A 71789-nucleotide genomic window follows, 5' to 3' on the forward strand; every position below is an offset into this window, starting at 1 on the left:
ACACTCTATCGCCTCCAGCCTCCTCGCTGCAGCCTGGTCGTATACTGCAGCTGAGTCACTATCACCTGTCAGGAAGTAACACATCACCGTTATGTAACACCAGTTAGGAATTAAAAGCCACGCACAAGTTAGTTTCAAGGTTAAAAAAAAAAGCTCACCGAGCAGACGATGAAACGACGCAAGAGTTTTCTCATTGCGGCACAGCAAAGCGTTGAGGTCAGCGGGCAGGATCTGACTGGTGCGCGTGTCTCTCAGGGTGCCACTGTTGTCGCCGCCATCAGCTATATACCAGCGGGAAGTAAAGTCCCAACCAGACTCTGCACCCGTTTTCAGATCTATCCACAGCTGCTCTTTCTTGCCTGAGGGAAAGAAAAAGAAAACACCAGTAGAGCCACAACAAATCAGCATCTAAACTGTGGTACTTATTCGTTAAATATGCAGCCTCATGTTGAGCCATGTTTGTTTTCTAGCACTTTTGTCAGAAGCTTTGGCAATTAAAAAAAAAAAACTTGTCTAAGGAGGAGAAAGTAACTTAGTCTTAAATATATAGCTCCAGTATTTTCCCTTCAAACAGGTTCTCTCTTAAGTGTGGTAAAGTTGTTTAGTGAATGAATGGGTTTTAACATTAAATATTCATTACTCAGGTACTTTCAAAGCAAATTTGTTTTGCACAGATGATCCTCGAGTCTCTGGGAATATAATAATATCCCTTTTCCCACTTTCTCAACTGGAATAAAATAACCATCAGAGTGCAATACATCCCATGAACACTAATAGGCCATTACCATCAGTGAGTCCCTCAGCTAATTCCAGATCGTCCAGATAAGATTCAGGCCTAGAAAGACAGACATGGTTGTTGTAGGTGAGGACATGGAGTATAGTCCCACAACCTAAATATCCATTTGTTATTTATACCAAGTAAAGTTCCTTTAAACATACCTGGGCAAGCCCGCCTCTACATAATACCGGTTCAGTACGTGCCGCTTCCCATTTAATTCTAGATCCACAGAACGGTTCTCCATCCAGAACTGGTACTCCACCTCCAGAACTGGTAAAGCCGCTCTGAACCGATTGTAAAGACAGCAGGAGGTGCTTTTTAATTCACGGTACTTTTCACATTGCTTAATAACACAAAACTTAAAGTGTCACATTCTAATTAAGTATGGTAGGAACAACAAAACACCGGAGGCACAGAGAGGCACGGAGGTGCTGATGTTTAATATGCTGAAAGAGGCAGAAGGCAGCTAAAGAATGATAATGTGTCTGGCAGGACGTCAGCTGGGGCTAAATATCACCTGAGGAACTCTTTATCCTTGGTTGCTTGATAGTAGCTCTCCACCATTAGAGTGAGGAATGGAGGCTGACTGCGCCTTTCATAGTAAATCCGCCCACCATTTGGAACAAAGCCATATCTGTAGGAGGGTAAGGAGGGAAAAAAAAAATCTTTTATTCCACAAATCTTGAATATCCCCTGAGAGCTCCATTTCCAAAGTGCACAACTTGGGTTACTAAATGACTTATTATTAAAAATTTGCACGGTACACTACCTGCAGCGAGGTGGACATGTTTTTAAGTGCTCCGAATGATGAAAGAAGTTTTAAAGGCTTACCTGTTGACAAGGTAGAGGAAGTTTTGGATCATTCCATGGGCTGTATCTGTCATCTCTGACAGCAGGAGCCCGTTGATGACCCAGTAGGAGTCCCTGTTGGACACAGAGACTCGCATCACTTTCTGGGTATGGCACGTAGGTGGGCTATCAGCATAGACCCCTGCTTGGGACTTCCTGTGATCTCCTTTCTCTCTGACCTTGTGATACTCTACCGCAGCTGCCAGACAGCTTGGTGAAAGGCTTCATTGTTCACTCACCAATAGTAGAGCTCCCTGAAGCGCCCCCCTGGCACAACAACGGGATGTGGGGTGTAAATCTGAGAGTAGAGCTCTGGGTGATCTTTAACATCAGAATGGATCTGGATGGGAAATCATATTTAATTTAAAATGTTTGGACTGAAGCGTAGGTTAGAGGTGGATCCAACAGCAAAACAAAACTAGAGGAAATAGTGCATCAATATTTCCTTAAACTCAAGAAGAAACTGGGGAAAAAAAAACGGATAAAACAAAAGCATAAAATTTGTGAGGAAGGTTGGTTGGATATTAACGTTGTGTTAGGTTGCTACTCATCACCTTTCTGCCAAGAGATTTCCAAAGACCATGGATCTTTTCTGCCCACTCACGTAGTTTATCATCTGCTATCCCACTCAGGAAGTTAGGCCTGCAAATCAGTCATGTCATGTACGTACAGTTAAAAACACAGTATAATCTGAGCAGCAAACAAACACTGGATCTCACTTCTCATGCCAGTCCGGCGGAGCCCATGACTCAAACTCTGTCCCTGGTTGATCAAAGCTTGTATTGAGAAACTCCTGCAGTTTCACAGGCGGGATGGTTGTATTTGGAAACATGCTTGAAAGGTTGCGAAAGGCCGACAAAACATCATCTGCAGGGAGAGAGAAGCAACGCAGGAAAGCACATGATTCAGAGCCTTGAATTGTTTTATTTATTTATTTTTATTTTTATTTGTTTTAAAACCAGACCGACTTACCAGGAGCCAACCTCAGCTTCATGTCAACAAAATGCTTATCATCGTCAAACAGTTTCGCTTCTTGGACCTGGTGCAAGATGGGCCCGGTGCAGTATATTTCACTGAAATAAAAGGGGTGTAAATTATTAACTGTATCATGAAGGTCATGTCTGTATTAGAGCAATACACTCAGCTGCTATCAAAGTCCTGCGAGGAAGCAGTAAATCAATAAAATATAAATATCATGGAGAGGGGAAAGGCGGGCCTACAGCTTAGTATGGTTGCAACCCCCCCCTTCCAAAAAACAACAACAACAAAACAAACAAACAAAAAAAAAAAAAATACCCAACACTTTAAACCTGTCAGACAGCCATCTCTGTAGTAATTTAAAAAGTTGGCAACCTCTCAAATAAGCGACACTCTGGTGTGCCGGAAGGATAATGCACAACCGGCTGGGCATAGCGTAAAGATGCACCGTATGCAACATTGCAGGTAATAGTCAATATATGTAACGCTAGAATAAAGGGACAAACCAATTTAAGCCATTAAGCGGCAACCTTTCAGTAGTTTAGATTTCAATCATTGCAGTAATTTGGCATTATTTTAAATCAAATTTGTAGATTTAGGATTGACCTAAGGTTCCTCTAGTTCTTTTCCTTGACCAGGAAATGACAAATCTCTTGTAGTATCATGGAGACTTTCATGTCCTTACACACAAGACCCTCCCCCCCCAAAAACAAACAGAAGTTGTATATAAAAATATATATTAAAATAATCCATACCTGTCACATGGTGGAGGAACATCTCCCTTTACGCTAGCAAAGAGAGCCAAACACAAGAAGCACAACACTCTCAAGTTGCTCATGTTCAGCTGTGAAGTCAAGTGACGCCAGAGTACAAGCAAGAGTGCTATAAGAGAACTGTCATAAGAGAAATGCCTCCAGGTCAAAGTTTATATAAAGACACAAGATCTGAAGAGGACAGCTGCTACATTAGTGGCGCCAAGCTTTGAAAGACCCATTAGTCAGGCGAGCAGCAGTGTCCAAGTTCAATTTGTAATACATTTGGAGGAAAAACAAAAACAAAACAAAACACTTCAGACAATAAATTTCAGTGAGCTTTATTGAACACAACTTTTAATCCAATCCAGTAATATTTATGACATCTTGCATCACTGAAAAATCTGCCAATTAAGCAACCAAATTCAAAATAAAGAAAATTTCACTTAAATTTGGAGCCTTTTTCATGAAACGTGTACTCCATTTAACATTTCATTTTGAAAAGAAAAAAGCGGGGTAACTCTTTCAAACCTTTTCGTACCCATTACCTAAACTTTGGATCTTTAGATATCCTGTTTCTGAAGTACCCACAGGCCCCACCCCACATATTTTACTGATGCATAAATTCAGACAGAAATCCTAAAAAGGACTCCTATCGTCTCTTGACAGTTGAGAGATGGGACGGCCAAATTGTACACAAAAGTTGTGTTATTAATGTGTCGCAACAATCAAGAGGACGAACTTATGCATCAGGGCAGCAGGCGTACCAATTCAACCTCCTCCCAAATTTAAAAAAGAAAAGAAAAAAAAAAAGACCTTAACAAAAGAGACAATTTTACTAACCAATTAGATGCCCAATCTGGGGAAAGATGCTCTTGTCTCAGTCGTTAAGGTTCTCCATGACAGCCACTAGCAGTAAAACCAGCTCCCACATGAAGGCAGCCATACACTGAACCTCGAAGGGTCGTCAATTTTAGCCTCAAAGCATTTTGCTGCGTCAATTACTGCCAGTGGGCTGATAAGAAACAGACAGCTGCCAAGTGCCTGCACAAACAGATCCCTGTCGACTCCACTAATGCTCAAATTTAATTTTGACTTTAAACGAGAAAAATTCCCCCCCCCACCCCCCCAAAAAGACAAACAGCCTAATTATCAGTTTAGATGTGCAAGTATTTCTGGGACAACAGCAGAAGTGTGAGAACAGGGATCAGAGTCTAACCAATGAGAAATACACGGGTAACTAATCATCTCTGCTACACTTATCTTTTGAAATGAGCTGAAATTAAATGAGCAATACTTCCCATTGGTTAAAACAGTTAAGAGAGCATCTCGCCATATTAAAGGGAACACCTCAGTTACAAAAAAGGTTTCAGCTGAACAAAGTGATCAGAGGACCTCAATGCAAATGTAAGGTTGTCACGTTGCATATAAAATGCAGAGGTAAAGCCCCAAAACCCAAAACATAAAGCAATAAAGGGCAGAGAAATTAGCCATAAACTCAGCAGGCTGGGATGCCCAAGTTATGTCTTAAACAAGCAGTCTGACATAAAGTAATTTCCTAACCCATCTTGTTCATTCCCCCTCCCTGCACTAGCATGCACTTTACTCCCAAGTGGGTATCTAGTGTGTAAAAAGTAGTGCAGTAAGTGTAGCTGCATGAACCATCTTTGTTTTAAGTGCTGATCAACTTGCTCATGTTCGTTTTTAAAGTATCTTTTGTTAGCTGGTTTCACAAAAGCCAGCCAACTTGCAAAGCACAGAATTTGTTCCTGCTACATTTTAGATGGATTTCAGATGGTTCGTTTTGATGCAGTTGGCCAACATTCTGCAGAAGGAGGGGGACTTCCTGCCCCTCCCTCAATATTAGGAAGTAACGTAGCTGTGCTTAAACAGGGCATAAATCAACGTAACAGCTAATACCGTCGCCACAAAACAAATTATCTGCCAATTCAGCTGCACTGCAGCGAGTAGTAAGTAATAGAATATTTTCTTTTCCAACACCAGCACTCAGTATAAGAGATCTTAAGAGTGTTTCAAGAGTTTCACAAGTCAAGGCTGGTGACAAAGAATTCATTACTCAAATGCACAAGCTTCGGAAAGCCATCTGTCAAGACTCGCACTTGTTAACACTGGAAGCAAAAGAACAAGGGCAACAATTTAAACAGTTAAGTGCATCTTTGAAGAAACATTCCAACAAATATGCATGGGCTAAAAAGATTTTCAGCAATAACTGTCTCTAAAAACATTTCATGAACTATGCCATTTAAATGTTTTCAATTCTGGTAAATTCTGCAATTTCTAAAATTATAAATAAATTCACAGGCCAATATTGCAGATCAAACAAACTGGCAGTTCGGGAAACCATCTCCAGTGCTAACAAGAGGGAAGGGGCGGATGGCTTTTTCAGTTTGTCAGGCAGCCTTTTTAACTTGTTTAAAACAATCTTAAAATGAAGGTATATACACAAAGTGTAAGGTGCACCCCAAACGCTGGCTGCACGTCTCACAGAATTAAGTATGGCCACCCATAGGAAGGTGAAACACAGGACGACAAAAGACCGACCGAAGAAGAAAGGAGGAAGAAAAAATAAAAATACGCGTCAGGCATTCGCTCCAAATAAACTCCACCAAAACAGGAATCCTCATGACTCATGGTGTTGCAAGGCTGCTTAATTATTTTTAGTGTTCTGATGCTGAAGACAGAGGAAAGAGTTTGGGTCTCTCAGAAGCACAAGTTTTTTTTTTTTTTCCACCAATGACTGACAGTCTGGCTGCATCTTGGAGAAAGGGAAAAAACAAAAACAAAAAAAATCCAGCATCTCTGTCCATGGAAATCCAAGTTTGTCCTCATTTATCAGCCAGACTCAAGTTCAGCTTAGCCAGCAAGAAGATAATTCAGACCAGTCTGCCTCCAATCATCTCCAGTTGCTGCGAATGGATGACCCAACCAAAGACGGGTATGAATTCACCTTTTTTGTCAGACATTAAATTAGTGTAACAATTTTTCAATTAGGTGAACAGAAATACGTAGCATGGAGTGGAGAGAGATGACCGATAATGAGGGGTTATTACTTTAGAACAAGCTGAACTGTTTAAGGCACTTGATATTAATTGGATAAAACTTCCGAACTTAAAAGTGGAGAATGGAGGGTGTCCTATCGCTCTCTGTTGGTGCTGGCTTTGTGTCAGTGGTGGATATGAATCATCACAATGTGCACTGATAACGTTTCTGACTTGGTCCCATTCTTTCCTCGTGGTGCCCATGTCTTCAGGGTGTGGTGGTGCAGCAAAGAGCCTTAAAAAGGCAGATGAGTTCTTCCAATAACACATCCATCAAAGCACGCATTCCTAATGGTGGCATCCAAAAAAGGAAGACATACAGCAACTGTACATTTAAAAAAAAAAAAAAAGAAAAGAAAAAAAATCCAAAGATGTGGGGGATGAAGTAGAATACAGAGGGGAGTGGAGGATGGACTGGTCTCTAGAAAAAGGAGAGGGGAGAAAAAAAAATGTCACATTAGACCAGACTGTTCAACAAAAGCCCCACTAACAACACTCAGATAAAACTGTATTCTACACATTACAGAAGTTCTTGATTTACAGTGGAGTTACAGTGTAGTGGTCTTTTTTTCTTTCATCTTTGTTCACAAACCGGCTGATTTCTCATAGATCAGATGACCATTTGGGTTATAATGTTTCAGAGTAAACTAGGGTACGATTTCTCTGTGCACATGCAGGAGGACATTCCTGACACCATGATTGAAATGTCTAAATAATTCTTATCATCAAAATCAAGACAGATTTGCTGGAAACAACCTGTATAAATGTATCAACTCAGGTGTCATTAGCAGATATCCAACTTCTACAAGGATATATCAAGGATGGTAAAGACATTTCATCTACGGTTACCTGGAAACACTGTACCCAAACAAAACAAAACAAAAAAAAGCCTCCTTGTCCTTTTTCCTAGCTACTTTTCCTTGATCTCAGGAACTCTGTAAGATCATAGCAAGGTTTGAAGCAGAATTTATAAGGAATTAAGGCAACAGCACATAAACTTGGGACTAAGATGTGCATCTCATTCTTAACCAATATATTCCTATCTGAATGTTCAATGCAACTTATCCCAGCTGACCAAGGGGAAAGAAAATGTAACCTAAACCCTAAAATGTTGGCAATGAAACAACGGCTACAGCTCATGATTGATTTATAGAACTTATGTAATTCTTTGGTGTCTGTTTTGTCAATCCTGTTTGTCCTGCAAAACTTGCCAAAAAGACTAAAATCTACTCCAGGTTGAGTTAATTTTTTTGTGTCTTTTCCGTTTTAGCATTACATCTTGTACGAACAGTCTCGGTCGTTGTGTCCTTGGACAGGCACTTCACCTACCGCCTACTGGTGATGGGCAGAGGGCTGCCTCGCTTCTGTCAGTCTGCCCCAGGGCAGCCGTGGCTACAACTATAGCTTGCCTACACACCAGTGTATGAATGTGAGAGTGACTGAATAGTGGAATGTTAAAGTGCTTTGAGGGCCCCGAAAAGCGCTATATAAATGCAATCCATTATTATTATTATTATCAGCTTGATAGGCTTTTATTACAGCAACATAAATGTTCATAGTTCACATGTGGCTTTAACCGCCTGTTGACGCAGCAGCAAACAGAAAACACAACAGAGAACACTCACATGATCTGCTCTGCTGTTTCAGTGATCATTTCAATGTGTCCTCTGCTGAAGGAGGTGATAAAGGAAGCACTGAATATCTTTTTAGTATTTAGAGAATTCGACTGCGATTATGGCCGACACGCTGATACTCTGCATAACAGCAGTGACCGTTTGAATACACACCATTTTTCACACTGCAAATATACACACTATATTATATAGAAAAACCTTTGTAGATTTCTTTTGCCATCTTTAAAAATAAAAGTAACAGACTTTCCTCACAGGATATATGTTCACTAAGAGCAGCAAGAAAAGCACAGTCCAGGTAATGACAGTAATCATGGATAAATTGTATTTAGTTGTGTCAGCAAGGTGCTGAAGTATCCAGCATACCAAGCAGCAAAGCACTAGCTCTGCAACAGCTCATATCCATCAGCTCCGTTTGTAAAACTTATTCGAACCGGCAGGATGAAAAAGATTAAATCACAGGAGATAATTATCTTCCGACCATCTATAAACCAGCTGGTCGCATATCTGTGTACTCACTGGCTCATGGCTTGACTTCTTCGCCACTCTCACTGTGGTACTCTGCCACGTATAGGCTCTTGTCAATGATGCCAGGGATGGGCTTTATTTCTGTTCCAAGCTGTTCCTCAATCCCTTTCAGGTTGAAGCGATCGTCATACGTGATGAGGTTGATAGCTAGACCCAGGTGTCCGAAGCGGCCTGGAAATTATGGTAGTCGACAGCTTAAATAATTGCTTTAGCATTTTTTTGCCGCATAAAATGCATTTATATTGCAGACAAGAGTGAAACAGTCAAAGCAAAAAGGATGAAAACAGTCTGAGTCATGGCCCTTACCAGATCTACCGATGCGATGAAGGTACGTTTCTCCCAGCTTAGGAAAATCAAAATTGATCACAACATTCACAGCTTGAATGTCGATTCCTCTCGTGAAGAGGTCTAGAGGGGGAAAGTAATAAAGATCAAAGCACGCAGGATAGAACATTAAAGAAAATAGGCTTGCACAAATCAGTCACTACAAAAAAACAAAAACAAACTAGAGATGTACACAATAGAACAGCTCAGTTTTACCATCAAAAACTACTAATAATAATAATAGCAGTAATAAAAATCCTATCTCAGTTTCTTTCAACTCCTACTGGTAAAATGCAGCAGTTACACACACACACACACACACACACACACACACACACGTTTCTTTCACTTACCAGTGCAGACTAGATTCCGGCACAGGCCATTTCTGAAGTCGTGGAATACACGGTTACGATGTTCCTGGAAAACGGGTTTAAAAAAATGCATTTAGAAGCAGATTTATTCACTTCAGGGCATCATTGAATTACATAAGGATAGATTACATAGAGATAATGCATGCCTTTTTACTCATAACACTTGTCCACAACTGATGTAAACCATCTTAGGTGAGGTATAAACACGTATGCTGAGTCAGTAACTAAGCTGTCATCTCAGGTATTCATAACAAGCAAAAACAAATGACAAGTAAAGCAGTGGAAAATCTGTTTGTGCAGCAACCCAAGTGTTATCATGTAGTCAGTCTGGGGATTGGCAGTGCCAACTCTATATCATAAACAGGATGTTGGAGTGAACAGCAGTTCTTGCAAAAATCAATTGTGCATTTTGGTGAACAAGCTTTTCTGGGGCAGTACTTTAAGCTGACCTGTCTCATCTTTGCATGAATGTAGAAACATGAATAACCAAGCTGGGAGATCTTCTTGGCAAGGAGCTCCACTCTCTGAGACGAGTTGCAGAAGATTATGGATTGGTTGATCTGGAGCTAAAAAATAAATGATGCAAAAAAAAAAAAATAAGTAAACAATTGCATGTTCATCAGACTCTTCCTATTTGTACATTTTTCATTATTTACAAGTGCAGAGAGGCAAAACTCACCCTGGAAAACAAGGTGTTGAGGCAATGGACTTTTTGCCTTTCAGTTACATAAGCATAATACTGAGTCACACCCTTCAGTGTAAGCTCCTCCATTAGGTTGATTTCATAGGGTTTCTGCAAGTGTGAATTCTACAAAAATACATAGAAATGATTATATACAGGTTGAAATGCAAGTTGTAACATTGTAAAGCTTATTTGAAATCACAAGTTCATGAATAAGGAAACAAAATGTACCATGAACTTCTGCACGCTGAGAGGGAAGGTTGCAGAATAAAGCAAAATCTGCCTCTGCTTGGGCAAAAAGCCCAGGATCTCCTCCATCATGACCACAAAGTCCTGAGACAGGAGCTTGTCAGCCTTTTGAACAGGAGATGGGAAAAAAGACACATTTAGCTCCATCACCTGACTGACCCAAATTATCTAAATGCACTTATTTAGGAAAAAAAAGGTCTAATAAAAGTAAACCGCTTCACTCACTTCATCTAGAACAATCATCTGCACTTGACCAACTTTGGCCACTCCTTTCTTGATGAGGTCTAAAATCCTTCCAGGTGTGGCAATAACCACATGTACTGAAAAATAAAAAGCAAAAGGTAACAATAATTAAGGTCTACCACATTTTCTGAGAATGGCAGTGTTATCAGAATTTAAGTGTCCACATTTCAGTGGAGGAATGATGGTAAATGATCACGATTATCATATTGCTGATATTCAGCCGCTGAGGAATACTCAACAAAAGCTATATTGACAACTTTAACAAAAAATCAATATGCATTTGACAGTAATCAGATCAATACACGTGTTTTCATTAGTTAACATTTCAGACATTAGCATTGACTGCCTGCGAAATGTGTGTGTGTCTGTGTTTACGGGGGTCTATTCTTTGTATTGCTACAGATAAGATCAGGCAAAAACTTGAAAATTAAGCCAGACTGTGCTTATCTTTCCTCCTTTGCAGATCTCAGTGCAGCTTATAATGCCTTCCTTTGATGCACTCATGTTTGTTTGTTTGTTTTAAGTATAGGTGAAGATTTTCATTTACTCCAATCAAATGAGCTTTGGTAGCAATCATAGTATACAATACCAACATTTAGGATTCAACTAGAGATGTACCAAAGATCCAGGAATATTTCAATTTACATCTTCTACCCAAAAAAAAAAACAACACACTGACTGACAGACAGTAAAGCAGACGATTCAGATCACCCCTGATTTCAGACTGTATGAGGAAATCCATGCAGGAGATTGCACAGACTTACACAGACTTCAGTGTGAAATAATCATGTTGACTCCCACCAAGAGTATTTAGCATTAACTAAAGCTAAACTTAAAAGAAGAATAGCTGAGGGAGGAGGGGAAAAAACCTTAGTTAAATGGAAAAAATAAGCTAAACTGTAAATTTGCAAATCAAAATTGTGTTAATACAGATTGAGTTTTAGTCTTAGTTGGTTTGGTAAAATTTGCCAGTACAACTCAAAGATTTGTTGTTTACTGGGAGGGGGACGCATTACATTAATGCAAGTCAACTGTCTTCACTAACTGTTGTATTGTTAGATTAATTTCCAATTTTCCTAAATCTTACTCCTGGCAAATACCCTCCATATAATAACACTGAAACCAATAAAAATAAATAAGAGATAAGCTATACAGCGTTATAAAATATAAGACTGTAATAAGTGATGTTACGTGTGAAAGGTTACCCGTTTCATCGAGTCTCATGATGTCATCACGGAGATTGGTTCCACCTGTGGTTGCCATGACCTTCACACCACCCATGTGTTTGCTGACCTGGATACATATTTGGCTTACTTGCAGAGCCAGTTCTCTGGTGGGCACTATGACCAAAGCTGGAAAAAGAGAAGACTTATTTATTATCATTTTATTAAACATTTGCAAGTAATTAAGAATAGGATCAAACGCAATGGTACTACTACATTTTCAAGAATCAAAAACAAATTAAAACATGCTCCGATCAGTAACATGTCTCAGACCTTGTCCCACCACTTTCATTTTCATAATGACACAATGAATCAACAACAAAAAAAAAAAAAAAAAAAAAAAAGATGTTAACATGTCTTTATCAGACACTGTTGTATTCATAACATAGTCAAAAACAGTCTTCAGAAAAGAGAATAAAAATGTAGTTACATGTTAAATGGAGCAAAACAAACTAGACCCTCAATAACAGGAAACCTAGCCTCGAGCAAAATAATGCATTTGGAGGATCTGATTTTGTGCTCTTGAAGCAGAAAACTCTAGAAGAGAAGCTGACATTTAGGGATCGCATGTGTAGCACGATTGTGTAACACGTGATTTGCAATTTAAAATGTTTTTTGGTTAAAACGCAAGTCTGTTGTAAACCATTTCAGCAGCACTGTTGTGCAGAATTTACAGAGTGTATATATAGTTGCCATTTTATTTTGGAAACACTGAACAGCCAATGTCAAAATATATCAACTGTTTATACAACTACAGTTTGTTTCTCCTGTTATCCTAAGTAAGTAATATTAAAATTGGCATTAGAAAAAAAATATGTAAATTTTGATGACTTTTGCATTTCTAGTTAAATTTCAATACTAAAGCAGTTGCTTTTTGGGGTCACTGATTTGACCAAATCATCAGTAAAGGCTCATTATGTGTCGAGGTTTATCAAGGGCATACTGATTTCATTTTCACCGCCCCCCCCCCCCCCCCCCTCTTTTTTTAACAACCCACTTAATGACTTTCAAATGAGGCAAGCTAAAATTCAACATTTATAATAATAAAAAAGAAATCTTGTTGAAAATGAGCTCTCTCACCTTGTATGCAGTCCTTCTTCAGGTCAATGCGTTCAAGTAAGGGAATGAGGTAGGCTCCACTCTTTCCCGTGCCATTCTTGGCTCTGGCCAAAATATCTCTTCCTGACAGTGCAATGGGGATGCTCTCCTCCTGCAGACAAAGAGAGAAATACAAAGAATACTTTTTGCTTCAGTCACATCACACATCTAATGAATTTATTCTAGTGCAAACATGGAATACCATTGTTCTGAGTGGAAGGTAAAACGTTAATTTTTCAAGTTCCATTTACTTTGTCTACCAACAGCCCATACACACATCCGCCCACCCTGCAGTTTGCCTATCTGAAATAGGCCACCACTCATTAGCATACTTTGTTTACATCGTTCCTTCCGATGGATAAGTGCTGAGAAACGGAAACTTATTCTGTGCAGCCGAGAGTGATTCTAAAGCTCATAAATGAAGTGTAATAAACCAAATTTGCCAAACGAGCTACTAAAGATGTTAAACTCATAAAAGTGCATAAAGACAACTGAGGAGATGGGCGCCACATGTCACATAGCCGAGTGAAAGTGCCTGGGTTCAAGTCTCTCCCCACTTTCCTTACCATTGTCACTGTTCCACTTTCCAATAAAGGCAAAAATGCCACAGAAAAAAAAACAAAAAACAATCTTAATTTTTTTTAAAAAGTTAACGGATGAAATCAAAGCTCAAATGCATAACCTGGGTACAACAAATGTACAAACATTGTGTGTCAGTCCACCCACTAAGTAATAAGAAATATTATGGTATGTCCAAGAGGGTTCACCAGAGTTTTTAGGACCCATGCTAACAGGCACTACCTAAACAACCTAATAGGTACTACAATGCTCCTGAGCCCTACTACAGGAATAGCAATTTTCACAGGTTTGAAGAATTAACTGTTACATTTAACCTTTAATAGTCAACTAAAAACTGTTGACTACATTTAACACTGATCACGTGTCAATGTCAAAGAACTAGTCTGTCCTTTTATGCACTACAATCTATTCTGTAAGAGCAAAAGTATGCACTTCCTTATGCACAAACATGCCTTCTTGTTCAGCCGTCAAATCAAAGCAGTCTTAACATACCTGGATTGGAGATGGCTTTTCCCAGCCCATCTCAAAGATTCCCATAAGCAGCTCCCTCTTTAGGCAATAATCTTCAAACTCATTGCCTTTAGTTGCAGTCACATCCTGTAATTGTCACAGAATGATTGTATATGAAGAAGAGTACTTTGACAGCTTGTGTGGAACACATATATTAATATAATATATAGGCTTGTATAAAAATGAGTTATTAAACACAGCACTGAATATTTTTATTCACAGCCCCAAAAAAAACAAATGAGTAATAGGATATATAAGCTTCCAGGTCAAAAGAAACGTGTTACCAACCGAAGTTTTCATCCTCATGTCCTTTGGGGGCAGTTTCAAATTTTTCTTCCAGTCATCTCCAGGCCTGTGGAGGCCAGAATTATTATTAACAAGCAGTATCACATTTAACTGACAGCAGTAGTTGTAATGAGAAGTCAAAATTGTTTAATTTTAGTATTAAATAACTTACTTGATGACAGCATTTGTTGTAGGGGCTGGCTGGGAGTTTCCATTGTTGATTGTGCCTTTCATCTGGTTAAGCTGCTGCTGCGGCCCTCCTCCACCTCCACCTGGTGCTCCAGCAGGCTTCACTGAGCCTCTGAGCTGTCCGTTCTGGTTGGGCAAGCCCAGAATCACTGGGTTCTCCGTTCTGGCGGTGCTCATGTTGACTTGGCTCAACTTTATTCCAACAGCAATGAAACCTTTAACAGTTTCCAGGTGAAGTGAGTCCACTCAAAACGTAAAAATTGCCCTCGCCTTTTTAAATCTTAATCAACTAAAGGGTAAATACTAAATCATTTACTCTTCAACAATGTCTTTTGTGATATCAAGTGTCCAGAAACAAATTCCTCTTCTCGTTTTTTATAAGACTTCTATGCATTGAAATTAAATTAGGGCTTAGCATAGATTAATTTTGTCAACATTATCTGGAATACTCCAAGAGGGCTTCGCAAGCGTTCAAGCATTGGCCGACTGTTCAGCTAGCCATCTTGATTAGCTAAACTGGGCCGCTGTGTCCTTCCTCGGGGCTGTCCAAACCTAAAACACACAAGACAGCGTTAGAAATGGCAAAATAAAAACATCGGTGAAATAACAGCTCCCCAGCATGCAGTCCTCGGGTTTGGTGAGACTTAAAGTCACCATTTTGCTAACGGACAGAAACACTTGACGGCTGGCCTAATGTCAAAAGTTAGCCGACACAGCGCTGACAGCGAATGTTATTTAGCTTCGCAAACAATGAATAAGCGGCCTTGATAAATTAAGAGCATTGGCAAATTAAGTGTACAGTTGGATAAGAATGTGCTGCGTGTGATTTCTACTGGATGCATACTTTAACTAATGGTTCAACGGTGATTAGTGTACTCGTTTAATAAAAAAAGAAAAAAATCTACCCTCGAAGGAGGAGTAGGTAGGCTAGTTACAGACATGACTTTCTGGTACATTAATTTCAGTCATCTTTTCACGTTAATCAACACCACAATACCGAATTCATATACATTTATTCCAGTCAATGTGACACGATTAATTCATCTGACCATTTCAAATGTCAGCCCAATAACAAGACTGACTGGCTATCCGCCATCAACCAGCATTAACTTTAGCTGCAATGAGATTGCCGTGCTAGGTCTGCTAGCAACCTAGCAAGGCTAGCGACGGTAAAATAATAAACACTAAAGCCTAGTGTTATCTACAAGAAATAACAGCTGAACCTAAAGCAATGATCTATTCGTGAATTGAAGCAGATTCATTATAAGGACGTTTACCTTGAGCTATTGAAATAGCCGGTGCCGTAAGCGGTATTTGTGAGCAATCTTTAGCTAACTACCAACGAGTCTCGTCAGAGTCAAGCAAACGTCCAAGATGGCTTCCACCCGTATTTGAACCCGCCCCCATCCAACGAATCAGCTGATTTCATTTCAAATCAAGGAGCTGTGAGGTCTCCTCCTAAAATAATCCTCTCTAACATTTAAATATTTTATCTATCTGCGATGGTACCAACGCGGCCGGTGCAGCCACATCGTCTGTGTTGATAGTGTTTACCATCCGTGCTCTCTGCGCCTCATGTTCATGCACATGCAAACACTGCAGCTGTGTTGGGAGTTGGGTTGTGAATGTTATTGCTCTTCAAAAATTGTATAAAACGAAGCTGCTCTCCTAGGTGTCATGTGAAGAGCAAGGTTTCAACTTCTATACACTCTTAGTGATTCCTGTGATGTTGTTGATTCTCGCTTAATTAATGCAGCATCAGCAGCTGTGTGTGTTGTTGTTGTTGCTCAGTTTATTTTGTATGTGAGTTTTTTGTTTGTTTGTTTGTTTTTAATTATTTTTAATGTGAATTTTAATGTGATTTGAACAGAATGTCTCATCATTTCTCAGAGTTCTCTAAAACCCATCTATTTGTAACTTTTAGGCTGCACTATTGTGATTCAGTGTCACCAGGCTGACCTAAAAGCTTTCTGAAAAGCCTTCAGTTCATCTAAAATGTTACAGAGAGAGTGCAAACAAAGATTAAAAAGAGAGATCATAGTTTCACATATTAGCATCTCCTCTTTGGATCCCTTTTTTATATATAACTGAATGTAAAATGCTTCTTCTCACAAACATCATCGCAGATCTTCAGGCACCATTCTATCACAAACAACACAGATGGAGTTACTTTTAACTGCTCCCCTAGTCACAAGTTGCCACAGCCCCAGATATTTGATTTGAGAGATTTTTATGCTAGATGCAATTCTTAACACAATCCCAGCATACCAATATCATATGATCTCAATACACTATCAGAGTACTCTGATCTCAGAGTATAGACATTTTTTTGTTCATAGTGAAAAAGCAGAATGGGATGCAGAGCATTCAGTTATCAGGCCCCTCTCAAGACAAACACACATCCTTTCTACCTTAAAGTTTGGCCTTAAATCTCACACCTGTTACAGACAGACAGTGTTGTGGTTGTTATGGTCAGGGAGAAAAGATCATACAGAAATCAAATGAATATTTTTTTAATGATAGATATTTGTCTGTACAGTAAGGCATAGGTGTGGATGTAGCGTCGTCCGTGTGTTTTGGTGCATCACTGCCACCTGTTGTACAGACACTGAAGGTATCCTGTAATAATGTGTTGGTTAGGGAGAACATTAAAGTTTACCAACCAGAGGTCTCTGTTCTACACTCTTTGTCTTTCTTTTCTTGTGTGCCACACATAAAGCTAATGTCGCATTAGATGATGTAAACTTTTTTGATGCTCAGTTTATTTTGTGTGCGGAGAACACTGTGACTCATAACGAGTGTAAATTAATATCTGTGACATCATTTTGCTGTGGGACAATATTTTAGGTATAAGCCAAAGGGTGGCAGTGTGGGGTTTTGGAGAACATGCTTTTGACTAGCAAGCTGTTACAGTTACATCTTATATACTGCCTTCTAAGACTCCAAAAAGCTGATTTTCATGTGTTGTGTTATTACTTTATATGATTTTTTTTTTTTTACATGGTGTTAGTCCTGTTAAGATGCGGCTCTTTAAAAGAGTTGGAAACTGTTAAAGGATAACGCAGTGCAGACCTTATAAAGTTAACAGTGCTTTATTTAATTACCCAAATGGTTATTCTGATACCTGCACAGTCTTGCAGCATGTAATCATATTTGGTGCAAAGCAAACAAACTCAGTATGTTGTTGTTGGCTAAATTCTTTACAGTTATAGTTATTATTCTTCCTCAAACTGACAGGTGTAACAGTGAGATGAGTGGTCTTACATTTTTCACACATATTGTTCTGAAATTATTTGAATTTTACTGCAACAAAATCCAACTCTATTCAAGAGACTGTGTTGGCTAGATGGGATTAATTAACCATCAGAATGGGAAAATCTTCTTCTTTCAAGCAAAGTCTACCTGAAAGCCAACAGACTGCTACTTTTTGATCTGCAGAGATCTGGATGTGAAGATGTAAATGTCCCAAACTTTTGTTGAGGACTTTGGGAGAAATACCGAAACATCATTTTCCTTATGTGATCACAAAAAGACCACAGATTTATAGAACAACGTCTTGGGAATGCCACACGTATTAAAGCATTAAAGTGCCTCCTAAACTCAAACACAGCTTATAGGTAGATCTTTGTCCATGAAGGTTACAATCACACACTGTACTAACCATGGATAGAAGATACATAATTTGAACACTTTTCAACAAATTTACAACTACAATTCCACTTTTTTCATTATATTTAATCACTTCTAGCATTATATCTGTATGTAAAACATAATAATAATAAAACAACTTCCAAAAATAGTAGTGCTTGCATTCTGGTAGGTTTCAGTCAAGACAGTGTGAAACAGAAAGTGAGACAGCCTTAGCTGATGAGTCCGACATCCAAGAGATTTAAAATTTTACACGTTTTTCAGTTTTGTTTTGTTTTTTACAATACTTTAATTTTTTTTTTACATTATTTTTTTCACAATTATGGTAGGAAAGTATCCAGCTCATTCATGAAATGCTATTATTCAGTTGTTCACACAGTTTTAAGAGAGCCAGTGCTACCAACACTCCTGCTATGAGGGAGACTAATAATGCTTTTCATTTTTCAAAAACTCTTGCAAATGCTCAGTCATAGAACTTTCTCTTTAAATTGATCAGCTTTTCAAATGTAGTCATTTCTTCTGTAAAAGAACAAGCTGCAGTATTGTTAGGAATGAATGTACATGTGCAAAGCCAAAAATCCCACACACTTTTCTAGCAAATAGCCTGCTCTTCAGGATCACCTTGAATGACTGAAAAACAAAAACTTCTCATGTTTGGGACGTTGGTGAGTCATCTGCATGTTTACCGTGTGTAAGAGGGATGAGAAATGTCACACCAACAGCTTCTATATTAATTAAAACAAAACATGCTGAACTTTTCAGCACATTTGACAACCTGGTTGTTCAAACAGGTGCTGCATGCATGCCATCGTTGATCCCTCGTGGGTGAAACAGAGTATCGATATGCATGGTAGCCTGTAAATTCGTGTTAAGAGATGAAGTTTGTGTGGTTTTGATGTTAATGCTGTGGTCTGGTTTCACAGTCTGTTTAGCTGCTGTCTTCGCTGCCACATCTGCCCTAGAGCTGCCTGGGGATAGGGAGTCTTTTGAGTAAGTGTGAGTTTCACATGTACAAACAGCTATAATCTTGGGGAACAATGGGGCATCCAGCAATGCAGCTACAAGCTCAGTATGTGCAATCCGCTCCCCGGAGACTGTTATACGCTGTCACTGTTTCCATAAAGTGCTGAAATCATGCACCACCCCAAATGCATTGCTTTAATCGATAGAAATGGTGACTCCTTGACCCTTAGCGATTTCACACGCTCATGCTAGTCCCACGAGTTCAGCAGCTTGAGCTGAAGTGAGACGGTCCTGTGCCCGATGCTAAGATATCATGTTCTGTGACCACTGCTTGTCAGGTTAGTTCTGCTGAATAAGTTTTAGAAACAACTTCTCTGTAATCGTGTGGTTCGCCATCTGCATCTGTGGTGAGAAGTGAAGCTGAGTTTAATACAGGGCCACTTTTAACCCTGACATTTGGGATTTCCAGTAATATAGTGTGTACATTGCTGTTGGTTACCTTCTTGTTAAAGCTCTTAGCATTGACCAACAAGCAGCTGAAAAATGTGTATTTTGTTCTTCTCAGTGACACAGTTAGTACTAAAAGCATTAATTCTGAGTAACCCGCATGGTCATGTCAAGTCAGTACTACCTTTTTGAGCTGTTCCATAAATAGAGGAAGATCTGCTGCTAGTAATTCCAGTGAGAATGAAAAAAATGTTATTGGTCTTTCTCTATGCTTCTTTAGCAAAACAGAGGTCATGCGTCCACCCTTTTTATCGATTATACTTTACGATTATGGAATTTCATAATCGTAAAGTAATGGAGGTCTGCAGTATTAAGTCAGTGAAAGCTGTTCGTTCCTGTTCAAGGTGGCAAAGATCACAGTCTGTTTTTAATTATTGCAGATCCGATTTATTTCCCCTCGCAACTGCTTAATCTGTGTAACCGTTAAAGGGTGGCAAGTTGGATCCTCATGGGTAATTTGGCTTATAGCAGGGTGGAGCCTGGATGACTGTGTTCTTTCTTGTGTTACAGGCCTACGCACTGCTGCTGCTGTGTTGTTGCAGCCTTGTTGTTGCTTTGCTGTAGTTTACTGACTGGCATTGACTGGTTCTTTGGAGTTGTCTTTTTTGGTTTTGTGCGTATTGATTCCTGTTTCTTTTCTATCTCATTTACTGAGTTTTGTCCTTTATCTCTTAATTTATAGTTTGTTTGTTTTTCTGTAGTGGAGGCAACCACTTATTGTGGGGGCTAGGCATGTGTGGTGGAATTCCCTCTGATGCATGCTAGTGTACACACTGGAGAAGAGGTATAATGCATCATTTAAGTGGCATTGAGAAATGAGTCAACGGGTGAGTAATTGGTGGCACCCTTGGGCACTTCTCCCTGTAGGTTGCCTCCCCAAGTGGCCGGTCTCACCATTTTGTTTAATTATTTTACTGATGTGCTATTATAACTAGGGCAGCATCGTTGCAGCGAACCTTGTTCGTTTGTTAATAAAGTGTCTTGATTGACAGTTCTGTATTGCCAGCCCTGCTACTTTAGAAGTTTCCTTTCTGCAGGACTGTATTTGGTAAATGGTAAATGGCCTGTATTTATATAGCGCTTTACTAGTCCCTAAGGACCGCAAAGCGCTTTACACATCCAGTCATCCACCCATTCACACACACAGGTAATGGCAAGCTACATTGTAGCCACAGCCACCCTGGGGCGCACTGACAGAGGCGAGGTTGCCGGACACTGGCGCCACCGGGCCCTCTGACCACCACCAGTAGGCAACAGGTGAAGTTACCCAAGGACACAACGACCGAGACTGTCCAAGCCGGGGCTCGAACCGGCAACCTTCCGATTACAAGACGAACGCCCAACTCTTGAGCCACAATCGCCACGTGCATTTGCAGTTATTGTTTGAAACCTTGTTTTATGAAATTGACCTGCTTCACCTCTGCTTGTTAATAACAAGCCCGTGTGCCTTTTGTAACTGTTAAAATGTTTGCACTGGCTATTGTAATCTCTCCTGGGGTGTAACTTTCCTCCCCAGGTGGCGTTGTCAACTCCATCTAGTTACTTTAATGGGCTCTTCCTCCTTCGCGCCGCCACATTTGCTTGTGGTTTTTTGGGAGAGAGGGACGTGCCTCCGCATAGGTGACTTTCTCTGAAGCCCATCACCTTGTGACCGTTCTCAGTGAGGAATTTCAACAGTCGGTCTCAGGCCTGCTTAGAAGGAAAACATCATTAAATCATCAGCATATTGTCACAGTGTCAGCACCTCTGGAGAGATTAAATAGAGAGGTTTTTAGTTTATTTTTTTCCACTGCACTGTTGAGCATCATTTTGAATATCTTGTTCAGCTTTTGAAAGAGAAGGGTGTGTACTGGTATCATGGATACTGTAAAAACCTTGGCATTTATCAGTGAAAATCACTCTGACTGCACATTTGTTTTTTTTTTGTTTTTGGTCAGCTCTCTCAGACACATGTGCTGTCACTTGTAGTGTCTGTGCGTACGCTGTTGTGGAAACTTCACCTGTTTATCATGAAATGCAAGCACAGCAGTCTGTAGGAGTTTCCACTCCAATATGAAAGCAAATTCAAGTTGTATTTAACAATCGCTACATTTTACTCACTCATGTCATAATCAAGCTATTTTCCCCTGACACAATGACAGTGCCTCAATAATGATATGCTTTTTTATTAATAAGTGCTATAAAGTTATATAGTGTAGTATTAAGTGGACACAGCCCTGCAAGTTGACAAGACAACATGGTGATGGCAGAAATGCATGTTTGAAAGATTCATTCATTGTCTTTGGAAATCTCTTTTGCGTTGTTCAGTCATCGGAAAGTCTCCTGGTCCTGCAGATTTTATGGCTCTACCACTTAGTCTGTTTACGGGTTTACTAAAAAGTTAACATGTTGTCCTGCAACCCAGATAATTGATTGTAGCGAGGGTTTGTAAACACCAGATGAATTCAGTCTTTGGCCGTAATATGCCCCTCAGCTTTTTCCGTTTTAGCAGCAATGTGAGAGATGGCTGCGTTAACACGCTTGCATTCATTGCACGTGCATGTCTCATTTTCACATCCCCCTCCTTCCCCTTCTCATCCCCCACCCTAAGTCAGATACCCCCAGTTTCCTGTTTTTCAAGACAATCCTTAACCCAACTTAACTTTCTCTCGCAGATTTTTGCTTCATACAGCAACATTTTAGGCATTTTCAGCCACAGAAAACAAGCCTATGTTATTGCTGCCTTCACATCCTTTCCTCTTCCACGTCCACTGTAGTGCATGCTTGTGTCTTGTGCATTATCAGCTGTTGTATCTGGACTTTTTGCTTCAGGTTTGTTTTCTTGTTAATTTTCTCTCAGTCTTTTCTTTTTGCCATTTCTCTCCATGTATGGCAAATTTCTCAACGTTTGACCGCCTTCCCAAATCCCTTTGCACAGAGTGTTTGTTTTTGGACTTCAGGGCCTTTCACAAAGCGATCTCACAGGTGAACTTCCCAGTTTGTGATTTTTGGGGGCATCTCTCCAACTAGCTGTTGGGTGGTCTAAGCAGCTGTGCTTTGGACATATTTCCATTAGGTTTGACTTATTTTTCTGTTGAACAAAGGTGTATATCTCAGTAAGGTTTTATCTCCCTGGGCATTTAGTGAAGTTGTTGCATAGTGTGCATAGGTTGGTCTCACCTGCTCTCCATCCCAGGGTCTTCATCAATTGAAATTTCAGCAGTGATTCTGTCTGCTTTGGATTGGTAGGTACCTGTCTCCTAAATAATCAGAATAATCAGCTCCAAGCTCAGTGTTCTTTCAGACCCATTGAGTCAATCTGCATATTTTCCTGGCTCAACATTAAAGCAGAGAAGAAATCGATTAAGAAATCCCATTCTCATCGATAGGATTCTTTTGGAAAATAAACTATTTTCCAAGATCATTCACTTCATATCCATATCCAAACTATTAACCTCCAACTTTTTAGCAGTCAGCCACAGCCACAGTCAGTCTGGCAAAAGGAACTTCCCCACCATAATTTCTCCAGAAATTTCATTGTCTAGTGTTGTACAGCACTGTGTCTTTCTTTATATAAAAAAAAGCAGTCTTGAGCAACAGTTCTCCAGACTTTCTGACTCCCCCCCCCCCTTGTTGGACACTGGCGGCTTTGTCAATCATTTTCAGTCCAATCCTTGTATCTGGCTATTTTCAAAGGAATTTCATTTGTTCACTTAACACTGATCTATGAATCATTCAAGCAACAGATAACTCGAGGGATGAACCAGGGTTGTGTCTACACATCCCAGAAAACTTTAAAAAAGAACCAGTTTGAAATTGTATCTTCTGGCACGTCATTATTAGCAGCCCCTTTAAAAAAAACAACACCAATGAATAAACTCATTAACATTTGTTGCCATTTCTTTAGTTGAATACAGTGACTGTATAAAATGTTTTCTACAGTCATTGGCTGAATATATGAAAAATGCCAAACATAACACATTTCTGCACATAATTCTTGCCCCAATAATGTGATTTCCACAGAGCTAATAGATGGCATGGTTGTTCAGTATGTTGTAAAAAATTGATAAAAGTGGAGGACAAAAGAAGAGGCAGCAGGCCTAAAACAAAAAACAACAACTAAGGTGGATGAACAGCATCTGAAAAAAGATAAAGTCCCGTCATAGAACTTGAGAGATGCGTCTGTCCCTCCTGCTGATCCATCAACTGTTCACTGAAGCATTATCAAAAATGGTCTCAGTATAGGAGCGGCTGTCAAGTGACCATTTTAAGGAAAGAAAACATTCAGCCAAATTACACAAGAACTGGACTGAAAATCAGTGGGGTTTTGTTTCAAAGCTTCATTAATATTGATACTATAAAGAGGAAAGAGGTGCAATGTTTACTCCCATTTCTAAAATAAAGGGGAGGCTCTGATTAGGGCGACATTCAGCTTGTAAAGAAATTAATTACACACTTGCTTGTAATTAAAGACACAAAGGTGGTCATACCAAACGATGACTTTCAAGCTTGTTAGAAATACAGTATATAAGGCGATTCCATCTATATTTGTACTTTTCGATAAATCACTGCAGTCCTAGTAAAATATAAAACATGAGGGTTGGCTTAATACTTTTGCACAACACTGTATATGATTTTGTGCAGTGAACAGAGGTTTATTTACATTTTACTTGTGGCCTTGTGTATTATGAATGTATCAGGTGGTTGTGAATCAGTTATAAAATGATTCTGTATTTGGTTTTTCCTTCATATGAGGGTATAATATCTGACAGCAGAAAGTATATTTCAGTATCTTTTAATAAATTCTGCTGAGTGAAGCTTCGCTTCGCTGAAGCTAGCTGACTGTCTCACTCTTTCTCCTGTTTATACAGAAACATACTGTTATCGGTAGATTTCGCGTGTCAGATCTGTAACTTTTGGATAGCAGACTTCACTGTGGACACCGTGCTATTTATTATTCCATATTTTAATTATTTATTTAATTATTTATTTGGTCTAGTTCAATTTAATCACTCCAAGTGGGGACATTGGCAGTATATTATAACTGATTGGACCAAAACACGTACTATTTATATGGTTTACAAAGAATATAAAACTTATGCAAGAGAACCCCAGAAAAACTGAATGGCTCCTTAGTTTGGTGGAGAGCTAAAAGGGATGTTTGTTGTGTAGAGAGAGCTAAAATGCAAGGCTGGTTCTGTAAAGGGCACAGATTTGCAGTGTTGCTGCTGGCTACAGCCCACACTAGTTGTTTTTGTCATGCAGAGTCTCGTCGTTCTTGTTTTTGCAGCAAGAATGTACTTTCCTGTTTTGGAGAAATTCTGCATCTGTAGCTAAGCAGACATGAACGGAAATCACAAATAAGTCATTTTAATCACCCTGACTTTGATCACTTGTGTGGAGAAGCATCCTGTCAGCTGTTAGGCATGTATGCACTATACTTCCACATTCGGATTTACCACAGAAACCATGTCCGTGGCCCCCACCCCCACTTCCTTTCTATCAAAAGAGATGATAAAATTTGAAAAATAATCTTGTGTAGAGTCTAAACTAAAAGACGACTGAAGTAGATTAAACAGGGTTTGTTATCTTTCTAAGAACAATATGTGTCTCTATCAAAGATATATGGTTTACTATTAGTTTTCTTTTATAGTATTTTATGTTTACATCGTTAAATACCTTTAATGAAATAGCCTTATTTGATTAACCCACAGATTATTTATTTTTTTTAATTTAAAGTAGACAAAAAAAAGGGGAACCAATCACATTTCCTGTTGATATTTGTGGTTAAGGTGATGCTGAAGCTGTAAGTCGCTTTCATGGCAAGGTGTTTCAACCTGTGCAGTCAGCATCCTGCTTGTTATGGCCCCTGGCCCTGGAAGAAGTGAGCCAGCCTTCCTTCAAGCAGATTCAGGTGTGGCAACCGCCACAGACAATTCACTGCCTGTGAACCTGTCGTTTGCACCTCCAGGGAAAATCTAAAGGACCAGCCGAGGGACGCCAGACCAATCAACAACTGATTGGGCACACTTGTGTCTTTAAAAGGCTGAAGCACATTCATTCAGGGGCTGCTGCTTTGAACTGAGTGTGCAGTCTGCCTTGTATGCTTCTGTCTGTGAGCCTTGGTTGTAAAACCCTGTCTCAAGTGTGAGATTGTGGCTACTTTAAATAAAAAAACAAAAAAACAATCACATTTCCTGTTGATATTTGCGGTTAAGGTGATGCTGAAGCTGTAAGTAGCTTTTATAGCAAGGTGTTTCAACCTTTGCGGTCACCATCCTGCTTGTTATTATTAACCTTAAACATAAATCTGGTACTAATGACCGAGCTGGATGATCTTTCCAAACGGTCATTAAAAAATTTAGAGGAAGGATGTATATAAGCGTGCTGAAATAATTCTGTTCAGTTTAGTGCAGTTGCAACGTGCTGGTCAAAAGCTAGAATACAGGAGTGCACTTACTTGGAATTGCAGTCCTGCTCTTGTGTGATTAATATAGATAACACTGTAGATAGATAACACTAAGGCTTTGATTTGTTTTTGTGTCTTTCCTTCCAGAGACGCCCATGAACCCAAAAAAAAAAAGACATTAGCATAGCGAATAGAGCCAGCCAGCACTGTGAGGAAGTGCAAGCATATTTCAGTACTGCAGTGTGACACATGCATTCAAGGGGCCAAGATTTATCTGCATGGCTTCAACAATGACTCTTGTAGCATTTGAGGTAAGACTTAAAATAAGAAATGGTGAGATGAATGGAAAGTTAGTGCAAATATTCTGTATGACAGCACTCTTCAGCAGAGTTTTGTTGTAGTAGCACGTATAATGGGAAATTCTGTCTAAATATTTTAATTTAGAACTTTTTATTTGTTTTATTGTTTTTTTGTTTTGTTTTTTTATATACAACCATAAAGGAATACGTAAGCTCTATTGTTATTTCCTATCCGGTCACATATTCTGTAACTCCTCGTTAATCGTTATGAAGCTTAAAGTCTCATATAAGACATTAACATAATGCTGTACCTTCATTTTCCAAACCTCAGCTTCAGTTTTAAACTGAGGTTTTAATTTAAAACAAGAGATTTTAAATGTAATGAGCAACATGTAGCTGCTGCCTGTGACTACGGCTCAGCTGGGAGTTTTACATTCTTCCTATATGAAAAGAATGATGTAATTTTTTCTATTAATACACATTTGATGACACACAGATTTGGAGGGAAAAGGAAATTGAAGTTAAAATAAAACCTGTATGGTTGTTATGTTATTTCTTGTTACAATCACAATCCTTTTATCAGTTTACATTACTCGCAATAGAAAATAGATGTGTAATCATTACCATAGAGAAGATTTCTTTATGAAAATCTGACATTTCATCAAAAGGGAGAATCACATCTGTAATATATCATAAAAATATTTGTACGTGTACAGTTAACATTACATTTGAATAGGATGCTGCTTTTGGTGTAACGGTGTTATGATTATTACACATATTTTGCATTTCTAATGATTTTTCTGCAGATATTTTTCCCGCAGACTTCTTTCCATATTTAGCAACATTTGATTAAATACTGAGAAATCGCACACTCTACAAGGCTTTCAGCTAGTTATTTAAGTTGTGTTTGTACCAGCTAATATTTTTTTTTAAATATGATTAGCCACGGTTGAATCACATTTGTCAAATTTAGCTTGAAATGCCTTCTGAGTCATCATGAGAGGGAAGTGAAAACAATCTGGTCTATTCAGTGTTTCCTGCCTAAACATTAGACTGAGAAAACTGCAGTGGAAAAAAAGAAGTATTTGATCATTACATAAATGAGTCTGTTCACACTCCTGTAATGAGTCTTATTTCACTTCATCCTGAAACAAAACGATTAGTCTGATCACTATCACATATACTGCATACAACAGGGAATCTTCATTTGAGATTTGATGATTAAAATTAATCTCTTGTATGTGTTTTCAAGCTGACACCTGAAGAATTTGATAACTTGACCTATGACTCCTGCAACTGCACCGACGACTACTGCAACTTCCCCGATGACTACTGCAACTTCAGTGACCCGTGTGAAAATGATGTGGTCCTGCAGAGTTTTTATGGCCAGTTCCTGCCTGTGCTGTACACTGTGATTTTTCTCCTGGGTGTGGCAGGGAATGGCCTGATGATAACAGTCCTGGTGACACGATGGCGCCAGCTCCGCATCACAGAGATCTACCTACTGCATCTTGCCCTGGCTGATCTCATGCTTTTGTTTACAATTCCCTTCGATGTAGCCGACAGCGCCACCGGCTGGATTTTTGGAGATTTTATGTGCAAACTGAATGAGTTCTTGAAGAATCTAAACCTCCTTTGTGGCAGCGTCCTTTTAGCTTGCATTGGATTTGATCGGTATTTGGCAATTGTTCATGCAATTCCCAGTATGCAAAGTCGCCTTCCAAGAACAGTGCACCTAACTTGTATGATAACGTGGCTCGTCTGTTTGTGTTTGGCATTACCGAATGCCGTATTTGCCTCAGTGACACAGAAAAATTCAACGACAGGCATACCGTTCCTGGCCTGTTACCACTTCAGTTACGATGCACACGCAAGCAACTGGGTTTTGGCCAACAATGTCTTTCATCATTTGTGTTTTTTCTTATCTCTGGTTATCATGAGCTACTGCTACACAGCACTAGTAATTGCTCTGTGCAACAGCCAGAAAAGTGAAGCGAAAAAAGGAGCCATTCGAATATCACTGCTTGTCACACTTGTGTTTTGCTTCTGTTGGCTGCCATATAATGTCAGTTTGATCATATATACCCTGCGACAACAGAGAGTGATCGCGGATGACGACTGTAAATCAAGTGAAATAATGCTGCAAGTGCTTGAAGTGACAAAGAGCCTGGGTATCTCGCACTGTTGCCTGAACCCTTTCTTGTATGCATTTGTTGGAGTGCGCTTTCGCAATGAGATGATACATCTGCTTTGTAAACTGGGCTGCAGACGAATCTGCCTGCCTTTCCTCAGAGTCCACGGCCACAGTCGGGTATCAATTTCTGATGGAGCAACCACCAACAGCACAGTGCTCATGTAATAAAGTCCTCTAGTCCATGTGTACATGCTCTGAAAATACCCCTCCTCTGTACAGTGATCTTATAATACAATACTCATTGCTACTTTTACTGTATTTTGTTTTGTTTTTTTATTGTCCAGTCAAAAAAAAAAAAAAAGTTGTAAAGCTGGCCAAATATCAGCCTTGTGTTGTTTTGTAGCTACTGCTAATCCAATAAAGATTTTATTTTATATATTATACAACACCCGTGTTCCCTTGTGAGTGTTATCAGATTACAAGAATTGACAACACAAGAACCAAAACAAAACCATGTTAGAGATCCTTATTATTCTTTTTTTAAACTCCTATTAAAACACAGTTATACAGAACAACTGCAAACAATCACAAATTGCATCTTATATACAGCAAGTATATATATTATAATATATATATAATTCCTTTGCACAACAGTTTGGTAGTTGGAGAAAATAAATCAATGATATTAAAACAAATAGAAATTTGAGGCACTCCTCTCCTGACTGCTGCGCTGTTCCCACAACAAATACACACATTTCTGAAATATACACATTATACAGTTTATATAAAATGGCTTCAAACTTGTTATTGAACAGTGTTATAGTGATTTCATTTTTAATCAGTTGTAATCCTTTTTTGCTCTCTCTTTTTTTTAATTCCTCCTTTTCAAAACCACTACAAGAATAACAATGAAAAATTCTGGACACAATGGGAGGGTAACCCAGTGAACGCATTTTTTTTTTAAAGAACTGTTTATTGAGCTGGATCAGAATGGCATATTGGTCATACCTCCGGGACCATAGCCAATGGAACTGTCCAGAGACATTCCCCGCTGTCTGAGAGACTGTGGGCCCATCATACCAGACTGTGGATGAGGTGGGGCCATCATGGGACCCTGAGGGGACATTAGTGGGCCCTGGGGTCCAAAGGGTTCCCCTGCAATTGACATGCTTCGCTGCTTAGCCTGCATCATCATAATATTCTGCTGTGCCATCAGATTCTGTTGGTGCTGCTGAGAAGGCATCATGCCAGGTCCATATGCATTGGAGGGATGGTGGAGAAGGCTGTTGGCCATCATGGCTTGTTGTTGCTGGAGTTGCTGTTGGGGCATCAGCCCTGTCCTTCCCATCATATGACCAGGGGGACACATGGGGCCCATGCCCCCAGTAGAAACCATACCCCTGGAGACCCCCTGAGGAATGACCATGCTCTGGCGTATTCCACCATGTGAGGGGTGAGGTGGCAGCTGCTGTTCAGCCATCATATTCTGTAGGCTTGCCAAGTGGGGGTTAGATGAAGGGCCACTGCTATGCGGAGGCCCAGAAGAAGACAGCTGTTTAAGGAGCTGCTGTGGCTGCTGGGATGGCATCCCTTGATGTGGATTCTGATGTGGCTCACTCTTAGGGAAATACTGAAGAGTGCTACTCGGCTTATCGGAAGGAATGATGCGGGAGAGATCAAACTCGGGAATCCCTGTGTGAGTGGGGCGTATGACTTCACTTAGATCAGGTCCTTCACCTATGGGAAGTGAGGGAAAAGAGTCTGGCGGGTGAGGGGGGCGTTGGTGAGGATGACCTTTGTTAAGAAGATGTAACTGCTGATGTGGCAGAATATCTTCATTAGACTGAGCGAAATTCTGTGACATGCCTCCAATAGGTGAGTGCATGGGCCCATGTGGTGGTGGCTGCATGCGGGGAAACCCTGCCGTCTGGGGTATAGGCGACACATTGCAGGGCCCCATTCCCTCAGGTGCTCCTCCTCCCATCATGGCAGAATTCATGGCAGGCATGCCCATTTGGTTTGGGGAAGAAAGGACAGGTGCTGAGGAATCGTGGGACAGGTGCTGCTGACCTTGGTTTACAATACCCATCGGGCTTTGGGGGTCACTGTGAGGACCAATCTGTGACGTCTGGGGATTACCCATATTTCCTGGTGATAAAACAAGATGAATACATGAAAAACCCATATTATAACAGTTAATAAACACGAATGTTTTCTTAACTCATTAAAATTACAAAGTATTAACTGGAGCATTATTTTTATTCAAAAAACTCACTACTTTAATATAAATACTTAAACTTTCTTTTTGTCATGTTTTTTCCTGTAATGGCATAGACAAATAGCCTTACATCAGCACAATTTAAGCAAATCCTCCGTTTAACCACTGTAAAAGGTATTTTCTGTCTGTAATGATATTCCTATTTTCATACCTCCAATGCTGACACCAGATAGAAGAGGACGATCTGGTAGCATCTCGTCATCAGAAGTAGCGATTGTTTTGATCGCATCATGGTAGAGAGGAGTTGAACTGGGAATTGCGTACTTGGACATTTGAGACATGATAAGAGATAATGGATTCTGAGATGTTGGGACATCGGGAGAGGACGTAAATGGCATACTAGGATTCATTGAGCCTGGCTGGGAAATAGGGGTAGAGCTTGAACTCCTAGGGGGAAGTGATTGGCCTGCAAAAAGAACAATGAAAAAAATTAGTAATCTCACAGCAAGACAAGGAATATCATAAACCTCAGAGAAGCCAATACGGCATCTCTGATGTTTGTTTTGAGCTTGGACTGGAGTCTACCTGTTTCAGTAGAACCACATCCTCCATTGCCCACCATCTTTCCACTGGCTGGACCACCCGGACTCGGAAGTGGTGGTTTAGGAGACGTCCACCCTGGAGAGTTTGAAGCCAAGGCGGGGGACTTCAGTCGTGCAGGGGAGGCAGACGGAGAGTGCATCCCAAGGCTGGAAGATCCCATTACTTGGGGAGACTTCATGGAAGAAGACGAAGGAGTCCCAGCACCAGATGCAGGTGGAAGAGGGGGATGATGCCCAGCAGAAGAAACCTGTGATGGTGACTTCAGCCCTGGAGCAGAGGGGGAAGGTATAAGAGGAGATGGCTCTTGATTGAGGGATGGAGACTTTAGTTGATGAGGAGGAGGCACTGAAGGAGATGTCAGAGGGTTAACATTTACTGACAGGTCAGAGGTTTGCCTAGAACCAAGGTCTGCACCCCTAAGGCCTCCGCCCATCGGCATGTGACTAAGACGTAATGTACTTCCCATTTGATTAGGTCCTTGATGATCAGGCCCAAACATCTCTGGGCCACTTTGTTGAAGATACGGTCCTTCCATCTGACCTCCAGAAAAAGGACCTTGGTTTGGAAACTGATAAGGGCCTTCAGGTCCAGGGATCATTCCTTTATTTCCTCCTCTTCCATTTTGAGAAGCCCTGATTCGTGAAATATCTCCAGTGCCAAACATCTCCACTAGAGGTCCTCCTCCATGGCCTCCTCTGAGCTTCTGAGACATCATCTGCTGTTGCTGCTGAACATGAATTTGTGGGTTCATGTTCATTGCCATGTGGCTCCCCAGAGGAGAGTCTACTAACTCTCTCATCGGAGGACCCCCTCCAGGAGAGCCCATAATATCACGTGAACCAGGAAAGTCCATGGGATCACCTCGACCGGAAGGTTGACCACGGCCCATTCCTAAATTGGGAAGATCTGGGCCCCCAAGATTATCCATAATTCTTGAGCCCATGTTGCCATGCTGTTGCTGTTTAGCCAATCTATCAAGTTCAAACCTGGAAGCACCCTGCATGTGCCGTTTGTCCATGATGCGAAACAGTTCCTCGCGTGTTAGCAGATGCTCTGAGTCACCTTGCAAGTGTTGTGGTGGACCACCAGGGTAGCATCCATGGAAGGGACTTCCACCACTTATATTGTTAGGCATATCATCTAGCCAAATCATGCCTGGGCGTGAGGGCCTGTGGGGTCCTAGACCTTCCATTGATAAAACTCCTCCTGGACTACCAGGGAAGCCCCCTCCAGGCGGCCCTCTCGGTCCAAGAAACCTTGGGCCACGGGGTCCCTCTTGCATTTCTATCATTCGTCCATTTCCCCCCATTCCACCTCCCATCATATTGGCAGGACCCCATTGCTGATCTCCAGGCTTGCTGTGGTATGGAGGAGGGGGTCCTCTCATCATCATAGGCATGCCCATGTCACTCATGATTCTAAAGTTTTGGGGATGCGCAGAAGGGTGCATCTCCTGTTGTCGCCTCTTCTCCTGGTAGAATTCTTCTTGAAGTTTCCTCCAGGCCACTTGCTCTTGGGTCAGTCCTTCTTGTCCAAGTAAAGGACCCATGTCATCCCCAGGTGACAGATGGTGATGTGGAGGTTGTGGCAGGTTATGATGAGAGTCCATTTGAGGGCTGTCAAGGGCAGGTCCACCAATGGATTGTGTATGAGAAATTATTGACTGCAGGGGTTCTTCATATTTCTTCATATCGCCCATTGGAGCCAAGGCTGATGATAACATATTACCACTACCACAATTTCCAGAGTTATTAGTACCACTGTTACCTTCCTCCAGAATGCCACCCCTATCAGGATTATTATTATTTGGATTGGATGAGTTATTAAGAGCATTGTTGTTAGAGCTTGCAGGGTCTCCAGAGCCTCCACCTGGTCCACTGCGCAGAAGCAGCCTCTCTATGTCTCTCAACGTCTGCAGAGAGCGCTCCCTGTGTTCCAGTTGCTCTTTGGAAAGACCATCTGCGTTTCCTTGGCCACCCCTCTGTACTGTATCACTCTGTAGGTGTGTAGCTAGGATGGAGGGACTTCCCGAGGGAGAGACACTAGAAACAGGAAGAGGCATACCCCCTGTACCTTTCCCATTTCCAGTTCCTGGGTCTGCGCCAGCAAGTGCTACCACGCTTCCTCCCTCTGACCTATGAGTGACAATACTGTTATTGCTGGAAGCTCCGCCAGGTCTGGTCTGAGGGGATTCGTTATCAGAGTGCCCTGCTGATGATGGTGTCCCTGCAGTATGCATCGGACCCCCAACACCTGCAGAGGCTGGCCGTGGAGTTCCACTTTGGGATTTGGGGGTGCCTGTAGGTGGTGAGCTACTGGTATTTAGCTTCTCAGATAAATTAGAAAGCTTTCCTGATGGGTGGCCCTGTGGCAGAAAAAAGGACAAAGAACACAAGGCTGAACTTAAAATGCTATTCCTGCAGTCGCAATTGCTTTTCATATATTTTCATTAGTAGTGTGATCATTTATCAGGCTAAATTATTTTCTATATGTGAACTTTGTCACTTTGATGTGATTGTCTTCTGATCGTGTAGCCTACATTATCTGGCCTTCATGTATTAAATGTGTAACTACTACTAGTGTGTCTGTCTTCTAGAGATAGACACATTACTAGTATTCATCGCTGCACCTGCAGTTTTGCTGTTTGTTGGTACCAGACAATTAATAGCACTACACACCCTTCTAAGGTTTTTTTTGTTGTTTTTTTACAGCAGTCTGAAGAAGTGACAGACAGAAACAGGAACAGAGAGGCATCCGAGATTAAAATAACTAAACAAATACAAAAACCCTTCCCACATAGTTTGCACCTGTGGTCTTTAATGTGGAAAACACTTTTACTCCCATGTGGTTTAATCAGTTTAGCAGAAAAAAAGAAAAAGAGATGACCGACCTGCTCCAACTTTGAATGTGGAACGTTTTGCTGGTGAAACAGAAGGATGGAATCAGCCTGCCCTTTTATTACTGCCTCTGCAGCACTGTCAAAAAATAAAATGGCCACTTTTAGAAGCTGATACTCTTAATCTCCATATGAATCATTGACCTGCAAATGTTTTTCACCTGTTGGCAAGGCTGGTTGTGAAAACATAGACCACTTGCTGTGAAGCCTGAGGGGGATCTGCTTTTAGCCCTGGTCCCACCCCACATCCCATTGCTGGACCTCCAGATTCGGGCATGGATCCCGAAGTCAAGCGATCAGAGCGTCCCTGGATAGGACCAGCCAGCCCTCGCTCCCCTTAGAAACAACAACAACAAAACAACAATACATAAATAATTAAAAAGCCCCACAGTGGTTTAATTTCTCTAAAACAGCTTGGATTTTTATTTAAATACCAGCAAATTCATGTGGCTACAAGAAATCAACACCAGAGTGCGCTAAAAAACATAGTCACATCAGTGGAGGGGATAGTAAGGCATTCTAAGCAGACATCTCTATTTCTTAGTGTTTTGAACTCCAACAGCAAAAGATAATTTATCAACTGAACCTCAGAGAAAATAAAACAGACGTGCTGGATGGAGCGCACGGGTGGGGGGGGTCGACTGTTGTCGTCACAGTAACACCATTTCCATATTTAGACAAAAGCAAATGACGTGTGTTTCACCGCTGTGTTGAGGTATTCACACTCACGGTGGGCTGTAGTGTGTGGCTTGTCTTCATCTTCCTCTGTGTCAGGTCCAGAGCACCATTCATCTCCACTGTACGGCTGTTTCTTTTCCAGAACACACCGCCGCTTGCTGCGCATAACACCCTCTAGAGGACAGACAGACACATCCACATTCATGCATCTGTTATACAATTTCCTCTTTACTGTTACAACTAACGTACAAATGTATTTTCCAGAATCACAAGTTAATTAACTAACTAACTTTGTCTGTTCACATGCAATGTGCTTTACTTGCTGGAAGTTCACAGGGCTCCAACTTACAGCTCAGAACAGCATCTCTAATGGCAGACTCACTTTAAAAATCACAATATGGTCATAAAAATGGTAAATTGGCTGCACCATGAAGTTGTGAGTAAAATGTAGGACATATCAATTAGTGATTATTTTTAACTAGAGCTATGGTATGCATCTGTGTGAGGTACGGTTTAGTAAAAACTGGTGAATCATGAAGTAATTTGACCATGTTTAATCCTCTGAGGTTAAAGTAACCATATGTGCCAACCCTAACTCCAATCCTTTGGGAGAGCAGCACCAACCATTGCTAGTAAATGTTGCTTTGCAATATTAAACAAAAACAAAATACCCGAATCCCAAATATCCTTTGAGATTTAAAATATAGCACTAAATGTGATGTAGATTATTTTTGCTTTCCTATTCAGCATTTTACATATTTTAAGATGCGATAATGATGCTGTTAAACCATCTCAAACTCTTGTATATTATTTACATTAAAATGTATCCACAACATGAACATAAGCACGATTATTTTGGTGGCTTTAATTCATTTTTGTGGTGTAGGCCTTATATACATCAAACTGTCAATAAAATCCACATAAATTGATTGTTAGGATTGAAAAAAAAAGTATAAAGGTTGAAGTCTGAGCTTTCCACACATGTTGAAATGGCTGCGTATTGCTGCTATGTCATCTTAAAACAGTCACGTGATTTGCGCCAGCACGATTGTCGACTCCAGAAGGTTAAATCACTTCTGCAGAAATGCTTCAGCTGCTCTTGCCAGAAGGTGCACATACCTGTTCATTCTCATTCATTTTCTAAGATGAAAAAATATCATAAGCAGCATATGAAGTCTTTCTGCTTGTGCAAAGTTTAAAATGTTGTAAATACTGAACTATGTGGTGGTTCTGGGATCTGATAGGAACAGCACCTGAACACCTCACAAGGTATTCCAGGCATGTCCATCTGGAACAAGAACACAAGATACTGAAAATACAGTGGATTATATTCCCTGCTTTCCTTTCACTGATACTTTCACAATGCACATCTGAATTAGTGGCCCCGGATTCTGCGCCAGTGACTGGATATAAAAAAATAAATCAATAAAAAAATATTACAGAGTTGGCTTATCAAAATAACTTGCAGGTAAACATTTCACTGGCATTTTGGCTGTATGTACGTCATTTTTTTATGTAACTGTGTGCCAACTTTATTCATATCATCTACAGTGGTTTGAAAAAGTGTTTGCCCCCCTCCTGATTTCCTAGCACTTTGCATATGTGTCACACTTATGTTTCAGATCATCAAACACATTTTAATATTAGACGAAGATAACCGGAGTAAATATAGAATGTGGTTTTTAAGTGATGATTTCATTGATTAAGGGAGAAAAGTCATCCAAACCAACCTGGTTCTCTTTGAAAAAGTAAATCCTGAATTAACTGTGATTAACTGAAGAATCTTCTCGGATGAGTGGTGAAACGTCTTCAAGCAACCTAAAGAAGTCCAGACGCTTTTCTTTCCAAGCTCCTTAGACTACGATGACCTGGATGACTGAGAACCTTCACAGACAAACTGTGATTATCTACATTTTTTGGAACGTTGAGTTCAGTTTCACTAAACACATTCAGGCCTGATTACAGGCACACCTGTTGAATCAGGAAATCACATAAATAGAACCTGTCTGACAAAATAAAGTACACTAAAAGATCTCAAAACGCAGCACATCATGTCACTATCTAAAGAAACACCTGATAAACAAAGTAACTGACATCTATCCATCAGGAAAGGGTTACAAAACCATTTCTAAGGCTTTGGGACTCCAGCCGTTATACACAAAGGGAGAAAACTTGGAACAGTGGTGAACCTTCCCAGGAGTGTCTGGCCTACCAACATTATTACAAGAGCACATCGACAACTCAACCAAGAGGTCACAAAAGAACCCAGAACATGTCTCTGTTAATATCAGCGTTCATGGTTCAACAGTAAGAAAGAGACTAGGCAGAAATGGCATCCATGGGAGAGTTCAAGGAGAAAACCTCTACAGTCCAAAAAAACCCACAAGGCTCATCTCACATCTGCATGAAAGCATCTGCCTGATCCCCGTGACTTCTGAAAATATTCTGTGGACTGATGAAGGTTTGAGTCCCACTACATCTGGTGTAAAATTAACACAGCATTTCAGAAAAGGAACATCATACCAACAAAACATCTCAGAGGATAATGTTCAGCATCTGTTTATGACCTCAAGCTGGAGCACACTTGGGTTCTGCAGCAGGACAATGATCCAAAACACACCAGCATGTCCACCTCTTAATGCAGGGGTGGGGAACTCCAGGCCTCAAGGGCCGGTGTCCTGGTTTTAGATCTCACCCTAAGTCAACACACCTGACACAGATGATTAGTTCATTACCAGGCCTCTGGAGAACTTCAAGACATGTCGAGGAGGTAATTTAGCCATTTAAGTCAGCTGTGTTGGATCAAGAACACATCTAAAACCTCCAGGACACCGGCCCTTGAGGCCTGGAGTTCCCCCACCTCTGTCTCAACGGCTTAAGAAAAACAAAATATACAGTTTTGAGTAGTTTAGTCCTGGCTAGAATCTGATTGAGATGCTGTGGCATGACATTAAAAAGGTGGTCCATGCAGAAACCCACCGATGTGGCTGAATTACAACAATTCTGCAAAAATAAGTGAGCAAAAATTCCTCCACAACACTGTAAAAGACTCCCTGCCAGTTATGACAAACATTTCAGTGCAGCTGTTGCTGCTAAAGGTGGCCCAATCAGTTTTATGGTTAAGGGGCAATCACTTTTTCACACAGGACCATGAAGGTTTGGATTTGTCCCCCTTAATAATAAACATTTTCATTTAGAAACCACATTTTGTGTTTACCATCTTTGTGTAATATTTAAATTTGTTTGATGATCTGAAACATTTAAGCGTGATAAACATACAAAACAAAAACAGGAAATCAGGAAGGGGGCAAACATTTTTCACACTACTGTACGTGTTGCTTGTAAAAACATCTGAGCCAAAAAACACAATTACGATTTTGTGAGAGCACGAGCTACTGTGGTTCAGTCGGTCCAAACTGCTGTGGCTGGCCTAAGATTTCCACAAAGATCAGAGAACCAAAGATGGACAGCAAATTCAAAAGATGAATAAATCTCTAGGGGTTAAAGAAAAGATCAGCACACTCTGATCTCTCTGATTACTGACTGCACATGCTTCCAGATAAGCTTTATGACAATTCATTGATCATCTTTTTGTCTTCAGAGCAAAACGACTTCCAAATAAGCATGAGTTTGGGTAACCACAGTCCTAACCTATAAAGTTAAAGTGAAAAAGGAAATTGAAATGACAGTACAGACAACCCAACAGCAGAGGGAGGACTGGTACCTTTTTTCAAAGTAGTAGTTACAGATTTATCTAAGAAAAACAGTTAGTGAGGCAGTTTTTTACTGCATATTTTAGGTCTGGCTAATATAACACATGTAGAATAACCAAATGAATCCGAACATTTGTGTTTGTGTGAATGCATAAATGATGACAAATTAAAGGGAAAAACTTAAATGTTAGTGTTAGCTCTGTTCACCACCATAGCAGTGTTTTACTCCTATAGCAGAATCGCAAAGAATCAATGCCAAAGCCGACTTAAGCCGCTCTAGTGGCACACATTGGCACAATACCTTACTAAAGTCCCTGTGCAGACATGGACTCCTCTCTGATAACCTGATAGCGCACAAGAGTCAGTTTCATCACCATTCGGTCGGCCACTTTTCTTTAAGAATCACAACTGCAATTTTCCACAATCTTCATGTACCACTTTCAGAATGGTGCAAGTCTAAACCCATGCCGCTAAATTAACTGGAAGACCCGCACAAGATTATGATCATGTGTGTATTATGTATTTTAAGTTGCTCAACAATAAACATCACAGTTTAAGAGAATGCTCTAAAAAGTATCAACACGAGTGTATCGTTCGCCTTGAGGCTCACGCTTCTAACATCAGCCGAGCTAATCTCTAGAAAGCATCAAAGCTACTCCTTTAAGAAAAAAGTGTTACAAATGTCTAACTTCACACTTAAGTCTTTACAACAATGACAGAATCTGTGAGTTTGAGTTTTTACAGCAGGAGCTGTGGCTACTTTGCTGCTTCCAGCTGTTTGCGGAAGCTCATGTTTTAAGTTTATTCCATACCTGCTACATCAGAAAGCAGCAGAAATTAGTTAAAGTTAGACCCAAAACTGAAACAAGATATAGCATCAAATTACACCGTGCTCACCTCTTAAAACTAATCTGTCCCACATAGATGCATCTTAATAATTCACAAGGCATGGCATATCCCATGTGAAGTAGCTATCAAAGTAATCAAAATACAGCTACTATGGTTAGGAAACATCACTTGATGAACTGTCAAATTGTCAAAGCATGATATTGCAGTAGTGCTATGGATCAATACTGTGGGTCTGAATGAATCCACCCAATCTTTCATTCTTTCCTCTTAGCCTCTGCTGTTCTATGTGCTGGAACCACACCTCATCCCTGAGTGTTTATATGTGTGTTTGTGTTAATTATTAATGTATTGATACATTATTGTGTTTGTATATTCATACTGTGGGGACTCTCCACCCGTTTTGGGGTCAAAAAGCAAGTTCCCATAATGCAAATCATTAACTTTGATAAGACAATTTCAGTTCTGTGCATGTGTGTGTGGTGTTTGTGTACGTGTGCGTGTGTGTAAGGTTCGAGCAATGCACAGGAAGCCCAGATGAGTTTCACAAAACACATGATGAACTCTTAAAATAGCACTAGCAAACAAATGCAAATCAAGCACTTTGTACTGAACCACATGAACAAAAATATTTACACTCATCACCTCCTGTTTTAATAGTATCCTCTCTAGTATTACTAAGTTGTCGCGACCACATGAGCTTTCTTGCTCTCGGAGCACTACAGAAACCCCAGATGTTTTTTCATCTGAGACACGTCACTGCTGTGAAGGCATGGCGAAAACAATCAGAAGCCAGGGGGAAATTCTGATGCTTCAGTGAAAGGTCAGGGCATTTCAGCATGAGAGAAAACAAGTTCTTCTGTCCTCGCAGTCCTTGTATTCACTTCCTGCTGTGGAGGAGGTGAATGCACGTAATCTGGTATTTCGGGTAAAGATCTGGCTGATAGGGAGGTAAAGGAAATGAACTTATGCATAATTAGAAGAAAAAAAAGCACTCACTACAGAGCACCCTCTATATATCGATACATGTCTTACCCCCTTTGGCATCTGTCTCCAGGACTGGAGGAACAGCATTTCTTAATTCACCAGAGTCGATGGAGACGCTCCGATCCCGCTTGGTTTTGGTTTTCAGCATCCCTCCAGTGCCACTCACTGATTGGCTGCCAACTTTGAGCCCAGGGTTGCTCAGAGACAACTGGCTGGTTTTGACTCCATGGTTGCCAGAACCAATGCCCTTTGAACCCAGGTGGGTAGCAGATCCTGGCTGCTGCTGCTGCGCCTGCTGATTTACGCTGGGTATTTGGGATCGGCTGTCACCGGTGACCTGCTTGCCATGACTGGCCAGTTTATTGTCTGGGTGCATTTGAAAGGCTGGTGATTGAGGTGAAGGTCTGGTAAGGAGAACTGCTGGGCTGTTAGTCAGTGGAGTCACATTGCTTACAGGCGACACTGATGGAGAAAAGAAAAAAAATCAGTGATCAGTATTTTAAAGGCTGGTTCTGGGTTAGGTGTTTGAACCAAACTTAAACCGTGTTCACTCACCTCATCTCACCTAGACACTCAGCTGACACATCGCCATGCTGGTTTCCAGGATGCTTCACTGACCACACATAGACCTAGGGGACAGTAACAGAGGAATATCATTAGCAGAGGAAGAGGGCGACCTTTACAGCTAACACTGTTAGTTATGTGTCCTCAACCTGTGGGTCAAAGTCAGCGTCATGAGACAGAAGAGAGAGAAAAAGCCAAAGACTGATAACAGAGTAAGGCCAAAAACACACCGAGGTAACTGTCTCTTTAAGGCAAAGAGTGCAAAACTGAGTTTGAGCTGGGGGAGGGACCCGAAACTCAGAAGTAGCTCAGTAGCAGTGTTTAAGGTGCCGCCCTCTACTAAACACTTTGCAAACCGCAAAAACTCCACCACATACAATGCTGTTTAGCAAAAATCCTGTTTCCTTCACTTAGACACACTCATTCCTGTTTCACACTTGAAGCACAAAACAGATAAAATAACTACTCGATACTAACAGATTTTATTTTTGGACTATTTAGACACGCAACCAAATCTCAAGACATCATCAGAACTATCTACCTTTGCTTTAATGTAATTTAGAGTGACCAAAGATCCCAGGAAATGAGGCCCTAATCCTAGACTTTCAATTATTTTCTTTACAGAAAAGGTTAAGGTATAATAACAGCCTTTTCCCAAGCAAGAATGAAGCTAAATATTAGTAATGGAGGACTTCAAATCAAATCTGCTGCTGCAAGCTGGCACCCTTTTGACACCGCCACCTGCCTATGTCCATAACCTCAAGTTTCTGTTTTTAATATCTGCTACTGCAGTGAGCCATTTTTGGTGAAAAATATTTTTATGCATTCTAACAACTAGCTCTAAACAAGCAGACTGAGCTCATCCCATAAAAGATACCTGCGCAGAAAACATTAGTTCTTCAATATTTGCAGGTTTCAAGATTAGCTGGTCAAAAAAAAAACCCTGTTTAAAATAAATATCTAGGCCAGATCTTTGGCTGACATCAGGCAGATCGCGTGTGAACACTTCTGACTGATGACACAATCCTAGTCAATCAGGTCAGCTGTTCTGCTCCAAAGGAACCATCTGTAGCACTCACTCACCTTCACAGGTAATGGTAAACACAATGCTCCCATTAGTCATTAACCAACACTGGCTCAAGTCAGCACAGGAGGGTGCCTTGTTCACTGGCTGAGGATTTCATCATTCATTAACTCAAACAGGGACAGTCAGACGTCGTAACTGTTGACAAAGTATGACTCACTGCTTTGTGCAACACAAAGGGGAGGCAGACTAATCATATGGTGACAGGCTGACCTTCAAGTGGACACTTATGAAAAGAAAGAGCCGGCTAAAATGAATACCCGTCTAGTGGTTATCAAGCCAACTCTGTCATTTGTGCTACTGTTGGCATGTTGAGGGGAATCGAGGCAATAAGGGTGCAGCTTAAATTGGAAAAAGTGGAAGAATTGAAGAGTCACTGAAGTAAATCTTGTGTTTCACTTGAACACTGTAAACAGTTCAGCCTCATGCTGCCATTATCCGCCACTTCTTGCAACATGTATGGATGTCTACTGTAATGTTCTTTGTGAGTGGCTGCTTGAAAATGAAGCCTGTCTCAGAGTGAATGGAGAGAATTGAGTTTACATTACATTCGCATGTTTAATATACATCACATTTGTTTTTTTGCAACAAAGATAGCGATGGTGGAAAAGCTTAACTCGAATCTTCATAATGGGACTTTACAAACCACACAGTGGCAGTACACACTCTTTGTACTGCTATTTGAGTCTCTCGTTTGTTCTCCGTTTTATGCAGGAGATTGGCATGCATCTCCTCTCCAAAACACACAAAAAAGCAAAGCAACATAGGTGAAGTAAAAATCAATGTTATTAATGTGGTCTTATATTACTGCAAGAGCAATTAAAGCTTCCTACCATGGTGGTAACCCTTGTGGCTGCTATGTGTTTTTTTGTTTGTTTGTTTTTTGACCTGCCAGGACCCATCTTTTTTTTTTTTTTTTTTTTTTAAATATACACGAGGTGCATGTTTTAGCAAATCTCAGAAAGCAATTTGGACTGAAGCAAAAAAAGCCTTGCAATTTTATATATTGTTAAGGATTTGGTGTATGCATGTGTGATTTTACATTCCTGTGCATAGAATTATATAGAATCAGACAGTATAGAATTCTACTGACTGTAGTTAACTGCAGTGAGTTTTGGTTGGCCTGATTGTTTTGGAAAATGCTCATCTACTGGGATTTACACACACACACACACACACCTCTCTTCAGAGTTTATAAAGAAGGGTCAGAAGAAGAGAAACTATTCAGAGGGCGACAGTTCTCTGAAATTAAATGCCTTGTTGATACCAGAGGTCAGAGGGGAAGGGCCAGATTGCTTCTAGTCAACAGGAAGGCAACAGTAACTCAAATAACCACTCGTTACAACCAAGGTATGCAGAACAGCATCTCTGAACATGCCTCAGATCTGGAAGGACTACACCAGGTGCCACTCCTGTCAGCTATGAATAGGAAATGAGACTGCAATGTGAGCTTGGGCTCACCAAAACTGGTCAATACAAGACTGGAAAAACATTGTGTAATAAAACAAGTGTTGAATTCTGCTGTAACATTCAAAAGGTGGGATTAGAATTTCTAGATGGCATGAAAGCAACGATCCTTTCTGCCATGTATAACTTGTTCAGACTGGTAGTGGTGGTGTAATGGTGTGGGGGATATCTTCTTGGAACACCAACTGAGCATTGTTTAAATTCTATAGCCTACCTGAGTATTGTTGCTGACAATGTCCATCCCTTTATGACCACAGTGTACCAATCTTCCTGCTTCCACCAGGATACAAACCATTTGCCAAAGCTTAAATAATCTCAAACTTGCTTCTTGACTTCATGAAATGACATGGCAACAAGTTAACTGTATTCAAATGGACTCTATAGTCATCTATAGATGTCTATAGACATCTTCGGGATGTGGAGGTGCAAGATATTCACTTCATGGATGTGCAGCCAAACAATTAAAATAGACCAAAAGAACCAAAACATTCCCAAGAGAAATATTTCCAGCAACTTGTTTATTCTAGAGAGCAACAGGGGTCCAACCCTGTACTATTGAGGTGTACCTAACAAAGTGACTGAGGTTATTAACTGTGCAGCATGAAGACCTGAACATCACAGCTATTCAATATTGTCAATATTAGTTTTCAGCCTTTGATTCTCTGAGTCTTTTAATGATAAAGATCTCAACTTTTTATTTTATTTTTTTTTAAATCACTTCTCAACTTGCCCTGTGACAGACTGGCGACCTGACCAGGGTGTACCCCGCCTCTTGCCCTACGACAGCTGGGATAGGCTCCAGCAGCCCCTGCGACCCTGAAAAGGATAAGAGGAAGCGAATGGATGGACGGATGGATGGATGGATGGATGGATGGATGGCACTTCTCAACTTATCTAGTCTTTTGGTGTCCTGATCCAGATTTTGAGTCAATTCCAAATTAGCATCTGTTATGCTAAATAAATAAATAATCAACCGTCATAATAATAATAATAATAATAATGTCTAAAAATGTTCTGACAATCATTGCATTCTATTATTTACATTTTACAAAGCATCTACATTTTTTGAAATGGGGTTATAATCCAACTCTCCAAAGTTCAAATACTGACTTTAATTGGTGTCATCTGCATTGATTACATGGTGACCTCACCACACAAGCATAATATTTTTAAAAGTCAAGCTTGAGATATGATAAAGTACTTAATTATAGTGACATTTGAAAAGTACAATAAATCAGATCAACCTGACATCTGTGCAATTAATGAAATAAAGAAAGTAAAAATCAAATCCCTATTCATTTAATTTCTGGCAGGTTTGAAAATTCTATCTAGCTGTCTAGCTTCTCTGTTCATGTTGACAAGATTATAGCTCTCCATCTGGTCACACAGACTGTGGCTTTCCTGATCAAATACGGTCTCCTACAGTTATTTCTGGTGTTTTCAAATATGGTGTTGTCATATGCATCTCAAATTCTAAAATATTGGCCCTTTATGAAAGATGTTGATAAATTTTACACCCAAGTTGAAATTGGATAAGACTCAGCCTCCCATAATGGGTAAGAGCAGAGATAATGGAGTTTCATTATACATTCAATTAAGATTCAAGTCTTAAGTGTGCTAAAGAACATGCTGACACACTCTGGAAATGTATATACACCAATATACTCTAGCCTCTAGCTCGTTATGTAACCGGGGAGTGCTTCTTTATAAATTGCACATTACCAAACTAATAAATCAGCCATACTGACCAACTACATAGCCCCCCAAAAATAAGAAACTAATGCAAAAAATAACTTCAAAAGCTGCACAAATTGATACACTCTGTGTAGCAATTCAGATACATGTGCCTTAGTAAATGACAACACACTACACTGCTAGCACACAGCACAAATGCAAGCATAAGGTGCATAGTGGTGGTGGTTGGAGGGGGGGAGGGGGGTTACAGGCCTGAGTACTTCATTGGCTGACTGCGAAAAGTATGCTCAGCTTTTGAAAAGTCAACTGACACACATACACTCATACACACAGACACACACACACACACACACACATATGGTTTTATAGTACGCACTGTTTGCATACAGTAAAACAGGACACATCGTCATGATGTAGTTTGTTTTTGTGATGCAACAGTCAAGCTGTCAAAGAAAGAATTAATACAGAGAACTAAATGTATATTTCTTGGTTCAAAATGGGTATTTTGGGTGGTGACACAAAATTAAGCATAAGCAGGCATCAGCTCAGAGATTCCCTGATTATGTTGAGAGAGATGCTGCAACATATGTTAAAAATGACTCTGTCGCATGGCGGTATAAATAGTTACAGGGCCCTGCCAACTTCATAGTTAGCACATGCAAAAGCTAATGCGGTGACCGTGCACAGGGTTTCAGCTTAGTTGCTCCTCAACGACTCAAGATTACACACAAATGCACTTTCCTTTCTAATGTTGTGGGGAAAAACTTAAAAAACCCAAAACAAAAAAGGCATAATAGTACTCATTTTACACTTTCCGTAAAATACAACAGTAATTAAAGAGAAAATAACACTTTTGTACAAACAATCAAATAAATTCTTTCAGCATCTAAATATCCAAATCATTCACCCAACTTTGAAATTCTGCTATTCATAAACAATTCTGCTCAGTCATCCAAGAATGTCAACAGCTAAGTCTGTCTAGGCAGCTATTTAAATGAAATGCTCACTCAGTGGACTGATGGAGACTGACAGGAAGTGTGTCTATATTTGAACTGCCTCTTTTCAAATATGCCAGTGTTCCAAGACTCTGAAGATCCCAGCTTAGTTTCAACTAATGCACTCTGCTATACTGCAATACTGCCAACCAGCCTACCTTCATAAAAGCTATAAATTTCAGCTTTTGTTTAACCTGTCCTCGTACTGTAGCTAATAGAGGAAGTCCTTTATAGTGTCGATTTGCATCAAGTAATGTGTTCATAATATTTAGCAAATGCTTGTGTATGCAAATAGATTGAGCAAAATATTATAAACAGCTCTTATGTTTTATCCCCAGCATAGGAAATGTACATGCCAGCAGCCAGGGGGGGATTACTTCATAAATGGCATCTCGTTACAGATATCCATGAAGTCATGCGATGCATACTGCAGCCCATGACATAGCATGCCATTGTTTCCGAGGAAGATAGATGAGATGATAACTTTACTGTAAAGACTGTTGCCTTTGGTTGCGAGAACAAAAGTTATTGTCTTGCGCCAAGCAGAGCAGGGTGTGTACAATTAAAGGATTTATACTCATGTGCACAATATTTACTGAGTTAACTTGAAGTATCTGCTTAAGACAAACAAGTTCAATCGGCAACTGTTGATTAAATGGAGATGATTCAATTTTCCAAATACGAAATGTAAAATAACATCCAACGATGCACAGTATCGACCTCAGTCATACACTGTAAATCTCTCGGCGTAGTTTTGTATTATGAGCACATTCACTACCAGTTACTAAGTTAGAGCAGCTGCTCATTCTAGCCCACTTTAAAACTTAATCCTCAGGAGCCAGTTCATAAAAGTTTGTCTTGTACACAAACCAACATTTTTTCCATTGCTTCCATTCCTCACTTTTATAAACATATTAAAAAAAAGATTTGTTTTCATGCACACATGTGCAGCAGAGAAATAAAAATAACAGCTGGCATTATCGTGTTAATTTCCTCACGCTGTTTGCCTTACTGTCTTTCTTATTAATGCAATTTCGATTTAACGTGTTCCTTGAGTTGCTGCTGCTTTTAAAGGCAAGTGTCAGCTGGACACGTGCTTATGCAAAAGCGAGGTCTAATGTGGTAAGGAAAATGTTCCCCATTTGACATTTGCACAACTTGTTTGAGAAGCAAATTCAGTTTGAAAATTGGATCTTGTCCAGCAGCGTCCAATTTGTGCTCCAAACAAGCAAGGGGAATAATTCAATGAGTTTTAAAATCCACAACACATGATGTTTACATGTAAAGCCAATATATGCACGATAAATGCACATAAGGCAGGCCATCACACTCACACATATGCGCTTACATTCTTTCAAACAAACATCATTTCTCTCGGTTAAGGCTCGGGGTTTGCTGAGTGTTTTGAATATATTTGCCAAAAGGAATTTGACTGCGAGTGTAGAAGATGCTTGCTATATTCTATTTTTCAGCATTTTTTTATTTATTCTTTTTTCAGATGCTCTTTGCTGTACTTCCACGCTAAATTTCACCATAACACGAGTTTTTCGGAGTATACAGCAATCAGAGGTAATGTATTGTGTATATGACTAAGGCTAGTGTGGGTCACAAGTCTAATTTTGATCACTGTACAATCAATTAGATCTGCAATGTCTAAAATGTCTAAAAAAATAAATTAAAAAAAGGAAAAGCTTAAACTTGGCTTTACTGTATGAGCTCAGCATAGTTTAACATTTTAGCATCGGTGAAATATTTTACAGTCAAACTGCTGTGACTGCTGTGTCTTGCTTCATGTTTGGTTGTTAGCTTTCAGCTTAGTACTTTTTGCTCCTAAGACAAGTCATCTCATTTTATCAGAGATTTAGCTGCGTGTCAAAAGGTTTATGTTATCAGTTCAGTAAAACAGATGGCAACACTAGTTTCTGTTGCACCGAGTTGCCCGTTTATTGCAGACAGTATAAATGCTGGTTTTTATTTAGATCCTTGTGTTTGCTGTATCAGCAGTTGATCCGCTGTATTAAACTACTTTTCACCTGTTGTGTTCACGTGCCCAGAAGATTTAACACACCACTGTAAGCGGCCACAAAGGACACTGTTGCCACTGTTCTGCAAATTCTACAAACCTTTGCTCCAGCTGATTTTCAGTTTCAGTTTATTCCAGATTAGGCAATAAAAACACAAGGTTGGGCTTGGGAAAAGATGACTGGGTTAAAATACAACCCTTTCAATAACGTTAGCCATTTCTTGGAGAGTCTGGCAGAAAGCCTCAATGCAATATTTACCCATGTGCAGCCCTGCAAGGTCACGGAGAGAACAAAATACGAATACACAGTGCTGCTCTGTTGATCACCAGCAGTAAACAGAGGCCAAAGTGTTTAACAGTACTAATGAATGAATAATGTGTGTGAGGCAAGAGCACATACGGTTAAACTGACTTTTTAGACATTAGCTGTTTAACAAACTGCATTTGCACTTGGCGCCAGTCAAAATGTAGTCTAAGAGAAGGAAACCAAGTTTAATGTGATTTGCCGCTCTGTGCTCCACCTTACAGTAAGGTCACGGCTAACACAACCTGTGTGACTTCACATAACATCGCTTCTGTGAAGGACTAATTCAACTTAAAACCTTGCCTTGCATGATATACTGGCAAAGGTCTAGAAAAGGGGAGGTTCTAAAGTATAAATGCAAGTTGTAAGGATCATGTCAGTAACTCTTTTGGAAGTGGAAATGATTACTGTGGCTTCTCCTGAGGATTGTGGACTAATGATAGATTCTCTCTTCAAATAAATTCTCACCAAAATACATAGACTAAATCTAATCATCTGTGCATATTCCTTTACAATAACTGGATTTAAAGTGTTTTCTAATATGTTTTTTTGTATGTTGGCATGCTCTGCTGGAGATGGTGCTTTTAAGTTAAATGTGTGTCCTAAATGTGGGTTAATGTGGCTCCAACATGCACAACTCCATGCACAAAGGTTGTAAACAAGCCCCAAATTGTCACCCTTATCACCACTAACCGCTTTCCCCAGAGTTAGACACGGAGTCTCTTTCACAGGATTTCTATTGGTGAATATACCGCTGAGCTCTATAACGGGCCTTGAAAATTTTTATTAAAAGTGACATAACCCAGACAGCCTTGAAGGCATTTAATTGAGAATGTGTAAATAACTATGACACCCAATCATTACAGTGAAGGGGGGTGTGCAGGAACAGTTTGACTGGGACATACTGTGATGATGTTTGAAATAGTGAAATTGATATAAAAAGAGGAAAAATATATTGCGGATACAGATAATATATAAAGTGTTACTGTGGATAGCAAAGTATAGGATTTCCAAAATGCATAAGATTAAGTTACTAGAATAGCTTTGCATTATTCACACATCAAAAGTACTATTTATCTATCCTGCTCTGAAGGTCCTCAATTCGTCTAAGCTCTCAACCAAGCTGCAATTTTAATTCTCATTAAACGCTTGATTGGCTACCTCTCAAAAATGGAAGGTTTGAACAGCAGATGGGTGGGACTATCGCGTTCAGCATTAGGTGACCTTTTCATGATATTTACTCTCTTTGATATCATACACTTCCAGTAGAAGAAAAACCAATGAAGAAGCAATACATGGAGTATTTGGAGAAGTCTGAAATCCAAGCTTTTGGCTCATAGAATTACTTCTACATATGATGACTTCATTATATTAAACTTTGGTTATAATAAATAGTTTAATATGGGCACTCACCATTGTAACAGTGTGCCAAATGGCCTGTTAACATCCCCTTTGGCAGCAAGAATCCATTCTGGATGACACAAAGAATCCACCAAGCTATCTTTATCCTGTCTTCCTTCTCTCACCCCAACCGGTCGCAGCAGATGGCCCCGCCCCTCCCTGAGCTTGGTTCTGCTGGAGGTTTCTTCCTGTTAAAAGGGAGTTTTTCCTTCCCACTGTCGCCAAAGTGCTTGCTCACAGGGGTCATATGATTGTTGGGTTTTTCTCTGTATCTATGAAGCGCCTTGAGGTGACTTTTGTTTGTGTTTGCGCTATATAAATAAAATTGAATTGAATTGAAATCTTCTTACTGCTTTCTCCTGGTTTGTGGAGAGTTTTTTCTTCTTCAGTGTTTGGACAACTACTTAAGGGAGTCTAAGGTGCCGATTCCTGGAATAATTTGAGAAGTCATTATATTTATAACACTGGCCTTCACTAATGGCAACTGTGAAAAAGCCATAGCTTTAACAAAGCATGTAAGAATGGAAATCTTTGTAAACACTGTCACAGAGTGACAGTGAAAGGGGTACCCATTCAAGACTGTGCACAATAAAATAAAATAGCTTCTCTAAAATTTTGCAAAGTATATTTCCTTTTTTACTTGATGCCTTTTGGAGCCATGTTCCACCTTTCACAACTGATACTCCGATTAAATGTTGGACAATTAAATGCAAAAAGAAAGAAAGAAAAAAAAAGCAATTAAAGGGACGACACAAAGCTGAAAGGCAAATACAACATTGCTTTGTCAGCCTCCAGCAGCCAAATTGATCTGCAAGCCATGCAACTTTAGAAAATTAACAGGGATGATGATAAGTGCTCTCTTAGGCTTAAATATGTTGAATCAGCCATCAAGTTCCTGCCAATTTTCACTAAAGAAAAACCAAGTGTGACCAGTAATGTCAAACTACTTCTGAGTGACAGCGATCAGTACAGTGGGGCAAAAAAGTATTTAGTCAGCCACCGATTGTGCAAGTTCCCCCACTTAAAATGATGACAGAGGTCAGTAATTTGCACCAGAGGTACACTTCAACTGTGAGAGACAGAATGTGAAAAAAAAATCCATGAATACACATGGTAGGATTTGTAAAGAATTTATTCGTAAATCAGGGTGGAAAATAAGTATTTGGTCAATAACAAAAATACAACTCAATACTTTGTAACATAACCTTTGTTGGCAATAACAGAGGTCAAACGTTTACTATAGGTCTTTACCAGGTTTGCACACACAGTAGCTGGTATTTTGGCCCATTCCTCCATGCAGATCTTCTCAAGAGCAGTGATGTTTTGGGGCTGTCGCCGAGCAACATGGACTTTCAACTCCCGCCACAGATTTTCTATGGGGTTGAGGTCTGGAGACTGGCTAGGCCACTCCAGGACTTTCAAATGCTTCTTACGGAGCCACTCCTTTGTTGCCCGGGCGGTGTGTTTTGGATCATTGTCATGTTGGAAGACCCAGCCTCGTTTCATCTTCAAAGTTCTCACTGATGGAAGGAGGTTTTGGCTCAAAATCTCACGATACTAGGCCCCATTCATTCTGTCCTTAACACGGATCAGTCGTCCTGTCCCCTTGGCAGAAAAACAGCCCCATAGCATGATGTTTCCACCCCCATGCTTCACAGTAGGTATGGTGTTCTTGGGATGCAACTCAGTATTCTTCTTCCTCCAAACATGACGAGTTGAGTTTATACCAAAAAGTTCTACTTTGGTTTCATCTGACCACATGACATTCTCCCAATCCTCTGCTGTATCATCCATGTGCTCTCTGGCAAACTTCAGACGGGCCTGGACATGCACTGGCTTCAGCAGCGGAACACGTCTGGCACTGCGGGATTTGATTCCCTGCCGTTGTAGTGTGTTACTGATGGTGACCTTTGTTACTTTGGTCCCAGCTCTCTGCAGGTCATTCACCAGGTCCCCCCGTGTGGTTCTGGGATCTTTGCTCACCGTTCTCATGATCATTTTGACCCCACGGGATGAGATCTTGCGTGGAGCCCCAGATCGAGGGAGATTATCAGTGGTCTTGTATGTCTTCCATTTTCTGATGATTGCTCCCACAGTTGATTTTTTCACACCAAGCTGCTTGCCTATTGTAGATTCACTCTTCCCAGTCTGGTGCAGGTCTACAATTCTTTTCCTGGTGTCCTTCGAAAGCTCTTTGGTCTTGGCCATGGCGGAGTTTGGAGTCTGACTGGTTGAGGCTGTGGACAGGTGTCTTTTATACAGATGATGAGGTCAAACAGGTGCCATTCATACAGGTAACGAGTGGGGGACAGAAAAGCTTCTTACAGAAGACGTTACAGATCTGTGAGAGCCAGGGATTTTCCTTGTTTGAGGTGACCAAATACTTATTTTCCACCCTGATTTACGAATAAATTCTTTACAAATCCTACCATGTGAATTCATGGATTTTTTTTTCACATTCTGTCTCTCACAGTTGAAGTGTACCTCTGGTACAAATTACTGACCTCTGTCATCATTTTAAGTGGGGGAACTTGCACAATCGGTGGCTGACTAAAAAAAGATGTAGTGGTGATGTCGCTGATTTGTGTGTGTTCTGCACAGAGGCAGGAAAGTCAGATTTCCTATTTTTGAAGGACACCATATTTTTGCCATATGGCAATGCATGCAAAAAAGGAACAAATGGAACTTATTCAGAAGTTTGCCTGGAGGAAACAGAGATAAATGTGCACGGCATTTCTGGAATTTCTGTTTAGAGCTCTCCCCAATAATTCATAAACTCCCCATTTATGAATTACTGACCATATTCAACGATATTGGTATGCGTTTCTTTCTGTTTATAGTCTTTGCTGCAAAAGTCTTTCCATTCCTCCTCCTGCCCTTATCTCCTGTTAAAAAATGAGGATACTGCTTGTCTAACCTTTGATTAAAAGGGGGGAAAAAAATAGACGTGTTAATATGTGGAAAAAGTTTATCCACAGATTTTAACTCTGTGCTATTCAGTGCTGCATTCTCAACTGTCACTCTGCTTATAGTACTTCTAGCAGTAAACTGCAGTGCATTGTGGGACAGCGCACAGGTGACAGCCACTGTTGTGGCAGATTGCCATGGAAACAAAACATGTCGCAGCACAGTATAAATATAGGCTAACCATGTGCAGAGCAAAGGTCCTGCAATAGTGCAAAGGCTACAAAAAAAACAACAACTGTTCACTTCAACGGAAGTTGTCTGAAGACAAACACTTCCTCTTTTGTTTTCTAACTTACGGTGATGTAACAAGTAACGAATTATATGGGGCAAAAAACATATGAGTTTTAAATAAGATGTTTTAGCCACCACATGCTGCAAAAAGAGCTCCGGTGCATATTGACATTGATTCTTAAAGTCTCTGGAACTCTACTGCAGTGATGCAAGACAATTCTTCCAAAAGATACGTCTTCCCTCTTGATGATAGCAGTGGTAATACAAAGATCTTCCATAAGCATTCAATTGGACTGAGGTCTGCTGAATGCAAAGGCCAAATGATATGATTCACATCATTTTCAATGCTAAACCCATGAACATGATGCTCTCTGAAGGAGGGTAATGTCATCCAGGAAAAAGCCACTCCCATCAGGATAGGAATGTTTCATCATTGGGTAAAGGTGAATACTCTGAACATGTTGTATTGCTTTGCAGAACCAATTTCTACAAGGACAATTATTCTACAGAATAATAGAGCAACCATCCCTATCAATAAAAGGAATGCAAGAGTTCAAGTCTTTCCTTTAACTTGTCTCCCTTATGTGTACAGATACACATGTGCAAATGTATAAGAATGCATGCACCCAGTTATTATACACACACCGAAGGATTTCTGCAGCACTAAGATTGGAAAACCCCAAAACAAAGCTTTAGAGTTTGAATAGTTTAGCAGTTAATGGATTAGACCATCTAAAGAACATTAACAGGCATTATCTGAGTATTCAATGGAAAACCAAGTTACTGGATGATAGATGCTTTCAAATAACAGCCTACTGTGTACAAGTAACTTGTAAAACTCTAAAACATTTGGTTAATGTTTTTAAGAAAGCTAAATTTATGTAGAGATAAGAGAAGGTAGTCTCTGCTATTTTAAGCTTTTGGTCAGTTTCTAAAATAAAGATCAAGTTTCATTTTCTCAATCTGTGAACTCAGAACTGTTTTCTGTGTATTACAATTGTAGAAAGATTAATTTCATGGATTGGCTAGTGATAATTTTGAGGTAGGTGGAGTATTTGTTAGCAATCCCCTGCTATGCAGCATTGCTGCCTTTTGATATAACAGGCCTAACTGAACAGTGACAACAGGAAGGATGACCTGAGTTCATGTGCCAGAGACCGGGTGGATATTTCACATGCTTGATTCACGTGTAGTCTGAGCTGCTAATGCCTGGAAATGTAAACATTTCACACGTAGATCTGACAAAGACCTTCACAGTTTGGAAATCTTTTCATGGTTTTCAATTCGCAGTTTTTCCTCAGCTCACGGATAAGGAAATTCTGGGCTCATTTTGTACAGAGGGTCAAGGGTTGTATCCTTTCCAGCACATTCTGGGAAGAAAGCCAACTGGAGCAAAGAAAAAGGCTGAACTGCAGCCTCGGTACAGACAGAAGGCAGGCATTACAGCACAGAAGCAGCTGGAAATGGAAGACTGAGGGACAGAAGCCATTCAGTGTCTAGCTGAACACACATTTCCCAGTCTGCACAGGAGAGGATGGCCACTCTGTGCAACCAGACACAATGTTTGTCCGTGCAGGTCAAAGACGATCTAAATGAAAATAAGTTTTATGCAACAACTATCATGCAGCATACAATAACATCGAACTTTTTAGATCTGTTGAATTCCTTTTAAGGGTGTCTGAAGGATTGCACTCTGTGGCAGACAAAGACACAGACTGATGGAGACATGTCATTCCTGATATACTTCTTTGACCTCTGCCACCTGGTAAGCAGGTGGTGCATCGTAAGATAAAGTCTCAGTGGATAAGTCAGAGCAGTCGCATGGAGGCCCACACAACTCTTACAGTCACCATCTTGATGAGATTTACCCAAAGAAGAGTTCAGTCATTCAGAAGAAAGGCAGGCAGGTAGTAGACTGGTACTCATCTACACTGAAAGGAGACAGTTGAGGTGTTTTGGGAATATGGGTAGAATGGCCCCTGGACACCTATTAGATGAGAAGGAGAAGACTCGGGACAAACCCAGGACACCCTGGATTGATTGCGTCTCTCTGCTGCAACAGTCTTGATGTCCTCCCAGAAAAGCAGAAAGAGAGGTGGCCTAGGAGAGGGAGGCCTGGGCATCTTTGTTTAGACTACTGCCCCCAAAAAGCCAAACTTAGATAAACAACAGAAAATGGATGGTAACAGAACTCAAAGCCAACTGGTGTCCCTCTGGAGACCATTTGAAGATTTATTCCCCAAAAAAGCAGTGAACCAAAAGTATACACTAAACAAAACATGACTTAACAATTTACTCTTTAACTAAATTAGTACACGGAAGTTCTAGAATGAGAAACTTTAAAAATCTTATCACTACAACCTTTAGCTGGTTAGAGGTAGAAGCAGAAAGGTGACTGTCCAGAGAAGAAAGAAAACCCAGAGGAAAGTCCACCTGGATTAAACAAGCTGTGTAAATACTGGACTCAAGGTGGGAAATTACCTCCAGATCATCTAAGCTTTTGCACATGTTTGGCTTTTGCTGTCTAAATTATAGTAAATGTTAGATCTGGCTAACGTTCAAGAGTGATTGGAAAAGGAAGCATGTAAGCTCAGCAATGATGAAGCGTGGGAGCACTTCTGCAATTGGTTTTGTATCCCAAATATTTAGTTTGATTAAAAAAAAATCTTCCTCTTTAAATCACCCAGAATATCACTGACCTTATAAACTATGTTTCTGCATCAATGCAACGATACAGTTTAAATCATCTAACCTGTAGTTGCTTCAAATTCCCCTGTCGCGTCTAAGCGGCATCCCAGGAAAGGACTAACACCTTCACACTCACTGTTGTTATGCTGTGCAGAGTTCAAATGGCATTGTTTTCACCTGACCGGACAAACTCAAGTTAAAGAGCCTGAATGCACAGCTCTGAGTGTGCCTGGTGTGAGCAAAGGGTATTGATGTCATTTGAGAGCTTTGAGAACCAGCGCACACTGGTCAGTATGATCCACTGACAGGACTGTATGCAAAACATGCAAAAGATAAGCACAGAGAAAGGCACAGAAACAACAGCTCTGTGACATTAACGTGAACTACACACCCGAGTCGTAGTGCACTTTCACTTAGACTGAGGATTTGCCCAGTTTTTCCCCTACTAGTCTATAGATTCTGGTACTAAAGTGTCTTAGTATATTCAGTGGTGTGGAAATGTTCTCAATGTCACATTATTCTTTCATAGCTCACCTTCGCAGCGCTCCCTGTAACTCACCCCAAAGTTCTCAGATCACCTAACCAGATAAGAAACACTTTGTCAGCAGCTCACCAAATCTGTGTCTGCTTGAACACATTCATTCAAATCAACTCTGGACTAAAAGGGAGACAGGAAATAGACTTTTCATTCATGCCTAGAATATAATCAATGAATGCATACATGCTTACTTATGCTTTCTTTCCTTTCTACTGTTACAGAAAGACTGCCAAATCATCACTGGCGCTGTCACTTGTTTTACGCGTGTGCTTCTAAGTGTGCCCGAGTACCAAAACGTCCATGTATTTTGTCAAACGCTGCACATGTAGTGAAAAACAACACCAATAATATTTCGTCCATTATGCCCTTACATAGTGGATTAATTGCCTTGCACAAGGTTTCCATCATTATCCACTACAGCCTCATTTAGACAGCCCCAAAGGACAAAACACATTTAAAAACAAAAAAACAGGCTTGAGTCAATGAAGGTCTACAGGTAGGCTGTGGACTAATCTTTAGGTAAAGACATATATAGCATTTTTTTTAAAAGGAAAAGAAAAGATGCTGAGAGATGTTTCACTTCCAATGGAAAGAAACACAGAAGGTACTGAAGCCCTGAAAGACAATTCGGATCAAGTTGCAAACTCTGTTAGGTGCTATATATAGCTCACCAGGATATTGTAGATACACACACAGCATGAAGAGCCAGTGCACACATGAGCAGAGGCTATGTACCAAAAAGAGAAAAGCTTTAGTATGAAGTAACTGCTTTACTGTCACCCCATATTCAACAGGCTGAACTGGCAGGACCATGGGATGCTATAAGTTTTATACTTGAGATCAAGCACACATGCATACAGAAATATATATGATATATGCAGACATACAGAGAGAAAGAGAGAGAGTGGTGAAGATAAACAGGTGAGGGGCAAAGAGTGTGTCCCTAAACAATTATGCAAACACTTGGCACCCGCGTCAACGCAATTAGCTATAAAACTAGAATTGCCGTTGTGTTTTTACCATGGCACGCCTGTTGTAATTGTATTAATATACAAATCTTGTTATAACACGCTTCTGTAGCCGTTGTGTAACTGAATCACAGCGCAGCAAGCGTGCCTATTAAAGTACAAACATTTTAAAACAATGGTCATTTTCCTAAATTAAAATAACGCTGAATGGGGTAACAGTAAAGTGACAGACAGCAATAGTTGAGCAGCGGGGATATTAGCGGCATGTCGTGCTCTACATGCCCCCGCTGAGCCTGTGTTTAAGTGACAGGTATCGTTACGCAGCCTGTCACCCACTGAACATGGTTTAGCTGTTTAGCACAAAAACCATTCAAATGCAGCTTTGGCTTAGACTCTCAGATTAGCTAGCGGTCAAGCTAATATTGGTAATTTACACATCTGGATTAAAGTGTCCCCATCGGCACACGGGGACCAGTGAAACATAAAGTTGGCCAAGCACTGCATTCTTGTTAGGAGAATTTAAGGACACATGCCCCTGATGTGAACCCCAGCCAGAGCTCCTGAGTGGAGACTTGCTGCGCCAGCCAGGTCCACGGGCTAACTTAGCATGCTAATTCATGTCTTCGCTAGGCTACTTGCTCGTAAGCTGACGTTGCCGTAGCACACATCTGCAAGCGAACCAGTGCTAGCTAATGGGATTTGAACTTTGTTATTGGCTTGCTAGCGACCCGAAGACTTCCTAAAAGGAAGGGAAAGTTATGCGGGTCCACACGTTACGAAGACAGCTCCGAAATATGTGCGAACAGCTAGCATGTCTCGGCAGTGACAGTGTTTTGAAATGCTGTGTACTCTACCCCATTTGGCTGCTGTCTGAGATCAGAAGAGGCCGATGTCAGGACTGACGGCCAATCGACATTCCCCGGAGTGGCCGCCACCGCTTGCTCCGTCCGCCGTAACACTGCGCAAGATGGTCCCGATCCTGCTGTTTGATAGGAAAAGGAGCTGGTGCAGTTTGACGGCGTTTCGGGTGATGATTAATAACACGCCGTGTCTAGGTTGAAGTTTCGGTGGAAATCAGAGGACGCGTCACCTTGCAGCGGTTCATGACTCCCACTATTCAAGATGTAGAAGGGCAGGACGTTGCATTTCTCTTCGAGTCCATATCACTCCCAGTCGCTGACAATAATTAGTGTGGCCACACGGGCATCCGTATGTCACTATGCTGATATGTCATGCTGGACTTCTGGACTTCTGTGCTGTCCGAGGGTGGATTGCTTCCCATTCTCTTCAGATTATCTGAATATTTATATTAATTCGAGATGATACTGATGTAAGATCCCTGAAATAAAATTTTGATTTACAGATTTCAAGTGCACCAAGCGATGAAATCCAAGAATCACTCAATCAGTTAAGTGTTTTATTTCCATTTGATAAGACCTATGCCGTCTTGGAAATCACCATTTCCATTTCAGCTCCCACACCACTTTTCTAATGGACACCATCGTGCAGTAGAAAACTCTGATTTCATCCACCCACTGCATAAACAGTTAGAAAGAGATGTTTAGTAACTGAATGTTTGGGAGAACCATTATAAAGTTGCTCAGAGTGAGGATCCAGTTGTTGCACTGTTAAACCCTTCATCTTTTTTCAGTTGAATGCTCCCTCTAGTGGTTTGGGTAGCAGAAGTAGGCTTGGTAAAACTGCCTCAGGTGAACTTCGAGGCATTTCTTCCCGAAAGCGTTGCTAAACTGAGATTGGACTTCGGGTACTTTCATCAAGAAAATAGGGGGTTATATCCAGGAGCAGCAAAGGCATCCACAATTTCCCCGTGATGGTTGCTCCAAACCTCACCCGAACTAAGTGCCACAATCAAGAGACATTGTTCAGGAGCAGAGCACATCACACAATTTCCTTGTCCAGATGTACTGCATTCACTGAAACTGCATCATTGACATCATTGACAGTTGCCAACTAGCAATGCAAGAATTTTCTGAGGGTGAGTAAGAAATCCTACCTTCGTTTTAAAAGACAACTAGTTGAATGTTAAGAAAGGGGACACTAAAAAAAATCCCAGAGGAAGGACTAGCCAAGACTAAGTGGACTAAAACAGATTGGCAGTTTAGTGGAATCAGAATTGAGATGAAGAAAATAATCACAAATTAAAAAAAGAAAAATTGACCTGTTGTGACTGCCGCACCGGCAGACGTGGAGTGAAAGGTGGCACAGTGGTGTGCTAGAGGCTCACCATCTTCTGCTTGACCTTCTCTTTCCAGACAAGACAGAAAGGTCTGGCATTAATCAGACGAAGAAGTACCGTCACACCTGTTGTCAGCACTGAGAAATCAAATAGTTGGAGGTTTTTGATTATGCCACTTGGTAAATTCCACATTTTTTTTCATTCTATTACAAATAATAAAAAAGTAGATTTGTAATGAAATCAAGTAATTTAGAGTCATTTGATAGTGGCATCATTCTTTCCTTCCTATTCTCTTTGAGTCATGCAGGTGTAATTTATTAATCAGCGAAAAAAGAAAAACCTCGGCTGCACATTGTTTTTAATTCAGTTCATTTTAATCTCCAGGCATCACCAGCCCAGAGATGTTTAACAGCCTTCAGGCAGAGCATGCTGCGTTTGTATATTATGATGAAAATGTAAAAAAGATGCTCTGAATTCATCCCCCTCCCCCCATGAGACATGTTTTATCTGAGTCCATTATTCTCTGCTTGTATATGGCAAGCAGAGGAATGAGCTCAATTAGGTGAGCAAGCGAGAGGAGAGGAGGAATTTGGGTGCTGGTATTTAGAGAGAAAGAAAAAAAACATTGGAGGAAGGTCAAGAGAACATAAGAAAGGAGCAGTGGGAAATGAGAGAGAGAGAGGAGAGAGAGACTGAGGGAGTAAGACAGAGAGGATGAAAAAGTGAAACTATGTTGTCATGGAAACTGGCATGGATCTGAAGAGCAAAACAAGAATGTAAATTGGTTTACCCTTAGGGAATGTGATGGCGCTACAGAGAAAAATAAGCAGGGAGATGTATTTAAGGGGGAACCTTCCATAGCATTATATTACAAATGAAGGATCTTGAAACAAAAATAACAGTGATAATGATGACAAAACGAAGATCTTTACATAGAGCTGCTTAAAGCATCTAGCAGTCGAGAAGATCCCTCTGCATTTTCTTAGGCTGAGCAGTTGCTTAATAATGACTAATTAAAAATGGCATCAGTTTGGAAGGTGCAGAGGTCAGTCTGAGTGGGTGAATTACTAATATGGGTAAACAACTAGTGGCTCGACTGCTGCTGCACGCCAGGAATGTTGCTTTACTTTAATAGGTTGACATTTATGATGGTGATGATGCATGCTATCCTTTTAACACTTATCATCCGAGACATTACAGATGACAGGTCTCGAGCCTAAAGGTCTAGTTGCGAAACACAAATGAGCAGCTGCTAGAAAGCGCTGCATTTCTTTGGCTTTTTAGGTCTCAAATAATAATAATGGAAAAGAAAGTTTTCTGTGCAATATCATTTTTCCCTTCACACATACAGTATATCTTTTTAGATGCTGCCAAAGCCACTACCAGCACTTTGCTTGCCAACATTCTTATTTCACTCAAGTGCTGAAATGCCATCATTAGATTTGATTTTAAACTCAGCTAGAGAGGATCGAAATGTTGCCAAGAAACGAATGGTTTCTGTGGTGACAAAACGCTACCCCTGCCATTGTGTGTAGCAATGTAAGGAGTCGTGTCCCTCACCTACCGTCTCTGCTGATGCTTTCAGAGGTAAAACAGAGCGCATCTGTGAACACCAGGTATTCAACAGAAAGAATTTCTATTTGATCCGTGGGCTCTTCACCAAAAATATCATACAGGTTGTCTTTTGTAACAAATTCACATAAATGGAAGTATTGTTTATGCAATAAATGTTTTTGCACAAAGTACGTATGTTGAAATGTATACACACATCTTAATGAATTTTGCTGTTTCCTGTGTTATGCATGCATAACTCATCACTTTTAATATAGGTAGTCTAAACATGCCAGAAAAAAAACACACTACCCTTCTCAAAACAAATTTCTCAAAAACATGGCTGAAAGTGAAACTGTGGTGCTGTGGTTAGTGCTGAGACCTCACAGTGAACGATTTGGGGTTTGATGCTTTTCTCCCTGTGTTCGCATGGATTTCCTCCAGGTGTTCCTGTTTCCTTCAAGATCCCAAAGACATGCATGATAGGTCAAACAATGATTCAAATGAGCCCTTATTAGTGTATCTGAGGGAGAGGGGTAACCCTCACCACGGGGAACAACAAGCCAGTGCACTCCTAGTTCCAGTCCTAAGCCTGGATAAATGGGGACAGTTGTGTCAGGAGGGTCGTGTAGCATAAAATTTTGGGATGCATGGATGAAAAAACTGCAGCTGTTTTGGCATATTTCTCCTATCATACATTGATCTTCATTTTAAATATTTCTAACAGATATTTGAAAATGCAGTGAAGCCCACAGCTGAGTTTTGCATCAGTGGCTGACACTGGGAAACAGCTTGAATAATAGTCAGCAGCCATACACAGATTTGTGTTTGTGTTCACTCTCTCTAACAGTCTGACAGTGGTGTGTGTGTGTGTATTTTGGCTGGAGTGTAAATGTAATTGGGGCTGTAAGTGGTTGCCATGGCGGCTGGCGCAGCAACTGATGCACAGCACTGGTATCTCAAACAGGTGGATTCCCAGATGGGCAAAGTCAGCAACAATCACGTTTTCATCTCTCTTTTACTTTAAATTTATATTTGCATGTTCAAAATAAATAAACTGTATTCTATTCTAAAACAAAATCCTGCAGTTTTTTGGTGGAGGGCAGCCAGAAGACACAGAAATGACAGGAAAAGGAGAAAAGATATATAGAGAGAGCTAAATTAAGCAGTTATAGGTCCTATGCTGGAAACTGGGACGTGTTGAGCTTTCTGTTTTAGAAATGTTTTTATTCATCTATTCTCTAGGGATCGAATGTATATAATTGACTCCCTTGTGAGTGCAAGGGATTGTGGTTTATTACCAGGGGGAAATGGGCATTTGAGTTTTTGTCAAAGACCTCTAATCTCCAAAATCTTGTTTGTATTATGATCAAGGTTGTTGGTACACCTAAATACTCATGTGGCTACTTTCCTGCAGCTTTTGGATTAAGCCCAGGAAGGACCAAGGTGATGTTTAGTAAGTAATGTTTGTTAAGCATACTGACAGACAAATGTCTCCTTCTTGGGACTAGATTGAATAAGGTGGTTTTAAACAAACACAGGTACTATAAATGAGAAAGTATAAGCAACACTAAATTGCAAACACATAACCTTTTGGTTATTTGATATCTTACTCTCAAAAATAGACAAGACTTTCTAATGTTCAGCTGTGAACAGCTCATACCTAGATTGTTTAGAGTCACCTAAAAAACTGAAGGAGGATATGTTTCTGAAGGGGCTCCTGAAGCTCATTGAACAACTTAAGAGTGCCATATACCCATGTTTCTTTGCATATAGGCTGTTATATCTGGTGAGCTGGAAATGCTCAGTGGCAGCAGTGCCAAAATGGGAAACAGGTGCAGTGATTTACTGAAATATGTGCAAACACAAATGGAAAAAAAGTATATAAGATTTTTTTTAAAAGAGTTTATACAATTCTAACAAGCTTGAGCATTGAATGTTTGGTTTGACCACCTTTATTCATCAACTGAACTCTCTTTATATCAGCTTTATTCTCATTTCTTTGAGTAGTCTACTGATATCATTCCCCAGGCTTCTTGAAGGACATTCCAAAGCTCTTCTTTCATTTATTTATTTAATTCACACACTTGGTACAACAGTTTCCACAGTTAGTTCTTTCAGACAAACCAACCACACTTTCTATCAGTAAAGCACTGCAACCATGTGTGAAAAGGAGCAGGAAGAAGAAAATATTCTTATTAAACCCTGCCCCCTATCTACAGTCCAACTTATATTGCAAGTGGGCACCAAAAATCAAGGAACAAACTAACATTAACATTTATCTCCGGTCCTAACCCAAACGAAACAACAAATTTACAATCAGAATATACCACTCCACATAGTAACAAGGAGAACACATGAATAAATAAAATAAAATGAGGCAAAAAAAATAATGGATCCTTTTTCAATTAACTCCAATTTCATTCACATTCTTCATATTGAGTTATCGTTTTAGACATGTAACACTTTTTAAAACAATGTAAATTTATACAATTCTTTAAATTATAATGAAGAGAGTCCCACAGTCGTATACCCCTAACCGTTGGACTCATTAATCTTTGTGTAGTGCTAGCTAGCTGATGCTTAAAATAAAATTTCCTTCTGCTGTCTTCTCCCCCCGAACACATTAAAAATACTCTTTGTAACTTAAAAGGCAAAATATTATTATTTTTAGCCTTAAACATAATTAATAGTGTCCGTAGTTTCACTAAATCTCCTAATTTTAATAATTTTGATTTTATAAATAATTTATTTGTATGTTCTTTATATTTAACGTTATGAATCATTCGTATCACTTTCGTCTGTAATAAGTTTTATAGTATTCTCATATGTATTCCCCCAGACTTCAATACAGTAACTAAAATATGAGAAAAACAATGAAAAATATAAAATGCGCATTGTTTTGTAGTCTAATAAATCTCTTACATTTCCCAAAACATACATGTTTTTAACCATCTTCTTTCTAATATACTCAATATGTGATTTCCACGTCAAATTTTCATCTACTATTACACCCAAAAAGCGAAATTTAGTAACTCTTTCTATCAATTCTCCATTAATGGACATAATGACTTCTTCCTCCTTTACACGATTACCAAATATCATGAATTTCGTTTTTGTCAGATTCAAAGATAATTTATTTACATCAAACCATTTTTTTAATCTTAACATCTCAGAAATCATAATTGCAACCAAATCTTTCAAATTCTCTCCAGAGCAATAAAAATTTGTGTCATCTGCAAATAAAATGTAACCTTTTTGATACGTCACAGATATCATTAATATATAAATTCTTTGGATGTTGGCTGACTTTTGTTCTGTTCTCTGTAAAGAAGATCCCACAAAGCTTCACTAATGTTGAGGTCTGAGCTCTGGGGAGGCCAGTCCATGGCTGCGTGTTTGTCATCGTTAAAAACCGCTGTCAGTTATATGCTTTCCAGATGTTATCAGATGGTGAATTAAAATTGAACAGTAATTTTCTGCATCCACATTTCTGCATCATTTCAAGTTTTGACAAGATCCCCAACATCACTGACTGAAATGCAGCCCTAAACCATTACAGAGGCTCCAGCTTGTTTCACAGGTGGCTGTAGATATTGAGTGTTATACTTTTCTCCTGATGTTCTCTGAACACACTGACTAATATTTGCACTGAAAATGTAAAAGTTGCTTCCATCCCTCTTTATGACCCATTGTCACTGATTTTCTTCTGTAATGTGTCTTACCTCAGCCTTTTCTCCCTGTTTCCTTTCCTTAAAAATGGTTGACACTCACCCTTGTACTGAAATGATTTCTAATGAGGCTTTAATGAAGAGTAGATGAATCAGCTGAAGTGCCAGATGCACCTCTCAGGACCCGTGTCAGATCGTTTCTCCCCCCGTAATTCTTAAGGGCATAACTTTCATATACTGTTTGTGTGTGCTGTAAATGGTTTTTAGGCCTACCACTTCTATTCTCTTTCTCTTTTTTTGGCCAAGATATGTCCATTTTCGAGCTAAAAATCACCTTGTTTCAAAATTACAATGTTTTTGCCTGGCATTTTTCAGAGCTTCAGCTAAAGAAATTGTGGGGGAAATATGTGTTTTTGCAACAAGCTGCTAGTAACAAAATTTCTAACATATTGTAAAAATAGGCCCTTTTCTAAGTTTTCACACTGGTGACCAGAGCGATGCTTCACAGCTCAGGTTTCAACATGAAAGTAGACATAATTTGCAGACTAACTTTCACTGTGGGAGACAAAGATCCAACAGTAGATGGCAGTAAAGTTACTCTGATGAATTTTAATCACCATTTCATTCACCATTCTCTTCCTGCAGTGACACCGTTCAGCCTACACAAGTATTGTATGGTTCATTGAAAAGATAAAGTAAAGAAAGAAAACATAATAAGAAGTAGGTTCTAGGCGTTTTTTTAAAAGGCTATTTAAATATGTATATTTTTGTTTTTCACTGCATGTGGAATTACATCTGTAATGCAAAGTGCACAAAATGATCTGATCTTCAGTTAGAGCACTATTTATGTATTTAATTGTAAGCATTCATTCACAAACATTAATTACCTCTTTAATTATGAATAATCTATGTAGAATAGGTAGAATTGAAAGTATTAAAGAAACAAATACTTGTTATTAAAACTTGGAATACAATTATAGAAGGATCCGTCCTTTCAGTGTGATGGGACAGGGAAAAAAAAATCATTGTGAGAAACAATTAGGAATTGTCTTTTTATATGTTTAAAGTAATAAATACAATATATTGAATCAATTCCAAATAATCTGAATGAAGATTGTATCCGGAAGAGACCTACAAATCCGTCACTGTACAATAATGTGTAAAAATTGACTGTAGTTGCAGTTGAGTGTATTTAAATTTGTGAGGGTAAATTTGTGAGGGTCTCAACTGGGAGTTCGCCTTGTAATCGGAAGGTTGCCCGTTCGAGCCCCGGCTTGGACAGTCTCGGTCGTTGTTGCCTACTGGTGGTGGTCAGAGGTCCCGGTGGCGCCAGTGTCCCGTAGCCTCACCTCTGTCAGTGTGCCCCAGGGTGGCTGTGGCTACAATGTAGCTTGCTATCACCAGTGTGTGAATGTGTGTGTGAATGGGTGGATGACAGGTTGTGTAACGCACTTTGGGGTCCTTAGGGAAAAGCGCTATACAAATACAGGCCATTTACCATTTATTGGGAGACACAGAGCAGGCTGTGCCTATGAAGTTTAAAGGGGCCACATGAGGTGAGGCCCTTCACTCTGTGTGAATTGAAGCTTGACCCTAAAAAGGGTTACGGGGACTGGACGTGTTGCCGTGACCTTCTGTAAAGCTGTGAACGCCTGGTCCTGTCTGCTCAGGCCTTAAAGAATCACGGCGTGTGTATATGTACACATGGCAGCGTGTTCCTTTGAAACAGTGCAAACTCAAACCAGTCTGGATCCTATTAAATCCTTTTGTCTTTCTCCCATTCTCCCCTCCTGGTTAGCCTGTTTTTACTTTGTGCTATTCATATTCATTCCATTACAACCCTCCTCCCTTCCACTGTGTTAAAAATCCCACAATGCATTTCGCCGAGACTGCTGGGCAGATGTGTTTGTGGTGCTGAATTTTGGATACAGACATGTTAGAGAAATCTGGGCAGTGAACATAAAGTTGGAAAATAATGTTTAAAATTGAATAATTTGTTGTTTGTTTGAGTTTGATCCACGGTATGAAACTACACAGGGCAGTGAAAGAGACAAGTTTATTCTATTGATCCTTGAAGAAATCTTTGCCCCGGCCCACATGACAGAGCAGCTGGCCTAGAGTGGCCTCATCTGGAACTGCAAGTCGCTTGTTAAATGCAGTGTGCGAGTGGGGCGGGAATGTGGCAGCATGCGGTCTCAGCCAATCCATAACCAGGCACAGGGAACTGTGCGCACAAGCTGCGGGTCACACAGCAGTTTTTTTAAGCATGTGTGTGTTTGCATGTGGGTGTATGTGGGTTACATGCCTATGCTGGGCCCAGCCATGATATAGAATCTGTGCTCCCTCGTTTTTCCCTGGATCCTGTCTATGTAATTGATCCCAGACTGGACATTTGAGTTGCCAGCAGCAATTCATATCATTTTTATCTTTAAGACAAGCACTCTACTGCTTCCAGATGGCGAAGGCACTCCGGGGTTCAAGTTTGTTTTTGAAAAAAAGCATAATGCTTTAATGTCTTTACCTTACAAAAAAGCATGCAGTTAGTGGAGAAACCTACATGAGCGAGACACAACTTTTAGGAGATATGCATCACTCTCTCAAACTGGAAAAGGCTGCTCTGTGGATTTTTCTTAAACCTTTGTTGATGTTTGTTTTTGTTGCCAATCTGTGCATGAATGAAAGCTTTGTACACTGGTGACACTGTCTGTGGTTTAAAGCTGTGGAAAAACAGCTTGTGGAAAAACAGAGCATGGCTTCATATCAGACGTTTGCTCTGACTTCCTTCTGTTCTTCTAGGACATACTTGACAAACAAACAAGATGTGGTTGTGTCTGAAAGCTGTTCTGTACTTGGTCTGTCCTTCAGTGTGGATGTCAAACTTGGACACCTCATACTTAAAATTGCTGATCCAAATAAGGAGAGAGAGACAGGGGTAAAAGGTACAGGCAAATACCGCATGGCCACTGCCCACCTAAAAGCCTTTAGCGACTGCTTCCATATAAACGGCAGGCCCCACTTAAAAATGAGCAAATATCCATTTATGAAGTTTGTAAAACAACTGAAGGTACAAGAATAGGACAAGAAGCCTTTTTGTTGGTGGACTTTAACATGTCTGTGTAAAAAAAAAAAAAGAAAATTGTGTGCTGAGCTCGAGTAAAACTACCAGTGAAATTTAGGAAAACAATACATTTTCTACTTTTAAGTGTGATGAACAAAGTTAGTTTTAGGTGCGTGGATACATTTACATCTCAAATCTATGCTGAATTATATAATGATTATTAGTAGTATTGTAATTTAAAAGACTGGTAAAATACTACAATACACACACCACCAGTGTTGGTCAAGTTACTTGAAAAAAGTAATCAGTAACTAATTACTGATTACTTCCCCCAAAAAGTAATTCAGTTACTTTACTGATTACTTATTTTCAAAAGTAATTAATTACTTAGTTACTTAGTTACTTTTTAAAAACACAATTTACAACCTGAATAGGTGATAAAGCGATAGATCTTTCAGCCCAATTCTACTTTTTCTACATAATCCATCATACAAAATGTAATCAAATGGAAAAGTCCCTTTTAAAAACTTGTTTTATTAGTTTTAATCTTTTAACTTTATGCATCAAGCAAAAATTTAATTATATGCACCATTCTCTGACTGGAAGAAATTTGTGTTAACACTCACTCTTTCAAATAGATGCAAGTTAAACACAGCAGAAAATAAATAAAGTCAAAGACTAGCGGTCCTTTTGCTCTATTTTCACCTGTAAAGCAGGAGTCGGGTAGGCGGAGGTTTACCCTGGTGCAGGTGTGCCGCAGCGGTCAGTGGAAGAATCCGCGAGTTTCTCTGTGAATTTCCCATTACGTCGTAGCGCACTCGGTGCTTGCTTGGAAGTTTTAGGGGTTCGCTCATACTCTCTCCCGCACTCGATATGCTATCCATTGTTGATCTGCACACAGCTGTTGTCACAAACGTTGCACTTGCTTACGTCACTGTCATGAGACATTCTCGCAAAAAAATCACGGTTTTAGTAACGCAGTAACGCAGCGTTCCACACAGACTTTCTTGTAAGCTGTTAAACAGGTATGGTACACACATTAGAGTGAACCAGAAATATAGATACAAACTTGTTTGATTATTCCACAACCAGCAGCGTATCCTCCCACCTTATTACAACACATGCTTCGTCATATATTCACTCATTCAGTATGACTTTTAAAGCTTGGCATGATGATGTCATGTAAATTGCACATCTATGAGTAGAAGAAAATAATTCAGTGTGAATACTAATTGACCTCATATGGGAGCCTGACCAACACGGAGGAACTATCAGACTTCCTTTCCAGCTGTGAGTTCTGCCAGTGTTGAATAAGCTAGCACCGTGCCAACCACCATCATGCACGTTCACACCCCTATTTGCCCAAATTAGCGGTGTGCTCGTAAATTACACAGGGTATATTTTTGCTGAAAAACAATGGAGTTAAACAACTTTTGACAACTTCATTACCCCACTGCAAACAAAATAGCAATTTCACTGTTATGTTCAAAGCAGTTTTAAGTTAATTTTTGGCTCAGTGGACACATTAACATGCCATGTTGCTGTTTCACATTCTGCTGAAAGAAACTAATAATTTACTGTTGTGCATCTGGTGAAAAATTGGATAATGATACAAACAGATCCCTAATGCTGCAGTATAATCTGTTTGAACAAGGGAATAACAGTGATGTATGTCATCTGTCTCTGAAGAAAAAGGAAGTTCTGCCCAAAGCCACACAACATCTCATTGCATCTTATAATTACTACAAATTATTGTGGAAAGCATGCGACAGTTTGTGGGTTTAGAACCGTGTTCTTACCAACTTTCAGATTGATTCAGCTTCTTTATAAACAGTGAAAATGTCCAAATGGTTTATAATTTTAGTTAAACCATCACTGGGTAAAATATATGTGATAGTTATTAAAAATAGGACCGTATTCCTTTAGCAGATAGTGAAGCCTTTAACATTATTGCTGGAGATGGGATAAGTATCCTCTGCACTACCCTGTACTATAAGATGTGCTGGCTTATTTCTTGACTGTATGCAGAAACTAATGGTTTCCTGGTATTGGTAATTCAGAGGCAAATAAGCACATTTTTTAAAATGTCATCTTCCAAAAAATCTCAGTATTTTTCATCTAATGTGCATTAAATCATTAGAGTTTACAAATAATCATTTGTAGTCATGCCATTTCCAGTTTAGCACAAATATGTTAAATATGGGAAAAGGTAAAGAAAATAAACAAAGTGGAAGGTAATCATTTAAATCACTAAGTCATCTGATAGTTTAGCTGTCAGGGCTCTGTGTGCAGGCGGATGGAGAAGAGGATCCAAATGCGAGACTCTGAGACTGAATTGAAACTGAGAACCTTAGCTTTATTGCTGGTGATAAACGAAAACATGAACTGAACAATGACACTGAGAACTGAACAATGACACTGAGAACTGAACAATGACACTGAGAACTGAACAATGACACTGAGAACTGAACAATGACACTGAGAACTGAACAATGACACTGAGAACTGAACACACAGGCATAATTCTGAGGGTACAACGCGACACTGAGCACAGGAAAACACAGGGCTAATATACACAGGGTGGTAATCAGGGAATGGGCAACAGGAGGGAGACACAGCTGGGAGAAATTGGACTAACGAGACAGGGGGAGCAAAGCTGCACAGACACTAACATAAGACATAGACTTTCACAATAAAACAGGGAATAAGAACTAAGAAACACAGACTTAACACGGGCAGAACTCAAAATAAACCAGAATAAGCTGGAACATAGAACATCATCATAATCATCATCATCACAAGCACTAAGAGAATAGGAAAAACACACCAAAGTAACTTAAAACGCAGATTCATCATAAAACCCAACAAAGCACCAGAGAAACATAAAGAACAATCCATCATTCAAAAATAAACCAAAACATAACTCAAAATACTGGGTCAAACTGACCCAGAACCGTGACAGTAGCATCTTGTGAAAATTATTTTGTTTCTCTTGTTTTGATCCTTTTTTCAAAAATCGACCTTCCAAATGTCTTAAATTTCATCTCTGGCAGGTTATTCTTGAAGAATGTGTTTAAAAATATTAGTAACATATTACATTATCCATGATTAAATCAGTTTGTTATCTATTTTACAATAAATGCATTTAATATTTGTTGTGGCAGCATTTAAACTGACCTTGCTGCTTCACTACTGCCTCCAGTATTACCCTATAGGCATTACAAAATAAAGTAGCTTTGTCAAACCACAAAAAAAAGAATACTCACTGAACAAAGCACCGTGTCGGCCTCACTCATCTCATCTATGATGACATTCAAACTAAATCAATTAAACCAAACATTTTTTAAAACCCCGTAGATCTAGATTATTGCACGTGTCTTCTATTCTATGGCCTCAGCTGCCATGGGAGACTCTGGAAAACAAAGAGGCCTATGGCAGACCACCTGCTCAGAGAGGATTGTGGGTTTGAGCTACTGTACAATAAACAGCTGAACCAGGAGCAGCATGAGTGTCCCGTGGGGAGAAAGGCAGGAGAAGGGGTGGTGGAGGGAAGCTGGTCTGGATGAGGGGGTCTTGTGGTAATGGTTGCTGAGGTCACGGATGAATGTGGCATATCTGCTCCTTGTATCCTGATGGACAATGGTCAAGTCTTTGCTCAGTACATAAATACTCCACGCTACATTAGCCACCAAAGCCTTTCCACATGTTGTTTGCAGAAGGCCTCTATGGTCCTTAAATCCCAATCCCCATCTGGTTCTTTCCAGGTCAACTAGTCGAGGACTTTGCACACGTTCCCTGACATGGACCAAAGACATGGATCTCTGTAGTTCTGCGATTTTCATACCCAACTTAGCACCTTTCAAGCACCACTCAGACCAGCACACTGTAAAAAATAGCCTCAGCCAGACAGTTTTTAGCATTTGGCTGAGTCTGGTTTCTTCTGTCAGTGGAATGAAACTACTTCTGTTCGATCCAGAGTTGGTCCTCGTGTTACAGGACTCAGTGTGTGTAAACATTTTGAAATGAGGCAGAATAAGCAGATCTTTCCACTAGTCTCAAGAGAACAACACTTGTTTTTACACAAGTTATGTTGTTTTGCAATCTTAATATTTCAGTCTACTTGAAAGCCACCCAAATAACATTTGTTTAAAAGAATTAATCGCAGGCTACAAAACCAAT

The 71789-nt window shown here is 40.1% G+C and overlaps 4 protein-coding genes across 4 annotated transcripts in view; 1 reads left to right on the forward strand and 3 right to left on the reverse strand.

The window, feature by feature from the left end:
• Positions 1 to 4291, reverse strand: part of treh (trehalase (brush-border membrane glycoprotein)) — an 8065-nt gene extending 3774 nt beyond the window's left edge. The window contains exons 1-12 of the mRNA XM_035910209.2: positions 4201 to 4291; positions 3361 to 3498; positions 2600 to 2700; positions 2347 to 2494; positions 2182 to 2269; positions 1867 to 1967; positions 1610 to 1702; positions 1296 to 1412; positions 940 to 1062; positions 786 to 835; positions 159 to 359; positions 1 to 65 (exon numbers count right to left, since the gene is read on the reverse strand). The exon at positions 1 to 65 is cut by the window's left edge and continues 153 nt beyond it. Of these exons, the coding sequence (XP_035766102.2) occupies positions 1 to 65; positions 159 to 359; positions 786 to 835; positions 940 to 1062; positions 1296 to 1412; positions 1610 to 1702; positions 1867 to 1967; positions 2182 to 2269; positions 2347 to 2494; positions 2600 to 2700; positions 3361 to 3443 (1170 nt within the window). The 5' untranslated portion in view covers positions 3444 to 3498; positions 4201 to 4291. The remainder of the gene's footprint in view (positions 66 to 158; positions 360 to 785; positions 836 to 939; positions 1063 to 1295; positions 1413 to 1609; positions 1703 to 1866; positions 1968 to 2181; positions 2270 to 2346; positions 2495 to 2599; positions 2701 to 3360; positions 3499 to 4200) is intronic.
• On the reverse strand, positions 3683 to 15753 carry ddx6 (DEAD (Asp-Glu-Ala-Asp) box helicase 6). The gene is made up of 14 exons (XM_006796657.2): positions 15606 to 15753; positions 14312 to 14880; positions 14143 to 14206; positions 13837 to 13941; positions 12748 to 12877; positions 11650 to 11796; positions 10427 to 10521; positions 10184 to 10306; positions 9950 to 10078; positions 9720 to 9836; positions 9253 to 9316; positions 8882 to 8983; positions 8567 to 8746; positions 3683 to 6837 (listed from the first exon to the last, which is right to left on the reverse strand). The coding sequence occupies exons 2-13, from the start codon at positions 14503 to 14505 to the stop codon at positions 8571 to 8573; spliced, it is 1446 nt and encodes a 481-aa protein (XP_006796720.1). The 5' UTR covers positions 14506 to 14880; positions 15606 to 15753; the 3' UTR covers positions 3683 to 6837; positions 8567 to 8570.
• Positions 15754 to 26086: 10333 nt separating this feature from the next.
• On the forward strand, positions 26087 to 28713 carry cxcr5 (C-X-C motif chemokine receptor 5). The gene is made up of 2 exons (XM_006796658.3): positions 26087 to 26145; positions 27386 to 28713. Exons 1-2 carry the CDS (start codon positions 26113 to 26115, stop codon positions 28490 to 28492), a joined length of 1140 nt encoding a protein of 379 aa, XP_006796721.2. The 5' UTR covers positions 26087 to 26112; the 3' UTR covers positions 28493 to 28713.
• Positions 28714 to 28778: 65 nt separating this feature from the next.
• Positions 28779 to 58360, reverse strand: bcl9l (bcl9 like). The gene is made up of 9 exons (XM_006796659.3): positions 57988 to 58360; positions 40764 to 40837; positions 40257 to 40670; positions 34714 to 34836; positions 34146 to 34320; positions 33979 to 34063; positions 31071 to 33453; positions 30697 to 30951; positions 28779 to 30415 (listed from the first exon to the last, which is right to left on the reverse strand). The coding sequence occupies exons 3-9, from the start codon at positions 40582 to 40584 to the stop codon at positions 29253 to 29255; spliced, it is 4512 nt and encodes a 1503-aa protein (XP_006796722.2). The 5' UTR covers positions 40585 to 40670; positions 40764 to 40837; positions 57988 to 58360; the 3' UTR covers positions 28779 to 29252.
• Between the last annotated feature and the right edge of the window lie 13429 nt (positions 58361 to 71789).

Source organism: Neolamprologus brichardi, chromosome 14 (genome assembly GCF_056152115.1).
Source record: "Neolamprologus brichardi isolate AB-2024 chromosome 14, ASM5615211v1, whole genome shotgun sequence".
Classification (NCBI taxonomy): Eukaryota; Metazoa; Chordata; class Actinopteri; order Cichliformes; family Cichlidae; genus Neolamprologus; species Neolamprologus brichardi.

Bases quoted from the DNA above. Each gene is read 5' to 3' on its own strand.
- bcl9l (XM_006796659.3), bottom strand. From the start codon at position 40,584: ATGCACCCAGACAATAAACTGGCCAGTCATGGCAAGCAGGTCACCGGT. The intron at 33,454-33,978 runs GTCGGTCATCTC...TTTCTGCCACAG, and splicing joins CACATTCAAAGTTGGAGCAG to GGCCACCCATCAGGAAAGCT. The intron at 30,416-30,696 runs GTATGAAAATAG...TTTTATCACCAG, and splicing joins ATCTGGTGTCAGCATTGGAG to GAAATATGGGTAATCCCCAG.
- cxcr5 (XM_006796658.3), top strand. From the start codon at position 26,113: ATGGCTTCAACAATGACTCTTGTAGCATTTGAG. The intron at 26,146-27,385 runs GTAAGACTTAAA...TGTGTTTTCAAG, and splicing joins TGACTCTTGTAGCATTTGAG to CTGACACCTGAAGAATTTGA.
- ddx6 (XM_006796657.2), bottom strand. From the start codon at position 14,505: ATGAGCACCGCCAGAACGGAGAACCCAGTGATTCTGGGCTTGCCCAAC. The intron at 12,878-13,836 runs GTATGTTAAGAC...CTTTGTCTGCAG, and splicing joins AAAAGCCATCTCCAATCCAG to GAGGAGAGCATCCCCATTGC. The intron at 11,797-12,747 runs GTGAGAGAGCTC...CTCTTTTTCCAG, and splicing joins GAAGAAGGACTGCATACAAG to CTTTGGTCATAGTGCCCACC.